This window comes from Arachis stenosperma, chromosome 9, assembly GCF_014773155.1.
Source record: "Arachis stenosperma cultivar V10309 chromosome 9, arast.V10309.gnm1.PFL2, whole genome shotgun sequence".
In the NCBI taxonomy this organism is placed as follows: Eukaryota; Viridiplantae; Streptophyta; class Magnoliopsida; order Fabales; family Fabaceae; genus Arachis; species Arachis stenosperma.
In genome coordinates, this window is record NC_080385.1 from 20,951,886 (window position 1) to 21,023,974 (window position 72,089).

General features: G+C 30.3%; 3 protein-coding genes across 4 annotated transcripts; 1 reads left to right on the forward strand and 2 right to left on the reverse strand.

Annotated features, from left to right (window-relative positions):
• Window positions 1-28,229: 28,229 nt before the first annotated feature.
• Window positions 28,230-29,218, reverse strand: LOC130948175 (auxin-responsive protein SAUR78). The gene has a single exon (XM_057876891.1). It carries the CDS (start codon window positions 28,934-28,936, stop codon window positions 28,547-28,549), a length of 390 nt encoding a protein of 129 aa, XP_057732874.1. The 5' UTR covers window positions 28,937-29,218; the 3' UTR covers window positions 28,230-28,546.
• Window positions 29,219-40,856: 11,638 nt separating this feature from the next.
• Window positions 40,857-41,930, forward strand: LOC130948108 (17.4 kDa class III heat shock protein). The gene is made up of 2 exons (XM_057876821.1): window positions 40,857-41,228; window positions 41,557-41,930. The coding sequence occupies exons 1-2, from the start codon at window positions 41,028-41,030 to the stop codon at window positions 41,812-41,814; spliced, it is 459 nt and encodes a 152-aa protein (XP_057732804.1). The 5' UTR covers window positions 40,857-41,027; the 3' UTR covers window positions 41,815-41,930.
• A 60-nt stretch (window positions 41,931-41,990) lies between these two features.
• LOC130948107 (protein SLOW WALKER 2) lies at window positions 41,991-52,437 on the reverse strand. Of its 2 annotated transcripts, none has more exons than XM_057876819.1 (17): window positions 52,194-52,437; window positions 48,751-49,472; window positions 48,580-48,655; window positions 48,348-48,467; window positions 47,906-47,981; window positions 47,293-47,361; window positions 47,080-47,160; window positions 46,430-46,501; window positions 45,989-46,081; window positions 45,699-45,833; window positions 45,487-45,570; window positions 45,229-45,372; window positions 45,046-45,135; window positions 44,835-44,917; window positions 43,760-44,161; window positions 43,313-43,535; window positions 41,991-42,776 (listed from the first exon to the last, which is right to left on the reverse strand). In XM_057876819.1, the coding sequence occupies exons 2-17, from the start codon at window positions 49,430-49,432 to the stop codon at window positions 42,147-42,149; spliced, it is 3,060 nt and encodes a 1,019-aa protein (XP_057732802.1). In that variant the 5' UTR covers window positions 49,433-49,472; window positions 52,194-52,437; the 3' UTR covers window positions 41,991-42,146. The 2 variants fall into 2 exon arrangements, with proteins under 2 accessions (XP_057732802.1, XP_057732803.1); XM_057876820.1 differs by having other exon boundaries at window positions 52,102-52,392.
• Between the last annotated feature and the right edge of the window lie 19,652 nt (window positions 52,438-72,089).

Sequence of the window (72,089 nt, forward strand, 5' to 3'; positions counted from 1 at the left end):
TGTTGAACTCAATGCAACAAAGCCACCATTTGAAAGAACAATATATTTTTTTTGTAATAGATTTGTTACATACTGCAATCAAACTCTTGGTATTTTTTTTCTTTGTAATAGTTTTAATTTTGATTTTACATGTGGTTAATAAATTTACACTCAATATTCTGACTTATTATTAGTTTAGCAACATAACCCTTTTTCATCACATTAAAATTGCCTTGTTTCAAATGTTATTAATGTATGTAGTCTCTATTTTTCTCGTGGTTGATTTAAAACTTATTCATTCGGAATGTATAAGTCACTTTGATTAAAGTAGCAGTTATGATTTATAATGATTCTCAGAAATTTGGTATCACATGACTAATGGTTTTATTGTTTTATATCTAAAATTATTTATTTCACAGGGTTATAATAAAAAAAAGAGTTACAAGTACTAATAATTAATGTAACTAATAAATGGGGTTAATGTTTATGCTTCAATTAATTGAAGATGCCTTCATTTAATTTATATATATGTACAATAAACCATTTTAAACATTTAACTTAACCTTTTTTTTCATCAAGATTTAGATTGTACCATGAAAAAGATAATCAAACTCAATAGTCATATATAATTAAATTCAGTAGTCATATAATGTATAATCAAATTCAATAGTTAAATATAATACTAAACCTGAGTATAATCAAACTCAGTAAACATGATAATCAAATTCAGCAGTCAAATAAACTTAAGTATAATCAAACTCAGTAAACATGATAATCAAATTCAGTAGTCAAATATAGAAAGAGGGCAAATAAAATGAAACCCCATACATTCATAGAATCAGCATCATCATCTGATCTAAGCAAATACAATCTGTCTATTTTTTAGTAGATTAACTTTTTATCTTCGATAACCAGCTCCAGAATATACCAAGATTTAGTATGTCATATATCTATTTTTATTCCACTTAATAGTTCTTATATTTCATAAAAAACTAACTCTCTTTGCATAATTGGTTTAAAAAGCTTCATAATCTTTCACAAAAGAGAATACCATTCCTATGCTTGGAACAACCTCAAACATAAATAATCGAAAATTTAAAATCAAATCAGAAATCAAAAATCATAAAAAATTAAAATCAAATTAGAGCCATATGCATATATAAAATTTTTCAACGGCTTACAAAATATTTTAAACGTGCAAACTACCAATTTGACTCCAATCTAGGGGCTAAACATTTTTCTCATTACACAGATTTATAACATAAGTTTTTTAGGATGTAATCACACAAGGTACATAATGTAATTGGAAGGCATTTCTTTCCAGAACCAAATAACATAATGAAGCCACAAATCAGAAGCATTAGCTAAATAACAAAAGAATTTGCATAACTATATACACAAATCACCAAAACTCAACACACAGAATACATGGATTAGCTGGAGTAACGAGACTCCATCAAAAACCAAATATATAGTTAAACCCTTTAGGAATAAAAAAATAGATAATAAAAAAATTAAAATCAAATCAAGAATAAAATATGAATAATAAAAAAATTAAAATTAAATCAAAAATAAAAAATTAACATACGAAGTAAATTAAACACAAACCTTATCATTCGAATTTGTAAACTTCATTGAATCAAAAGCTATAATCAAAACCCTAAGATAACAAGAACCAGAAATGACGTTGAGATTTGTGAACTGCGGGATCGAAGTAGAGCATAAAGAAGCGTGGAGAAGAGAAGAAAGCGAGGAGTGAGGTTGGCATGATTGAAGAGAAATAAGGAATGGAGTTTGTGCAATCGAATAGAAAAGAAGTGAGGTGTATGCAATGAAACCCCTTCTGCCGAGAAGAGAAGAAATCACGATTGAAAGAGGAGATTTTTGATACGATGAAAAAACTCCTAACGTGTTGTATTATCTTTGAATTATCCTTATACGTAATCGTATTTTTTACTATATTTTTATAAGAGTAGCTGAATTAGTGACCGAAAAATGATGTACAAATAATATTTTTAAAAAATAATAGACATTTAATTATAGCATGAATCAAGTTTTAAACATTTAATAATTAATAAAAATAATATACATCCATCAAATTTTCATGAATCAAATTTTACTAAAAATAGACATTTAATATTTTTTCATTTTAGGTTCATCTTTTAACAAATTATATCAAAATTAGAGATGCAATTTAAAAATTTGGTACAATGCTTAAAATTTTTTTCTTAAATTTTGATACTAGAATATATATTTTTATACATTGTGATTTGTTTTTTAAAAACTATCACCCAACTGGTGCATTATTAAGGGAATAAATGTCAATTTAATTTTTTAATATGGTTATTTTATACTTTGCCACATTTCTTGGATAATAAATGATGATACGGACTTATTTAATAAGAATATGGTCTAAATTTATATAAATTTTAAACATAATTGTCAGAATTGAATCGATAATCGAATCGATTAGGCTACTTGTTTACTTATTTACTAGTTCAACCAATGGGTTCCTACTTGAATTGGTTGACTCGATTTTACATAAATAAAAATATAAAATATTCAAAAAATTAAAACTAAAGTGTAAAATACATATCTTCATTAATATTTTAAGAACAATCAAGATTTAACAAATAATCAATAAGTTATAATCCAATTATTATTAAATAATTATATAAAATTTTAATATTTTTTCATAATAAAATTTTGTTAATTTTATTTTTATTTTAAAATAACTATTTTTAATTTGCATGTTTATAACTAAAATAAAAATAATTAAATAAAAATACACTATTTGATAACAAATTTTTATATTATTATAATTTGCATCCAAGAAACACAATAGTTTGGAGATCTAACTCCTCTAAAATTATATTGTTACTTTAAAAAAAAATATACCATTAATTACTCTTGGATAATAAAACTCACAAATAATAAATGTTACAAATTTAAAAATGATTAAAATATCACTTTATTACTTTACTAATGTTGTCACTTTAGGAAATTTTTTCTATAGCCTCATGGTTGTTTATGCATGTTATAATTCAATTCATTTTGGAAATAAGCGCTAGAACACAGTAGACTTCCGAAGCAATGGAGCATTGAAAGATCATGCGGTACACAGGCACGGATAACAATGGACTTGCAGAACATTGGAATATCGTAGGTTTGCCCGCATTTGTGACTTGAGAGGTTTGGTTGGTTCGGTTTTTCTTAGATTTGATTGGTTCACAACAGATTTGACTAGTTTATATCAATTCTTTACCTTAAACGGTCTTAACTTTTCACTGTACTTCGGTGCAGATTTGGACTTTTTTGTTCCACAGTCCGGAGCTATTTAAACTAACCAATTCAAAATTTTTCGATGTATTAGTATTAGCAATAGTAAGTACATTTTTGATGCAGTCATCAATTCTCCCAAGAAGCTACAATTGCCGCGAGCAAACATATTAATGACGAGGAAGGCATTTTTGCTGTTTAGGATTCAGTTTACCAGTTAAAAGAAATAATTATGATATAATATAATCATGGATTAATCTCTACATACAAGTGTTTTGCGCTTACAAGCTTTACAAACCTGAAGAGAACGAAACCTACTAAACGCGCTGTTACGGATTTCTTTAACAAATTTTTAAATCAATTCAAATCAATTAACGTGCAAATATATAATTTCCATTTTTCAAAAGATTTCGTTTCTTTTTTCGAATTTCTTGCCAAATTTGTTGGATCTCCTTCTTGCTTCGTTTTTTTTATTTTCATAGTTTCTGAAATCAAGCTTTGAAATTGTTTTGAAGATAATGGAATTTCAGAAATACACCCAAACAATTACAGAAATACACTCAAATGATTACAGAAATACACCCAAACGATTATAGAAACTATAAAAAAACCTAAATCCTAAACCCTAAACCCTCATGACAGGGACAATCTAGAAAAAAAACCTAGAAAAACAGTAAAACAATACCTTGAATAATGTTTATTCGTTTTTCTGGTGATTTTTTATGGAGATTTGTATTTTTTCTTCTTGATTTCTTCTACTCTTTGCGAGGAGTTGGAACGGGTCTTCAATCGTAGTTTATTTCGAATGTCGCTTGAATCTTGACGGTTTGCATTTTGATTGAGAAAGAAGAGGAAGAGTGCGGCATAATGAACGACGTGCGTTGGACACTCGATTTTAAAGGAGTGGTGCGCGTATTTTTTTTTTGGACTTGGGTCAATTTGTATAGCTTGTAAGCAAAAAAGACTTGTATGTGTAGCAGACCTCTATAATCATGAGTAGAGTTAAGTGTGGACATATGATAATGTGACACGTTATGATACATGTTTAACTTTTAAAATGATTGATTTTAAAACAAATGTTGATGAATGAATATAGATTAAAAAAAAGGAAATTGAGGGTGAAATATTTTTACGAAAATTTTTGTAAAGAAGAAGAAAAATTCAAAATGCTGGAGAAAAAACATAAATGAAAAAACAATAAATAAGATTAATTAATTATTTTGGGAATTGATGTTAGTTGACAAAAAAAATGTAAAAAGTGGATATAAAGTAATTAAGAAAAATTAATTAGTTACGTTGTTAAAAATTGAATTATGTAATATATAGACTGAGACCTTGGTTAAGTAAATATTAATTGAATAGCATTTATAATTTTAAAATAAATTATATTTAAAAAATAATTTATAAATTTGTAATACTTTAATAAAATAAACCTATACATATGTATAATTCCGTTAATGATTAAAATTATCCATTTGTATTTATGTATTTTAAAATTTTGGAGAAGATTATTTACAGCATATTATTAGATAGTGTTGGTAAAAAACTTTAATAATTTGGGATGATTTGATGTGATTTGAAATGAGTTCCTAATATTTAGGTCGCATTTAAAACAAAATTAGTAATTTTATCTATGGAAAAAATTAATTAGGGAATCAAATTGATATATAATATAAATTGAATATAATGAAAATTGAGATTTCGAATAATAAGTAGGGTTGGACGAAAATTTTCATGATATTTTCGAAGTGATTTTCTCATACTCCATTTTAAGGGAATAATAATATAGGTATTTATTTTATTTATAATTATATCATTGCATTTAACATGTTAATTTTTATTACTCAAATATAAATATGTAATATAAATTATATTTTTTTAATAATTATTAAAAAATATTTATCAACAATATAATATAGAACAAAAAAAAATATAAGTAATGAATAGAAGACTTAGTTTATTCTCTTATTCATTCTCTTAATATTTAAATGAGTAAGAATTTAAATAGATATGTTATTTTTTTAGGGTAATTCACGTTATTAAATCAAGCTTCTAGTAAATTTAATGAGGCTGTTTCAATTTATGCATGCAGCGTATGTGTAGTAAATTTACACTCATTGTTTCGATTTATTTTAAACCATATTGTTTTGATTTATTCAGGAGTTAAACGTTATAAATCATATATTTACTTAAGCCACTAAAATATTACAAATTTTTATAATACTCTTAACATCTTTTAAGTCATTTTTTTAAATTGTTTTATATGGAATAAATTTTTTTTGTAATATAACTTAAATAAATTTATTAAAAAAATTTGTTAAAAAATATATTTATTCAAATTTTAAATACAATACTCTTCTACATAATTAATAATTTAGAAATTAAAATAATTATTTTATTTCATGCGAAACAATTAAAAAAAGATTAAATTTAAATATAAATATAAATATTTATATATGTACTTAAATTTTAAATAAAATACTCTATGTAATTAATAATAATTTAAAAATTAAAAAATTATTTTATTCCTTAAAATAATTAATTAATACATCATATAACATTGGATTATTTTTGCTTCAGATACATTTTCTTTAATTTATTATTATTATAATAATATAATGTTGTTGTCACTATACATATTATTATTTTTCTTTACCTATGCTGGAAGATGAGGTCATGAAGGAAAATTGAAGGCTTCTTTTTCTATATTGTTTTCTAGCCAAGTATTATCATAATGGTGTGTTATATATTCAATCTCTAAGTGCCCTACAACTTATTGGTAATGTATGGAATAAAATAATTTTTTTAATTTTTAAATTATTATTAATTAGATAGAGTATTTTATTTAAAATTTGAGTATATATATAAAAATTTATATTTAAATTTAATTTTTTTATTTTTAATTGTTTCGCATGAAATAAAATAATTGTTTTAATTTCTAAATTATTAATTATGTAGAAGAGTATTGTATTTAAAATTTAAATAAATATATTTTTTAATAGATTTATTTAAGTTATACTACAAAAAAAATTATTCTATGCAAAATAATTTAAAAAAATAATTTAAAAGATGTTAGGAGTATTATAAAAATTTGTAATATCTTATTAATTTAAGTAAATACATGATTTATATCATTTAGTTCCTGAATAAATCAAAACAACATGATTTAAAATAAATCGAAACAGTGGAGGTAGATTTACTATACATACGTTGCATGCATAAATTGAAACGGTCCAATTAGATTTATTAGATAACGTTGCATTTACATATAAATCGAAACAGCCTTATTAAATTTACTAAGAGTACATATACTCGAACAACTGTTTCAATTTATGTACAAACATAAATCTAGCTTATCTATCTCGATTTATATAAAAACATGCTCCGAGGATTCACGTAACGTTATTTATTTTGGTTGATTTGTGTAACATTGGATGGAGCTTAGTTTAATAAAGTAAATTACTCATTTTTTTATAACATTAAATAGGTAAAAAATTTAAAAAATACATTTAAAAATTAGGAGAATAAATTAGAATTCTTAATATGTTTATATAAATTAAATAAAATAATAAAAAATAAATTTAAAATACTAATAAAATACAAATTAAATATATATTTTTGTGCATTATAAGAGTACATATAGTACTACTATTTTATAAAAATACTAATAAAATACAAATTAAATAAGTATTTTCTCAATTATTCTTATTTAGGGAAGTCTTCAAAGTCCGTTTGTGTAGACTTAGATTTCGTTTGATAACATTTTTGAAAGTAGTGTTTGTTCTTTTTAAAAATTCAAACTCCTCATTTTGTGTTTGGTAAATAAAAAAAATCATGTGTTTGTGTTTGTAATTTTTAAAAGATCGGGGTACTTTTAAAAGCACCAAAGATAGAATTTTTTAAAGTTGGATTGTACTTTTCAAAATTTAAAAGTTTAATATAATCTCATATGTTAACTAATTTTCAAATTTAATGCTTGTATTTATGTCTATTATAGTATTTTTAAATTTTAAAAATTATTTTACCAAACATAATTGTTGTTGCTTGTGTTTATTAAAAGTTATTTTTAATTTGATTTACCAAATATAAATGTTACAACTTTTAAAAAACCATCTTTTAAAAATTAGTTTTTATAAGTTACTTTTAAAAAATAAAAGTTTTACCAAATTACATATATCCTACATATGATTGGAGGGAAGGAACAACAAGATAGTGCTATGGGGAGATTTTAATGCAATAAAAGCGCACTCTGGGAAGCATGGTGGAAGGGATAAATCAAAAGCCTCAATCCGAGACTTTAATGAGTTTATTAATGGAGGAAGGCTAATCGATTTAGTATTTGAAGGAGACCCATTCACATGGTGTAATAGGTAATTTGGAGTTAATTTAATCAAAGAGCGATTGGATAGGGTATTGATTTCGGCTGAATGGTGGGAAGAGTGGCCAAATGCTTTTGTTTCTCATTTAGATGATATGGGGTCAGATCATAGGTCGATGTTGATTTAGGGAGAAAGGCAAGAACGAAACACGAAGTGTCGATTTAGATTTCAAGAAAGATGGTGTAAGTTAGAGGAGGTAAACAGCTTGATCAAGAGCACGTAGAGGGAAGACGTGGAGGGCTTTGCAATGTACAAATTGACTGAAAAATTGAAGAAATGTAGACATCAATTAGTATACTGGCAAAAGACCTCATCTTCAAATTCAAAGAACCGAATAATCAACCTCAAAGAAAGCATTGCTATTGAATTCGGAAAAGGGGAACAAGCTAATCCTATTGTTCTAAGGGTGATGGAGGTTGAATTGGAGAAAGCATTGGAGAGTGAAGAGAGATACTGGCGGGAGAAATTTAGAGTAAAGTGGCTAGGATGGGGGATAGAAATACAAAGTTCTTCCATTCCAAGTTTAAAATAAGGAATAGAAGAAATAAAATCCATCATCTAGAGGATGACGAAGGTAATACTGCTACTACTTTTGAAGACATCGCTAATATGGCCCAAAAATACTTTGAGAAGCTCTTTACTTCGAGCACTCCGAAAGATCCAGAGGAGGATATTCAAGGAATCCCTCAGAAGATCAACAATACAACAAACAGGATGCTGGTTCGGAAAGTAACTGAGAAGGAAATTAAGTCAGCTGTTTTTTCTATTAACTCCTTTTCAGCCCCTGGGGATGATGGTTTTACTGCTAAATTCTTCCAGTTCTTTTGGGAAACAATAAAAAAGGATGTATGTCAAGCTGTCAGAAGTTTTTTTCAGGGAGGCAAAATTTTAAAGGCTTTTAATCATTCTCATATCTGTCTTATTCCAAAAGAGATAAACACTACCTCTATGAAGCAGATTCGGCCAATAAGTCTTAGCAGTATTTTTTTATAAAATTATTTTAAAAATTTTGGTCCACAGCATGCAGTTTGTTATGAATAGAGTTATTAGTGATAATCAAAGTGCTTTTGTTAAAGGAAGATTAATTAGTGATAATGTCTTAATAGCTCACGAGTTTATGTATTTCTTGAAAAACAAGAGCTATGGTGAAATGGAGATGGCTTTGAAATTGGACATGAGTAAGACATACGACAGGGTTGAGTGGTCTTGTGTTTGGGCCATTATGAGAAAATTGGGTTTTGTAACAAATGGATGAATTGGTTAAGGAGTGTGTGATGACGGTTTCGTACTCTGTTAATGTGGATGGTCAACTTCATGGTTTTTTTAAACCATACAGAGGATTGCGCCAAGGTGATCCTCTTTTCCCCTATCTATTTCTATTTTATGTGGAGGGTCTCTCCCATCTATCCCACAGAGGAGAACAGAGACTAGAGTTTTCTGGTTTGAGGTTAAATCACAGATGTCCTAAGATCAATCATCTATTTTTTGCTGACGACTCAATACTATTCAGTCGTGCAACTGTTGCTAATTGTCAAGGAATACTACGTACCCTACGGAACTACACAAAAATTGGCGGCTAAGTGGTCAATATGGATAAGTCATCGGTGTTTTTTAGTAAAAACACTCCTCTTCCTATCCGAGATCAACTAGCTACTATTCTTCAAGTTCCTCATGTTGGTAATCAAAACAAATACCTGGGTTTACCAGCAATCGTCCAGAGATCAAAGAGAGCTACTTTTAATTACATTAAAGACAAGGTTAATCAGAAGTTACAACATTTAAAGAGGGCACTATTGTCACCAAGTGGGAGGGAGGTTTTGATCAAAGCGGTGGCTACAACTGTTCCGTTATATACGCTTAGTTATTTTAAGCTTCCTGAGACACTTTTAGATGAACTGCAACGAGCCATGTTCCAATTCTGGTGGGAACAAAAGAGAGATGAGAATAGATTACAGTGGGTGGGATGGAAGACTACTTGTAGGCCAAGGATCCAAAGGGGGCTCAATTTCAAGGACTTGAAAGCTTTTAATCTTGCAATGTTAGCCAAGCAAGGATGGCGACCCATAACTCGAACAAATTCACTAATATATAAGGTGTATAGAAGCAAGTATTTCAGGTTTACAGATTTTCTCAGAGCTGAGGTTGGGAATAGTCCCTCTTGGGGCTGGCGAAGTATTTTAGAAGGAAGAAAAGTACTGGAAAAAGGCTGAAAAATCGGAAAAAAAACTTCTGTCAGAATACGAGAAGATTCTTGGGCCACCAAATTTACAACAATAACCCCTATTTCGAACCCTAACTCAACAGACCTTCCTCTACAGGTATCAGATTTAATTTTCCCAAATAAACAGTGAAACCACAATAAAATAGCAGAATTTTTCAGTGCAGAAGTATCAGAAGCTATCATCAATACTATCATTAATGATGGAGAAGATAAAATTACCTAGATGAAGGAGAAGACTGGCAGTTACTCAATTACAACTGGCTACCAGACAGCATTCCAATTTAACTACCCACCAGTCAAATACCTCCCTAAACGCTTTCAACATAAACAGATGTGGTCAAATATCTGAAAATTGAAGTGCCAACCAAAAATAAAGAACTTTATTTGGAAGGTACTACATGAAGGCATACCAGTTAAATAGAAACTCCAAGAATAAATTCTGAGTGTTAACCCACTCTGTCCCAGATGCAACTTGGCAGAAGAAACAGTCGTTCACTGCATCTGGACGTGTGCAGATTCAGTGGAAGCTTGAAAGACTTCTGGAATTACTGTGCTACCCTGCGAAGAAGAAGCATGAAAATGGTGGTTAGCAATCCAGAACGAAATCGGTCAAGCAAGGCAATCAAAAGGAAGGAAAGAACTAGTTGCGAATTTGTGCTGACAACTGTGAAAAGCTAGGAACGAGTTAGTGTTTGAATAGAAGCGCAGATCTCCATTGTTATGCTTGGAAGAAGCTCAAAGAACAATGAAAAAGAGAGAGCGTACAAAATGACAATTTCTCCCTTTTTTTATTACAACTCTGTCCAAAAGATATGTGTTATTTTGTTAGATCTTTTCTTTTTCTCTGCCTGGTGTAAGTTAGCCCAATTGGGTTCAAATGCAATAAATCTTTACTATCTTGAAAAAAAAAGGAGTTGATCTTTATATATCCAATTCAGTATTTAATTGAAAATCACTTACCCGTTGCATTTAATTTAGAGAACAAAATTAAATTATATATATTTATATATATTATATTTGTGTATATGACTAATAAAAATTTAATATTAAATTATTATTATATATTTGTGTATATAGATGTTCCCATATACTTTTAGAAGAGTATATGAGTAATAAACCACCAAATCAAACTTCGAATATAAAAGAAAATAAAAAAATTTCAAAAACATAAAAATTAACCACAGCTATACTTTTGCATTTTCATTTTACTCATATTCTGATTATAAATGTGATTCTAATTTGATTATATGAAATTTGATTGTAAATGTAAATCAAATTTGAATATATTGTTTATAAAATTTGATTATAGATAAAATTAGTTTGACTATTATTTGTAAATTTTGATTATAGAGAGACATTTCATATATTTTTTACGGAGATTTAATTTTTGGTATCTATATAGTATAAATATGTGAAGTTTGTATTTAAATTAATAGTTAACCATAAATTAGATATTTAAAAATTTGTACACGGATTTAAGTGTACAATAAACAATTTTTTTCGAATTAAACTTCAAAATGTTTTTTGAAATTCTCGTCGTACATTAAAATCGTTTTTGAAATTCTAATTGTATCAATTACGTCTTTGAAATTGATAAAAATGCATCATATTAATCTCTGACCCATTTTTTATTAACGACATAATGACATGGTTTTATAACGTAGACTGTTAGTAACACGTGCCACTCTATGATTTAACCACGTATAATAGTATGATGATGTGTTGATCGGTGACACGTGACATACTGATGTGGATGGTTGTACCACGTGTCACAATACTATTTGTCCACGTGTTTGTTTGTGCTACGTATCACAAGAGTATTCGTCCACATGTCATTTATTGTGTCATCATTGTAGATGCACCAAATTAGTCTTCACTTTGCATTAAGTGACTCATTTTAGTCCATAAAATTGAATGTCGTGCATCAAACTAGTCCCTTCACTAGTTTTTTCTCTTTTTTTTTTTCTATAAATTCAAAATTTTCAATATCTTTGAATCTATTAATTTCAATTCTATTTTTTCACATGTTATTTAAATACAAGTACTTTTATGTAATATTTTTTCTCTTACGGGTACTCTAACTGCTGTCTTGGAGTTGACGTGAAGACGATTCAACTTTCAAGCACTTCCACTACCATCTCCGACCTCTTTCGTCTAGACTGAAGAGGTCGGAGATGGTAGTGAGGGTGATTGAAATGTCTTCAGTCCAACCCATTTACACACAACGGAAATATGTATTTCATACAACCGGAAAAAAGTATATTTTAATTATTGATTTCTTGTTAAAAACACGTTTTTTGATAAAAATATGTGTCTAATCAATCATATAATTCTTTTTCAAAAATTTTATTTGTACACAAAAATTAGCCACTAAAATCAGCCACTAATGTATTTGTGTATAAATATATGTGTGGTTTAATTTATTTTTAATGTGTATTTATATTCCAGCATGTATTTTATACTGATAACTGACTTTGGTAGTTGATTTTGGTGTACACGTAGCATAACTCTTCTTTTTTTTATAATAACATACTTATATATTACAAAATTTACCAATATAAAATTATCATAAAAAAATTATATAATTAAAACTAAAATCTTAAATTTTTTTATAAAAGTACTTGTATTTAAACGATACATAAAAAATAGAATTGAAATTAATGAATACAAGATATTAAAAATTTTAAATTTTAAAAAAATAAAAAAAAAAACTGGTGAAATGGACTAGTTTAGTGTACGATATTCAATTTCAGGGAGTAAAACGAATTACTTAATGCAAAGTGATAGACTAATTTGGTACATCTACAATGATGACATAATGGATAACACGTGGACGAATACTGTTGCAACACGTGGTACAAACAGACACATTGCCAAATAATACTGTGACACGTGGCACAACCATCACTACAAAAAAATAGAGTTATTTTAACACTTTATTTTTTAACACCATAATTAAATATCAAAATTAATATATATTTTTTACAAATATCACAAATGTCAAATTTTCTATATTTTTTTTTATAAATAATTTGACCGTAGAAAATTACTCCTCAATTTTGACACTTATTTGTTTTCAATTTACTTCACTATTTTTCTTCTTCTTTGGGCTCTGTTAATTTTGATATCACACTGCTCTCAGTTTAGGATTATACTACTCATTCTTTATCTTCAAAATCTCAATTTATTCTTTAGTTTCAAGATCTCATCTCATTCTTTATTAAAAATTTTTGTTAAGAATATTTTATAGTCAATAAGTGTCAAAATAAATAGTATTTTTGACAATCAATAAGTATCACAGAAAATATGTTCTCAAAATTTTCTAACAAATTATTTTTGACAACCAATATTTATCAAAATAAGATTTAAATTTTTTTCACAATCACTTATATGTTAAAAATACTATTTTTGACAAAACTTTTATTAACATATTTTCATAGTTAAAATAGTGTCAAAATTTGTTTTTTTGACAAATTTTAATTTTATTTTATACATTATAACCCTCAAAAATAATCTATATTGTTGTAGTGCATCCACATTAGCATGCCACGTGTTATTGATGAACACGTGGCCAAATTATGGAGTGACATGTGTCACTAACAGCCTACATCATTAAATCATGTCATCATATCGTTAATAAAAAATAAATCAGAAATTAATGTGGTACATTTTTGTCAATCTCAAAGACGTAATTAGTGTAATTAAAATCTTAGAAACAATTATAATGCGAAACGTCAATTCAGATACTATTTTAAAATTTAATTCAATATTTTTCTTTTGTCTGTTAAACTCATTTGGTACACCTAATACCATAGAGTATGATAGTATAAGGCCAATAGTATAAGAAAGAACTATCGATCTATCATGCTACTTGTAAAAAATTAGTCACATGGGTTAGAATAAAAAGTAGATATTAAAAATATTTAAAAGTGAAGTGTTTTTTTTTTTGAAAAATAAGTTAAATGCTAAACTCTTCACAATCACCATAAGAGTTTAGTCAAATCTTCATTTAATTTACGATAAAAAAACTATTTTAAATTTAAAATAAAATTTTATCACACTATAATTAAACCAGTTATATTATACAAAGTGTTGGATAGTGCAACAAAAAATGAACATAAATATAAATTAGGGTGGGAAAGATCATAGAAAAAGATATTAAGATAGTTGAGCGACTACATATGTATGAATAAAATAAATAACAAATATAAAAAAAAGGTTAAAATAGTGCCTATTATAGAGAAGATGGTATCTCATCACAAGAGATTTGAATATGTAGTAAAAAAATGGTATCTGATTAAAAAGGTGGATGAAATATAAAATAAACAATAAAAAAATAATAGAAAAAAATCTAAAAAAACAATATAAGAGGTGGTCAAAAAAATATACATATAAATAATTTTACTATAAATATGATAAATTATAAGATACAATGATATCATTTAATTTATATAATTTATCCCATCTAATGAGATAAGACTTTATTATTATTTTTATAGTGTAAAAAATATAAAAAAATAAAAACATTATGTGTGATACATATTTTACTCAAAATTAATTTTAATCTTCACTTTTTATCCAAATTTATTTTTTTAAACAAAAATTATATTAAAGAAGATGTTATAACAAATAATACAGAAGAAGAAGATTAAAGCCGAAAAATTGGAGAGAAAATATATTAGACTATTAGTAACTTAACAAATTTAAATGACATGGATTGAATTAAAATTTATTTACATTAAGCATAAAATTAAATCAAGTAGTCACAAAAAAAAAATCAAGTTAAACATACCGTAATTTTAAAGCTTTTCAAAAAGTAGGAGCTAAAAATCATGCTTTACTTTTTATTAAATTATATGCGTCAAATTTCAATTAAGAATTCATTAAGTGGTGTAAAAATAGCGCTTCGAATTTCAATTTTTTATTCAGTTTATTTTTTAGTAACTCAATCATTTCCTGATCAACAAAATTTTAAAATTTGACAAATTAAAAAAAAAAACTTGTCAACCATTAAGTTCGATGTCGAATATTATCAACTCTTTTCAAGGTTTTTGGTTTTTCCCAAATTTGAAATTACTATTTAGGGTCACTTTTTTTTTTTTTTTAGTATTATTTAGGGTCACTTTTATGCATCAGCTCATTCTAACGAACTTTATTTTGGGCCCAATACCTAGGGCCGATTATGTTGTTCATTATCTAAGGCTTAAATCTTTTCTGCATAACTCTCCTTCTATAAGATAAACTTGCTTTTCTGTTTTTTTGGGCCTTTCGCCCCGTTTATATATATATCGCACAAGTTTTTGGTAGTACAACATTTAGTTAACATATTTTTTAGGCTTATTTTTTTAGGAATGGAAGTTGTTATGTTATCCTTATTAGTTATGGAAAAGTGAAATGTTTCAATTCAATATGGAGTTGAATTTTTTTTTAATTAAATCACTAAATCGAGGCCTCAAATTTGCATGAGACAAAATGTGAATAGAAATTGGAGGCTTAGATTTTTAGCAAGGTGAGTTCAAAATGTGGGAATCAGGGTCTGATTTGTGGGATTAATTTTTTTTTAATTTTTATCTAAAAATAAATTGGTGGGTCAATTTTATAATTAAAAAAATTTAAAAATAAAAAATTGGGTGGTTAGATTTATAAATTTTAAAAAAATAAATTTAAAAATATCAAATTTAAGGGTTAAATTTATGAGCTATATATAACTCAGCTGGCCTAATTGCACATAGCTCATCTTTTCTTCAACTCTTTCCTTTTTTTCCAGCCTTTACTACTAGTGAGAACAAGAGTGGTACTGAGTAAAAAAAAAAATAGATGATAAAATTATGTTAAAAATATATTATCATGGTCAAATTTAATTACAAACATATAAAGGAATGGGATTTTTATATGAGAATTTGTTTGATGTCGTCGTTCCTTTCACATTATCATTTGAAGAACTAAAATGTATTATTTGTAAAAGGATAGATTCTCAAATAGAAAAGAGGGTATCATGTATTTTTTATAGACATCCTATATCAGTATTTGGTTGGTTTATTACCGATGAGAAGCGACCATGCAAGAGATGTTTTCAATCTATTATGAAAGCTAGATCACAAGTGTTGTTTATTGAGTTGTATATTGAATTCGAACAATCTAAGACGATCAAAATATCAAATGGAGAGACTGCAACAGTGGCAGTAAGGAGGAGTTTGAAAGTAACTATGAGGATGTTGATCTAAATGAAGACGAGAATCAAGCTGATGGCACTATAAAGACAAATGCGATAGATATGGCTAACGTACTAACAAACCAGCATCTGTTCGAGGAGCCACCTTTCATGCGTGCATTAGATCTAAAGGCTATACATGCACTAAAATTTTCTGAATATTTGAATGTAGGTAATAATTTGGATAATTATATAGTAGTTTGATATTATAGAAATAGTTAAGTTTGGGGTACCTAATATAATATGATTATTATTAACTTCTTTATGAAGTTAGTTGAAACCATGTCTGCATACTAAGGGGATGACCTAGTTTCTGATATCTGGGTGTTACATCAGATCTTTTAGAGTTATTACCCTTGCATTAGACGAGACTCACTTATATGAAAAATATAAGGGTTGTTCGTTGGTTGTGGTTTTATATAATGGTAACAACAACATTGTACCTATTGCATTTGCCATTATGGAGGGGGAGACTTCTAACGCATTATATATTTTTCTCAATAACTTGCGACAACATATAGTGACATAGGATGGTGTGGGCCTCATCTTTGATCGACATAATTTTCTTAGATCAGTCATTGTTTCTAGTAATAGAGTTTAGTCGCCTCCAAGAGCTTTCCACATGTTTTGCATCAAGCATATAGAATCTAATTTCTTGAGAAAATTCAAAGCATCGTATCTCCAAAAATTTATCCGTCAGCATAGGTAAATAAAAACACTAAAATTTTTAATTGTTATAGTTACATGTTTCATAATTGTTATTTATATTTAGTGGTTTTATTTTTTTCCTATCGTAGGATATTCTAGGACAATTCAACAACATAGCTTGTATTATCAGCGTTTATGCAAATGAGGTAAGGCACAAAGTGGCTGGACAAGATCACGCACAAATAGTATACTTGAGCATTTAACGGTGGATACCAATGAGTCATATGACCACAAATCTAGTTGATTACATCATCATCATTGTCAACTCCCTAGTACTCTCCTCGATGAGTTCCATTGGGATACGACGGGGTTACCACTATTAATAACTCCTCGACTCCCGCCACTCCTATTTGAATTAACATATAGTCTACCTAAGAGTTTTTTGAGGAAGTATGATACCGAATTCTCGAATCTAATGACCTCCTTCTCTGGGTGATACGGAAGAAAGAGGATAAACAAAAAGATAAGAATTTAAACTGAATAAGAGAAATATATTAAAATTAAAATAGAAAATAAAAGGGATAGATTGAAATTGAATACAAAGAGAATCACTATACTTTCTATACAATTTCTTGATACAACAAGAAAGGGACTTCTCAACCTAACTTGTACATTACATAATTTGGGAATTGAATTGAAGGAACTCCTCAACCTTCTACCCAATTCTTCGATGCAATAAGAGAGGGGCTCACTCAACCATACTTATCTACATCATAGTTTCATCACGAAACTAAAAAGGGGTTTCACACCTCTAATCATTAAATACTATGACTACAATTGATAAGGAGGTATTTATAACTTCTTATTAGGTTAAAACAAAGAAAATTCTGAAGCCCACAAACATAAAGTCTAATCTAATAACTAAATAACATAAATCAAATACATCAAAATAAACTAATAACTTTTAAATAATATTTGATCTCTTCATATCACGAACATTTGAAGCACGTATCACTGGGTCAAAATACTATGTTGTGCCAACATGGGTAGGGAGACTTCACTTTGGTTACACGAGTGTGATTAACCTAGATCCATCGCCATGAATCAAAGCAGCTGGCTGAACGATGTTGGGTCTCCTATTTTCAACTATGATACACCCCAATACTATTAATGTAATGGATATGACTGTATGAAATACGATATGAAATAAATATGTGGAGCATATGAAATTTTAGACTATTGAGGTGGCTCTTGTAGTGGTGTTGGCTATAGGGGTTGTTAGGGTTGTGGCTCTGGCTAAGGTAGCTGATTCACTACAATATTGTCCCTTGATTTTTTTTTTTTTTTGCAACACAAGATTAAATAAGTGTAAATGGGTGCCATATTTCATGCAATACTAATACATGTAAAGGTCCAATAGATACTACAAAGACATAGGATCCTCAACTAGGACATGACTATATTGGTTGGTCCATTGTATGATCCAAAATGAATGGTTGATGGACTAAACAAATTTTTTGGGTCCAGTCAAAATCTCACCATGTTGGTTGTCTAGAGACCTCTCCTAATGTGGACACCCTATATAAAATCAAATTGTCTTCTGTACCTATCGGTTGCATGTCACTCAATAGTCTCAAATGATATCAATGGTATCATTGCTCTCCAAACCAATGAATGACAATAGATATCTTCTAGAATGACATTCGCCTCTATTCAATCAACACTGTAAATTTCTCAAACAAACTAGACAAATACAAAAAAAAATCAAAAGATTATTCACCAAATAATACGAAGGTTTAGCATACATGAATATCAACATAATTTTATATTATTTGATTAAAACATACCTGACCTTCTTGCATGTCATTTAACAATCTCCTAAAGTAAGAAAAAATATTATATCTATACGGCTGATTAGAACGCTCTCAGTTACGCGATTTGACATTATTTTTTCATTAATAAACTTTTTGACTAACATTAAAATAAAATGTAAAACACTTTGTAAAATTAATAATCAATGTTACCAATTAGTAAGTGGGAAATGTTGTGAAGCACCAGGAATCGAAGCAAGAAATGACAGATGAATCCAAATCCAGATATGCTACAATGTTAGTAGATTATTGACCTTCTTACAGTCAAAACAAGATTATCTACACAATATTCTGTACAAGTGTGCTATAGATATCGATCCTCAGCTAATGTTGCTGATCCAAGAAAAACCGCAGAACAGCAGCATAAATTTTCATTAAACTGCTAACCTGAACTTATCAGCAAACATGATTAACCTAAACAACAACAAGATATGACACTTTCAATGGTAACTTGATTGTTCAGATGTAATCCATCTCTAACATTTCTAATCCAGGTCAATTTGATGTAACTTCTTCTGTAATCACTGGTCTTAGGTGCAGCCCTAATTTGATGCATGTATTCAACTTTCATGGCCTCGTGACTACTCATGGTTACTCCTATCACGAGAAGATCATCTATCAGAATACCTAAAATTAGTGCTATATCTTCCAACGTAACAACGCACTCACCAGTTAAAAGATGAAAGGTATGGATATCTAGATGTCATCCCTCAACTAGAGTTGTTATCAAAGCTTACTGACTTTGGATCATTTCAATCTAAGATACGCTATTAAAGTTAATGTCCCGCAAAAGAGGCTCGACAATTAAAATATTTACATCTAGTAAATTCATGTGGACACACCTCAACTTTCGTGAATCCTATAAAATATAGATAAATAATAATTCAAGTAGTCTCAGTTAATTAATTAATAATAAATTAAAGCACTTATAGTTCTAATTTTTATTAACATGCTAATAATTATTATTAAATTAACATGAATATTAAAAAATAATTTAACCTCAATACTAAACTAACTAACATAATTAATAACTAATTTTGTTATCGACAATATCTATGCAAATTTAATTCTTATTTCTAACCATACATGCTAACAAATATAATTAACAAATAAATTTATCCTATAAATACACACATATATACATACAATTACAAAGTAAAATAATTAATTATATTGTAACATAAATCCTAAATAATTATAATTATATTAGCTACAATTCTAATGCCCGAACTCAAGCGGTAATTGTGGTCCGAACTGATCTGGTAAACATGACCATCTAACCTATATTTAAATTCAAATACTTCTCTTATCTTAGCTAACAATATAAGATAAGACAACGATTGCAAACTATATAAAAAGGGTCAAGAGGCTCAAGACTCCTTCAAGTACGACACACATCCCTAACTCTCACCTACCTTTTAGATTCATTTTAACTTGATTGTCGAATATTCTTTGTAAGTCACCATTAAAGTCAACCAGTTCTCAATGCCTCTAACAACTTGTACGAGTGATATCTTGTTCAATATCAAATAAATAAAAATATTATTTATATATTAAAATTAATTATAATATATTTATATATATATTGATTTAATTTATATTTAATATGTATTTTATATTTTAATAAATATTTTATATTGATGGTTGATTTTAATTATAAATAAATTAATATTCTTTATATTATTGTGCAAATAGATGGCATATATACGCTTAGCTTTTTAAAATGAAAAAATGAGTATAATTTTGATATGTACATTATTCTTTATTTAGATGATTATTTATAAATTAAGTATAAAAAGTAATTAATTTCATTATATATATTATTAAATACAGTTAGAGGAATATTAAGTGCCTAATATTTTAGTCCAAAAAGTGAAAGAATCGTTAACTCAAATATATATATATATATATATATATATATATATATATATATATATAGCATTTGCATTAGATATTATATATATATTGGTCCAAAAAAATTTTTTAATCTCATGTTTACTTTTAAGAGAATCAAATAAGTTGTTTCGAATAATCACAAAAAAAAAATAATTTGTTCCGAATATAAAGTTAGATATTATGATGTTTATTCATTATTAATATAAAAAAATTCTACACTAAAATTTAATATTTAATGAGTTGTCACATAAGTTAAAAATTTTTCTTCCACTAATTTGTATATGATTATTTATAAAATAAGATTTAGTTATCCTATGTTTTAAAGACATAATTTAATTTTATAATAAATTAAAATTGTTACACTTTTTATGTATTTAATATCTCAGAAATTGTAAAAAAAAAGTATTTTGTCAATAATTTTAGTAAAATATTTTTTACAGTACTTTTAAAATGTACTAAAATACATGTTGGTAAAATCCTATAGAATAACATATAATTTATTAATTTTAGTATAAAATAAATACTCTTTCATAGTTAATACATGTAAATAAACAAACTTACAAACATCTATTAAAGTGTCATGCACAGAAATATATCAAGCCATTAGAATATAAAACTTTTTCACAGGCTATTCATGCAAACTTTTTATTTATGATTGGAGCTTGACCATCAACTTGCAAAATGAACAAAAGTGTAGAAATCAGTGGGCAAGCCCCCAGTATACATGCTGAATGATTTATGGGTGAAATAAAAATAAAAGAAAAAAGAAAAATCATAAAAGAAGAAGTAAGAACATACTCTTGCAGTGCTTCTGACACCATCTGTAAGGTAGACCCACACACTGAACTAATTTGTCTAGTGTGACTAAAGCATAATAGCATATAAACAAAACAGGTTGGCTACAATAATCTCCAATTGACTTGTGAACTTTTACAACTTCTACTGTATGGACTTTGAATACTTTAATTATAAGATGCACATTAAGAATTAGGCATCTTTAGTTAATTAAGGTCAAAGTTATCAATAATATTTTAATTAATATGTAATAAATATTTTTGTTTTATTTTTGTTCCTTTTTTTTTTTCATAAAAGAGAAATATGAAATCTATTTCTTTTGGTGTTTTCTTTTTATTTGTTATACTAGCTACATACTTGAGTAAAAAGAAAAAAATTAAAAATTATTTTTGTAATGTCTTAAAGTTTCTCTCAAAATTAATTTTTTGAAATTGTGGATAATAATTTTTTTTTCAATAAGATAACAACCCATCTTCTTTCAATGAGTACTAAATATTGTATTTTAACAAAGGGTTTTAACATATGAACATATAATAAATTTATTATTAGTAAAAAATTTTAAATTTTTTATTTAATAAATATAAAATAAATATATTAAAAATTTAAATTTTTTAATTTATAATTTTAATATATATTCTTAACAAACAAAATAAATAAATACTTTAACAAACCATAACTTTTTGTTGCAACTGGTTTGGAGATAGGACGATCCCATAGTTAAATCCTGTAATAATCTGATTATATGGTGCGGAAACACTTGTGTTTGCATGTATTAGCTCAATTTGTAAAATCCCTAGGCATCTTGTTGCACTGATAACTAAGGTATTATAATTCACAAACTGACAAATTCTCATATTTGTGCCCACTCTTCGTGCATGTTAATTCAATCTCATTAATTAATCTTGAAATAAGATATATCGTGACAATAAGGTAAAGTAAGATTTACTAATATAGAGTTTTGAATATATTGATCATTTAGATGAAGTTGACCAATATGATTGGGCTCTTAACAAAAAATGGATGAAAAGTGAAAATCTTGAGATAATCACCTTTGGATATGTATAAGATTTTTTTTAGTACGTATCCTTCTAATACAACAAAATTTACAAAGAGTTCAGAGAGTACCAAACATAAGAGAAGAAATATAATACAAAAACTAAATTTAATCATTATTATAAAATATATATTAAAAATAAATTAAATTATATATATAATATATTTATATATAAATATTTTAGTAATTAATTTTAATATATTAATAAGATTTTTTTATTTTTTATATTGATTTGATTTGAAATAAACTAAATTAAAAATAAAATATTATATTTAAAATTAATTATGTGAAATAAGAATTGATTTTATTTAAAAATGGATATACTTTGATTTTATATTTTTATTATTTATTTATAACATAATTTTTTTATCATCACCACTCCAATAAACACTATTATAATGCAAACTGCCATGAATTTCTACTACATCTTTCTTTTTTCAATTTTTTAATATTAATATTTAAAAATTAAAATAATTTTTTATATTTTAAATATACTAAATTACTTTATTTTTAACATAATTCTAAAAAGATAAAATAAAAAAATTGAGTTTAATTATTTTTTTATTTATTTTAAATAAAAAATTTAATTAAAAAAATCAATTTTATTTTTATTATATTCTGCACACCTTAAGAAATAATAGTGCACATAGTATTTATTATACTTTAGTCATATTATCTGATTTAAATATTTAAACAACTATATTTATTATCAACCACCTCCAGCTCTTAGCAGGCATGAGTTATATTATTGATCCAAATTGATATTGAGTATGATTAATATGAAGTTTCTTTAAGTTTGTAAATTATTTTTTTGAAAAGAGTAAAATTCCTCTGATTAGTACTATGTTCATCCTTCTTGTAAGACATAATCTCAATTACATCATAGCTATATTTATCTTAAGGCATCTTTGCGAATTTGGAAGATGAGAATAAAAAATAGTACTCCAAATGAATAGAATGCCAACAAACTATGTCTCACGGACAATGTTATTATTTATATATTTTTTTTTAATTAAGTCTTTGTATTAAATTTTTTTAATTGTGTCTATACACTTTTTTTTCTTTTTATTTAGATTTTTATACTAATTTTTTTTAGTTTGTCCTTATAAAAAGGACTTAATTAAAAAAAAATTTAGTGTAAAGACTCAAATAAAAAAAATATAGAAACTTAATTAAAAATTTCACAAAACTATAAGAACCAACAAAATAATTAAACCTTGTTTATAAGTGTTTTATGACTTCTTGAATTGAGAAATTACTTAAACAAAATGGTAAAATGTACGTTAAACATACAAAATTATCACAATTTCTTATTCTAAGTTTTTGATGTTAGTTCATCAAAAACATTATATTAAAAATCATACATGAATGGACATATTTAAAATAATATATTTTTATGAGATTATAGTACAATTTTTTTTATCTTTTATGATTTAAAAGTTTTAAATTAGCTCTCGCATTAATTAGTAGATGCTAAGACAGTGAATTGTCTATTTTTCTCTGGTCTCAAATTCAACTCTTTTGGATTTATATATGTTTGGTATTGTAATTTTCTTTTAAAAAAATCATAATTATAATGTGAATTATTAAATCTATAAGATTAAAAAATAAAATATTATTTAATCTATAACGTTTAAAACATTTTATTTTTATACTAATTATTTTATTTCGTTTTATTTTAATTATCTAATTAAAATAAAAAATTTCTTTTAAAAATATTCTTTTTTCTATCATATTTTTGTAGATTGCAGCAAAAGTATTAGTTATTGTAGTAATTTGAAAAAGAAAATAGCGGAATAATAATACAAAAAAAATTATAACAAAAAAATTATTTAAAAGAATGTTAATTTTAACAGAAGATTAAAAGAGGATAAATTAAAATATTTGAGATAAAAATTAGTTTTTTTATAATTTATAAAAATTAAGATTTAATATAAATGTTTGACACTAGAAGAGTACTTTGCTCTAAAGTTTAAATTATTAAGTATTAAATTGACTCACACAGAATGATTGTAATTCTCTCTCCAATGCTTTTGATGGGGTGTTTATGAGTTGGTGAAATCGAATTTATCCTTACTCAAATTCGATTCTAAATATACAAAAGATTTATTTTTTAGATTCTAATCCGATCTTAAATTCGATAAAACCTAAATATTTTCGGGCTACAATTATACCGTGTCCAAACTGGATGAAACCGGATCTTTAAAATTTTAACAATAATTTATAAATAAATTTATTTATAAATAAACTTATTTATGATGCACTAATTTATAAAGAAGAAACTTGTTATCGAAAAATTGATATCCACATTTAAACTTGAATTTGTCCATAAATTTTAATTTGATACTTCTTTGATGGGTACAGTACTAAATTAGTCTCCTATATTTGGGCGTAATCCTGTTTTAGTCCTTTAAAGTTTAAAGTGTCGTATTTGAATTTAAAAAAGTTTCATTTAGCTTCAATTTAGTCCCCACCGTGGGGTCAAAGATAAATAATTAACAAAATGTCCTACATGACAGCAGTATAAGAATAAGGTCGATAATTTGGAGGATAAGTACAACGTCCAGAGGCACAAAATCAACCGTGGATGCATCAATACATGTATTTAACATTTTTTTAGTTTTATGAAAAATATTTCATTTTAATTATAAGAAAAATGATAAATAAATGTATTCATGCATCCTCGGTTGATTTTGTGTCTCTGGAGCTTGTACTTATTCTCTAGATTATTGACCTTGTTCTTATACTGCTGTCATGTAGGACATTTCGTTAATTATTTATCTTTTCGTTAATTATTTATCTTTGACCTCCGATAGGACTAAATTGAAGCTAAATGAAACTTTTTTGGATTCAAATAGGACACTTTAAACCTTAAGGACCAAAACAGAATTACGCCTAAATATAAGGGACCAATTTAGTACTTTACCCCTTCTTTGATATATTTTCTAATTCAACAAGTATGATAAAAAATAAAACAATAAACTTATAATTAATATAACATGATATTAAAATAAATTTAAAATATATATATCTTTTTTAGTTCCTTAGAGTGTATATGGGTCGGGTGAAGCCAAATTTACTTTACTCGACCCCGACCCAAAATAATAAACAGGTCTATTTTTGAGACCATTATCCGATTCTAAATCTAGTCAAATCACGTCTAATTTGCTCTTAAAGTATTGAGACCAGATCGAATCTTCGGATCAGACCATGCACATCCTTAGTTTTCGTGATATAACCTCTTCTTTATGGATCTTTGAGACTTTAGAAATATTTGGACTCAAATTTCTACGTTTTAGGTACAGAGAATTAGTACAGAATTGTAGAGTATTTTTTGTGAGCATTTCTAGGAATAGAATTTGTGGGGAGAATAAGAATGAGAGGAGAAAAAGACAAATAGATCTTTAACCTTTTGATTTGTAGATATTTAAATTTTCGAAAATTTAAAAATACATTTAAGGTATTAACCTTTTTAAAATTTAGATATATTGATATCTTATATTCACTTGGGTCTGTCAGATTCAACTAAAAAATCAAATGTGACTCTCGTTATACTGATGTGATTGATACGGATACATACATGTGAAAGAATTTTTAAAATTGGACAAATCAAACTTAGGAATCGATATATTCAGATTTTAAAGAAGTGAAAAACTTAAATGTATTTTTAAATTCAAAAAAACTTAAATGTCCATTTGTCATTTTTTGGAATGAGAGTAAGAAAGTTTTTGGAAAAAACTGAATTGTGATGGATTCAATTTTTGGTCGTATGTTAGCAAAATCTTGACTCTTTATTTTCACTTTCGCTGCCAATGTATGGGTTCCTTAGCTTCCTGTGACAGTAACAGAGTTAAGAAAGTTTTGGTTGAAATAAATTCTCCTCTTGCACTATCACTCATTCAAATTGTTTCTATTGGGTCTCATCAAAGGTTTCTTGGCAAAGGATTGGAAGTACACTTGCACATATTTATCGGGACATGAATTGCACTGTTGATGGTTTGGCAAACCGTGTTCTATGATTTTATGATCTTATCACTTGCCGGGTGTTTTTCCTACCTTATTCGTTTTGTTTTATTCGGCCGTTAGTACCTTTAATTTCCCACTCAAAAAATAATGTCCGGTTTTACCATATTAGCGCACACACTTCACACTTGTAACCACTTAAGACGTTCACAATGTTTAACTCAAATTAATTTATTGCTTCCAACATCGCTCTTAAGGAAGAAAACCCGTATGTCAGATCAGACTAATATCAAAACGTAACTTAATTGACAAAATGATTTATATCATATATGTATAGAAATTATCATGAAACGAACAAGAAGATTGTAATATATATTTCTCCGCAATGAATGAAACACCGAAGCAGCTTAATTTTTTGCCCTCCAATATCTGTCGGCCACTTTCATATGTAAGAAATGTTGAAGGGCACGCCTACATACATTATACATTATTATAATTAGTCTCTTTAATTACACTTACTTAACTAACACGAACATTTGAATCATCTTCATCACTTCAACTATATAACTGCTTTACATAACTAATTATCCTCCTCTCACTTTAGTTGCAAGCAACCAGCATATACTCGTATTATTATTATCTACTTCTCCTATTATATATAAAGGCAATAGAGTGAAGTAGTTGGCATGTATTTTTATTTTTAGATATTCTTCTTATAAAATCCATAAAAGATAATTTGTTATTTTTTAAATTTAAATCCAGAATTTAGTTGTATAAAATAGTAAAACAATAACTATATTAACTAATCACACATTTTATAGTAAATTCACAGACATACATTGTAAATGTACATCTATTGGCTATTGATTAATCCACTGATTTTTATGTATGAAGTGAGAAGCTAGTATTCGAATGTTTCTTCTTAAAATACTATTTTATTATATTTCTCTTTTAAACAAATTGTTATAAAATATTTTCTATTTATATAGCTTGAATAGAAAAAACAATGGTTAAAGGAATCAAAATAATGTATACTTACTACTTTATATAATATTTATACATTTGATTTGATATCTATATTAAAAACACATATTGAATTTATAGATAAAAATAAGAAATAATAAAATATGCCAAAACCACAGTGTAATTAATAATACTAAATTGAATCTCTAAAGGTTTATACACCAATTTTTGGTATACAAATATGTTACTGATACATATTATTAATCATACTGCCTGTTCTAGACAAGATCAGCCATTTATAATCATGATTAAATAAGAATGCTATGTTATTAGTTAACAGATATATAGTTAAGATTAATAAAGTCGTGATCTCATAAAATTGTTAAAATTATAACATTAAAACAGACGTTAAGAGTAGTAAATGTCTCTAAATCGTTACTCGCAAAAAAAAAAAAAAGAATAAAAGAAAAGGAACCGAACAAATAAACTCTAATCTCTACTAACACCTAAAAATATTACTAATTTAAATATCGAAGTTTCTTACAAGTTGCATACCCTCTTGACCTAATTTTGACAACACTTAAGTTAGGGTATTCGATTTTTTGATCTTTTTAACTCATAACTTCAAAGGGTATGAACACAACTATATTAGATATATACTAAAAATAGCTACTAATATAAAATATATATTGAATATGAGTTAAACAACGTATATATTTATATACGAATATGCGAATATATAGTAACTTATTGTACGCATAATATTTTTGTAATTTTGGTAGATATATACTAAAAAAATAACTATTAATTAGCTATTATATAGGAATATATATTTAATCTAAATAAATTTCTTTTGTTATGTTTTTATCAAAGTATTTGATTATTTATCTATTTTAAATTTGATTATTATACTTTAATAAATATAATTACGATAATTATTAATAATTTTGTTAAAAATACATGTAAAATAATATGTATAAATAAAAAAAAACATAATAACTAATTTAATTAATAAGAAGCTTTGATGTACATGCAACAGTTTTGAAATATTTTTGTATGTTATATTCACTTGGATAACATTTATACATAACAATGATCAATGAGCAAAAGTGCAAAACCAATTAATCAACTAACTCAGCATTGTAAATCTCTTTTTCTCTTTTCTTTTCCCGGACTCTCCTCTTCTCTCATCACAATAATAATAATAATAATAATAATAATAAAAGTCAGTTAATTAATTAATTATGCAGTAGTTGTTGCTTAGCTTTCTCTCTCTCTCTCATTGTCTCAGCATGCACAAGTGTAGAACTCAACCAGCTCATCCATGGACCCCAACTGAGTCTCAGCACTCTCAAGCATCCAAAGCAAGTGCTCAAACAGAACCACCTCACAAGAAACAACTATTCCGCCATGGCAGCCACCATTACTATTATTGTTGCTGTTGGACCTGTCCACCAGCTCCTGGAACACCGGGTGATCTATGATCTCGGAGTTCACGAGGTACCTCCTCCGCGATCTGCCAACGTACACAACGTTCTGTTCCTTGGAAGATGCGCCGCCGTGGTTTGAGTCGCAGCTGGCGGCGGAGACGCAGCTGTTGTTGCGGCTCAGCTTGCTCAGTGACGGCCACCTTTTGATCGCTGACTTGATCTTCGTTAGTTTTCCCACTTTCGCCATGAAGGTGTTTGATGAAATGCGTGAGTGAAGTGAATGAGTGTGTTTTCTGGTTTTGTGTTTGGGATGTGAAGGAAGGTGTGAGGGGAGGTTCGGTTTATATAAAGAGAAGAATTGAAGTTAGTGAGGAATGGTGGAACACGTGCATGGCCCACGGTTTAGAGCACAGCTAAGAATGAGATATTTTTCATTCATTTTATTTCGGTTGGAAATTCGGCAAACCCAGTTGCTCTTTTTTTTTTGAGGTTTTCCTTTCCCTTATTGGGATTAGGAAGGTTTTGCAAACTGACAATCGTCTCTCTCTTTTCCTCTTTTGTGCTTTTACATGCGTGCCCCTTGTTTTTGTTGCCACCCCCAACCTCGAGGACCATGTGATTTCTTTCTTGTGCAAATAGCCACAAATTTTGTAGCCTGTGTAAAAAAATTAAAAGTAACAGTCAGACACATTAAATCAAGAATTTAATTTTAATATATTTATATTTAATTATATAATATCATATTAATAAAAATAATTATTTTTTTACATTAACTGCATAAATAATTATTTAAAAAAATGAAGATAATTATATGACTGTATAAAATATTTTATACTATTAGTATATTAAAATTAAATTCTTAAATAAATAACCAATTTTAACAAATATATTAAAGTGAACATAAGAACTATGTGTATTTTGAATAATTATGATTGATGATTATTATAAAATATTTATTTCTCTTATTTTAGCAAAAAAGCATAGAAAAATAACTTAGTTAGTCAAGACTAATAAACTTTTAATATTTGAGTTTATAATTAAGATTTAAAATTAAAAATTTATGATTAAAAATTTAAAAAATTTAATATGAAAAAATAATTTTGTTGTTATTTGAGAACCCTCCAAAAATTAAATTGGATTAATTGTGTTTCTCTAAATAATAAAATCAGATATATTGATGGAACTATTTGATTTTAATATATATATAGAAAGAATTAACCTGTCTTTCTCTTTTCTCTTTACCGCTCTTCTCCTGTCGCTCTACAGTCATGTTTTTATTGATGAAAAATGTCCAACAATATTATATAATTGATGATCGTTAAATGTCAGATGTTAAAAGCTATTATCATGTTAATTTCTTACGTATCATGTTCTCACCTAAATAACATATATATATATAGAGAGAGAGAGAGATGAATATATATATTAGTAGTATATTACTATTTACTATTACATTACATGTACGGTTCATGCAAGGAGCAAGGGAAAGAATATGGGTTTTAGTGAACAAAATATAAAATTAAATAGAATAAAATAAAATCTCCAACAGTTAGTTGCGTAATACATGTTAAATTTTATTTTTCTATATAAAAGTCTATTTTTTCTGTTATTTCTATAAAAATGTTGGAAGCAATAATTTTTATTAGTATTAACCAATATTTTCAATGAACAATTTATTTTTATATGATCCGAATTTATAATTTAGAATTTATGATTTAAAATGAAAAAAAAGTCTCAAAAGCCAGTAGATTCCAACAAATTAAATCTAGTCAGCATTTGGTTTAAATTTTAACACTACATTATATTTGGACTTTATTTGAAATTATATAAAAAAATACTAATATTGACTAATTGATAATCCAAAATGATAAAATCTAATGGACTTGTAGAACTGCTGTTAAAATTTAATTAAAAAAAAATGCATTTTCTCTTCTAATATACATTTTTCTTGTTGTGAAATATATTTGTCATGAAATAGATCTGTAACAGTATTTAAGTTTAGGAAAAGTATAGGTAAATAATGAAAATATTAAACAATGTAAACAATAGATATATTGGATGTTCATTTTACTAGTGTATGAATGGTTATTTTAATATTAAAATTTAGAGGATTAAATTGAAAGTATAGTGTATTTTTATTTGATTGGTAATTGTTCATATTATTCAACAAAGTCATTCTCCTCCTAACATTCTCCTTTAAGTTTATCAAACATTATAAATTAATATCAATAGTTACATAGGATTGATTGAGATGGTAACAATAATTAAGTTTATCAAACATTATAAATTAATACCATTAGTTACATAAGATTGACTGAGATGGTAAATAGCTTTAATTTTTTATTTTTTTACAGAATTTTTTATTTTTTTTACAGAATTTCATTTAAAGATTTGTTCCATAATACATAAGACATAATCAAACTACTAACACTCATTTAAATAACTTAAATAAACAAACGAACTAATCATTTATCCAAACCCAAATTGGTTGGTAAAATAACCTTAATTAACAATATATAAAACTGGTGTGTGTAAGAGAATAGTATAGCTTCTATCTTCCTACAATGAAATAAATATTAGTATTATGATTATTATAGATGATAATCTCATAATGGAGTAAAGCATATAAAATAGAATGACATTGTAGACAAGACAACACCATACTCTTTCAAGGATCATCTGTTGTAAAGTAGGCCCTGAAAATCTTAGCACTACAGCATTGCAAAATAGAACATGATGAGGATACTAGAAAAATATCAAATAAAAAAATGATTCTTTGTTGGACCTTCTTATTTTATTCTCTTGTTCTTTTATTTATATATATAAACAGAAGCAAAAACTTAATAACCCTATATAGATGTTCTATTGAATTTTTGCATTTGTTTATCCTAAAGAAATTAAATTACTATTATCTAAGTAAATCTCAATACTAGAAATTTAACTATGGAAAATTTTCAACAAGAATTCTTTTTATATATGTTCATTGAGTCAAATACAAAACTTTTAATTAAAAAGTTAAGATACACCAATCCCAATGCAACTTGGTTGTTAAGCTGTGTTTCCTGTGAATGGGATAGTGAAAGACCAACAAATTAAGGTGTTGCATTGGTTGGTAAACAAAGCCAGCAAGATTAGCATATGAGCTAGTACTCAAACAAAGAAAGATGTTTTTATCATTTTTTTATATATTATGTTCTGTACAATAAAAATAATTTTTATATTTATAAAATACTTTTAATACCAAAACTAAAAAATTTATAAAAAGAGAACATGAACTCAAAAGCAACTACTTCTGTACAAACATTTTCATATAAAAATGATATTATAAACCGTTAAATAATTTAACATGTTTAATCATACACGTGTAATTTAACTATTTAACAGTTTGTAATATCATCTTTACGAAAAGACGTTTTTGCAGAAGTAACTACCAAACTGGGTTGTGGCCAGTATTTGGCTTATTATTCATGAGGCTTTAGGCCCTTACAAACTATGAAGAGATGGTGCCCACAACTTGTCCTTTTACTTGTATATGCTTTATTACCAGCTTTGTTTTAGGTACAGAGGTACCATTAGCTAGGTTCTAAATGCATATGGGGCCAAGGAACCTCATCTCTCACAGCACCCTAACAACTCCAATTATGGACTTTGTCAAGTTCTAGAAATTCAATCTGAAATGACTACTACAAATTCAATTTCTTATTATAAGTTCCATACATGAAAAATATCCTTAGTTGTTGTTGACGTTAGGAGTGAGACTCGAACTCGTGACTTTTAGGTAAGTATGAAGAAATTATGTCATTTGAATTATAGTTCGTTGGTCGCGTAAGATTAACTATTAGACTTTTGGTTCTTGTATATATTTATTTTCTAAAAGAAAATGAAATTTGATATACAAATCAATTTCACACTAACCATATATAAAAAGCATAAGTATTATATCTCTAATAAGATGGTGAGGAGTACTTTACTTATCAAAATTTTTAGACCTAAATCACAAAAGAAAAAAAAAGGGGTTATACTAAAAAGACAATAAACTAAAATTATTTTATTTAATTTAACATTTATAATTTTATTATATATAATATTTATAATTATACACTTATCCCATTTTGTATTATCCAATTATTTCGATTAAAAAATATAAAATAAGATAAATAATAATAAAAATATAAAATAAAATAATTTTGAGTTACTTTGTACTGATTTAATTTATTATTGTTTGTCAAATATTTATAAAAAATAAATTCATGAATAAATAACTTAATTAAAACCCCAAATCATTAACTATAATATATCAGCAAAAACGTATTTAACCTTTTGAAATCAGACTAACTTATTAGCTAATTAGTCCTTCAAACATATATATGTGACATCAATTTGGTTCTCAAATAAATATCTAATTAGTTTCTCAAATAATACATGTGATATACCATTTTTCCAACAAAGACTCAATAGATGCAAAATACATCTACAACAATAATAAACTCATCATCTCACCTATATTTCGTAAATAATTATATTAGATGCATATCAAAAATAGCTACTAAAATTAATTATTAATATAAAATATATATTAAAATAAATTAAATAACATATATATTAGTGGCTGATTTTGACATACAAAATATTATTTTTGTTCTTTAAAATAGAGTAAATAGATGTCACAAATCTTTGAGTAGTAATATGATCTGATTTGACGTCAATAAGTATTTTAGTGTTAAAATTACACATGATTAATGAATAAGGCATAATCCTAATACTAGCATATGCAGAGTTTCTGAAGGGGAAACATAAATTTGGATGTGTCATGAGTCATGAGTCATGAGTAATGTCTAATGTGTGGGTCTTGTTAGTGTGGTCCAAAACATAACACAATGGGTCAAGGTGAAAAATGAAAAATGAAAATGAAAAACAAAACAAACAAGAGGCTCTGAGCAAAGAAGCAAAATCCATTTGGTGTTCGCAATGCATTGCAGCCGTCAGTGGTCCAACTAACGCTTCCAATTCCCGCTGACTAAGCTGCCGCTCTTAAATTTTAACCTTTTCTTGCAACTTATAACACAAATGTGAGAGATTTTCTCTGTTCATACAAAAGTAAATTCCTAAAACCTAAATGGATTTAGTTAAGATATGTCATATGCGCACAAGTTAAGGTTATTAGTAATAAATTTTTTTAAATAATTTACTATAATTTGTGCATAATAAATATATTAAAAATTTTAGTTTTAGATATTTTTTTATAAAAACTCTCTTAATCAATAATTTTATTAATCATGTATCTTAAGAGTACATATTAACTAAATCTTCCATAAATAATGTACCAACACAAGTTTTTATTGAAATACTACCATTCATTGTGAATTAATTATTGGAATCCAAATTGTTAGGAACAACTGCATTTTATCACTACTTAATTGGACACATTATTTTTCTTCCGTTTTATATTTAGGGTTTAGAATGTTTTATTGAAATACTACCATTCATTGCGAATTAATTATTGGAGTCCAAATTGTTAGGAACAACTGCATTTTATTACTACTTAATTGGACACATTGTTTTTTTTCAAAAAATATTATTTGTACATTAAAATTAGCCACTAAAATCAGTTATCAATGTATTTGTGTATAAATACACGTGTGACTTAATTTATTTTTAATGTGTATTTGTATTCTAATATGTATTTTATACTGGTGACTGACTTTAGTAGCTAATTTTAGTGTACATGTAGCACACGTTTTATATTTAGGGTTTAGAATGTAAGATTGTCATATATAAAAATATATAATGATAAATATTTCGTTAAATGTAACTAGATTTATTGGTCTTTTTATGTAGTTGTAGATTTATTTGAGGTTGTCTTTTAGATAATTAATATTTTTTACGGCAATGCCAAAAAAGTATCAATTATGTATAAACTACCTCAAAATCTTTTTTCTTTATTTGGGTCAAGCTTATAATACAATTGATCTAAAAAATAATAATAAATATGTGGATTAGAATTTCATACGTTTTGTGCATTTTTGGCCATGAAAATATTCCAAGTTCCTTTTCTCTATGTTTCATTTTAAAAAGAAAAAAAAAAGGGGGAAAAAACCCATAAAGAAATATACCAAAAAAATTGACCCATAATTATTTCATTTGCATCAAACCATATATTGTAATGTGTAATAATATGATAGGTATAAGTATAACTGAGCTGAAGTGGTTAAAAAATGATGCCTTCATAAATAAAAATGGTCCCAAATCTTTAGAACACTATCACAGTATCACTGTATCACATAGCTGATCATGTGCTTAGAGAGATTGTGATGGGGATCCAAGACGAGATTAATTTTTTTGGGGTCTTGGACCATGTTGTATACAATGTGAAATGCATTAAATTTTAAGATTATGTTTGGATTTGCTAATTGTAAATCATGTGCATGAAATAATGTAGCGTACAAAATGTCAAAATCATTGTCAGTTCAACCATATTATTGAACAGAGCACTAACTTAGCAACATAATTAAACCGAGCATCAATGCTGATTGGGAAGCTAATTAACAGACACAATTAAATCAAGACTTGAGTTAGGTGTGGGAGGCAAGAGAATTGCAATTTTGGGAACATATTAATACTTTAAATTTGATTTTTGAAAATGATAGGGAATGGTTATTACCACTAAAAAATTGATAATATCACTTTCAATGTGATAAGATTTTGTTATAGATAGGCTTTGTATCTAAAATAGTATTTTTCAATTGGAGGTGATATTATTAATTTGAAGATGACAACATCCAACTAAATTTTTTATGTATGGATAATTTTAATATTTTATATTGTTATGATGATAGTACAAAATGTCATTGATATTTTATAAAAATTCACAATAATGTATATAAACTTTGTAAAAGGCTTAGAGAAGAGGGGTTGAATCTATGACCTTCTTTTATTTTAAGGAAATATGGCTTAACTTATAAATTTTTACTTGAATTCTGTTCGAATTCAGCAGCTAAAAATTTATGAGAAAATTTTATTTTGTCTCATAAATATCAGAAAATAGAACAGAGAAAGGAAGAGAGAAGCTGATACTATAATGCAACCTACATCCAGTCTCCACCACAACAATAGTGAAATTTTCACTATAGTTAAAGTATTACATACACCAATTCTATAGGATTGACACAATCAGGGGCAGAGCTACATGGAGAGAAAGGGGGGCAACGGCTCTCTCCAAATTTTAATTTTTTACATGTAAATTATATGTAAATTTTAGTTTAGTCTCTTTTAAAATTTTATTTTAATCTTATTTTATTGTGTAAATAATTTTTTCCCCTCTCTAATATTTCATCTAACTTTGCCACTGGACACAATCTTTTCTTATCAAGTTCTAACCTGATTTGGCTATGCTAGTACCTAATTCTTCACTCTTAATACTCATCCAACTAAGAAATGGATACCTCACTAGTATAAGATACAAGACCCAAATGGTAATACCCAAATGGTAATACATAACACAAATTGAAATTATTTTTGAAAATTTCATACCTAATAATTTAATATTAAAAAAAAAAGAAATTCGACAATATCCACTTCCATGATAATACCCAAATGGTACTTTTTATTTTTATTTTTAAAAAATTCCCAAATAGTTTGTCATATAATAATGCTTGGAAAGACAGTATTAAGGTTAAACTTAGAACCTAAATGAACAATCAAGTAGCTTAGTTTATCAAAAGTTTTTTTTGGAAGGGTTGACCATCAAAATATACTTGAAAGATTTAATTATTTATAAAAATAATTTTAAAAGATAAAAAAAATGCTTGGTGGTACAAAAACTAGTGGAACAAAAGTAGATTAATGTGATTAGGTTATCGCATAAAATAAAAATGCTGCATAAACAGCTAATTCATATACAACTATTAAAGATTAGGTGTAATTTCTTATAGGTATGGGATATACATTAAATTATACAATTTTAGTAACATTTAAAAAATATTAATAAAATCAACATAACATTATTTAAACGTTTAAAAATAATTTTTAATTTAAAAAATAAAAATAAAAATATTATAAAAATATTAAAAAATTATTTTAACAATATTTTTTAAGAAAAAAGTTGAGAAATTAGGACAAAAGAATGCCTGTATTCAAGAACAAAGAAAAGGAAGCAAGGATTTTAAAGGAGATTAATGATGTTTACTTCTTTTGACTAAGGATGGCAATGGGACACGATGAGAATGAAGGTGGGAGTGGGGGATATCTTTTCGCTCTCCATTCCCGCCTCTAAATTTGTTCTTTGTCCCACCTGAATTCCCACCGTAAAAAAATATTGTTTTCCATCTCTATTTTCTGTGAATTTTTATTTTCTGGGGGGTCTCATTATCCATCTTCTTATATTGATCATTTATACGAAAATTCTAATGAAAAATTAAAAGCAATGAATCAAAAAATATTATTATAACATATAAGGACACAATCACGCAGCGGTGAAAAGGGAAAAGGACGCCACGATCGAAAACAGAGGCGGTGAGAGGGTGACGACATGATGAGTACTAAGCAGGAGTGGCAATAAGTATGGTTGTGACTATGAGAGATTGAAATTTGCAAGTTTTGGCCTTCTAGAGTGACTGGAGAGTGGGACAGCACAATGTTAATGTTATAGAAAAAAATGAAGACACTTTTAAAATTAGGATTATATATATATATATATATATATATATATATATATATATATATATATATATATATAGGTGAGTTCTATGGTGACTAGGATTGTTATGGCTAAAGGTGGTTGTGCTTTGACCGATAAATTGGTAAATGACATATAACATACCTATTTAAGCATTAGAAGTTTTTAATGTCAGCATTGAAGAAGATTAAATGTAGGTAAGTATGGTAACTTGTAACTTGCTAGATTTTACCACATTGACAATATAATCATTTTGAATTCGAAAAATTGATTATTTCATGTGGATTTTAGATTATATGGACAAAAATAATGTCAACGAAAGATAAGTCTCTAAAAAATTAAAAAAAAGAAAAAAAAATGTGAAAACAATTATTTTTTGATTCCTTGGCCAGTATTACGTCTGGATTCGTGAAGAGCGCATAGAGATTGATGAGAAGATTATGGTGCCAATTAAAAGCAGAGGTATACTACTGTCGGCAAAATTTCGAGCACCAGGAGAAAGGTAGAATCATCTAACAGAAAATTGAAGAAAGGTAGAATCATCCAACTGTAAGATCCAGAGTAAACAATCTAACATTCATCTCCTCCGATCAATAGAGAAGAACGAGAAAGGAAGTATTGGTATAAGCAAAGAGCAACCCATTTCCCTAGCAGCAGCGTTTAATGACTCACCAACGTTCTACTTTATTCCGTCATCTAACAGCGGCCACCGTTATTGATAGAGAAAGCGCCTCACTGAGAAGAAGTGTTCCTAGTTATCTTGATTAGGATTAGGAACCATTGAGTGAGATGAAAGGGAGGAAGTTAGTGAAATTATTCCTATCCATGACACCAAAAAATATTTTTTCGTTTTCTTCAAATCTAGTAAGTTAAAATACGTAAACGACTACGAAGAGAAAAAATTAAAAATACCGGAATATTAGTTATTTTTTTCCACTAATTAGTTGTTTCTCCTCTCATTGACACACTCACTAGCTGCACACCGGGATTTAACCCTCGATACTATGTTCAAATGTCATAGATGTGCTTCCCGCATTGGTTTACACGTTATGGCCACCTTAGTCATCAATATGCATCAGTCTCCATAGACGGCACTATATATATATATAGTATGTGAAATGACTAAAAAATTTGTATGAAAAATAAATTATTAAGAATATTTAAGTAAATTTAATAATTCGAAATTAGTGGGATAGGGCGAGAATCTCCTTTCGGATCTCCATGTTTGCTTTGAAAGAATTTTGTTTCCATCCCTATTTTCACAAAGAAAATTTTTCATTTTCAAATTCTCATTTAGGGCAATTTTTGCGGAATCTTTATGTTTCGGAGAATTTTATCATTCTTTCTCTTAACACTTCAAAATTTAATTGATGTTAATTATGATTTGTATTTTTTAATCATCTTCAAATTTTTTATTCAAAAATTAGATATCAAATTATAAGTACTATAAAATTGGCCACTGAAAATTATTTTTAAAAATCTATTGGTCACATGTTGGTTTCTCTGTCCATCGTGGCACCCTAGTCGTTCCAATAAGAAACTTATCTTAATTAAGCTATCACCAAGAGCATATAATAAGATTCAGATACATAATATTTATCAGAGCATCTATGTGGTTTCAGAATTGATTAGGGGACAAAGTATCAAACACCATGGCCATAGTGATTCTGTTGCGTGTATTTAAGTAGCAAATCTTCCTTCCTAGTGATTATATGTCTATAACAGACATGCATAGTTGTAATTTACACATTTCCTTAAATTTTCCTCGTGCTGATTTTTGTATGAATATTACTACAATGATGATCTTCTTCTGTCGTTATATTATTATTATTATTATTATTATTATTATTATTATTATTATTATTTGTTTCTCACAATCTACTCCAATCTGAGAGACTAAAAATTAATCCATTAAAAATCTAATTTTTATTTAAGAATTTGTCATTAGTCTATTATGTTATTTTTTTAATTTGAAGTATTTCTTGCCCTTAGGATATAAACTTGACTGAAATGTGACCAAATAAATATTAATTTGCCTGGATCTTTTTATTATCAGCAAAGTAGTAGGTATGCTATTTGTATGTAATATTTTCTTTTGTTTATTATATTTTTTAGTTTGTAGGCTAAAAACTAATTCGTCGCGAATTAGATTTTTATTTAGGGGTTTAGAGTTGGCCCGTTGTTAATACTATCTTTTTTGTTTTTGGGTCTATATAGTAATTTTATTGTGCCGTTTCTTATTACTATATTAGTTTTTGTTTCAGTCTGGATTACTTTTGTCCTAAGTATGATTGAAATGAATTTGGATTTTTTAAATTTTGAATTTTACTTTAGAAGGTAAAGTGTGATCTCCCACACTTAAATAGTTTTTTTTCCATATTTTTTCTTGTTTCTACCTATGAATTAAATGATGAAAAATCACACTTTATTTTTTAAAATAAAATTCAAAATTTAGAGAATTCAAATTCGATTGAAATAGTCAAAAATGACAAAATGGTTAAGTTTCCTGCTTTTTTTAAGGATTTATTGATAAAAATCGTTGTTTTTGGTCCCGAAAAAAATAACTGAGATTCTATCTATTTCTGGGTACAATGATGTTTTCTGTCATGGGTTTCGTACAATGTTATCTGCATATCATATCAAAGCGGAATCCCAACAAGCCCAAAGTGTAGATGCAGCAGCAGCCCATGATATCTTTTCATTTACGGTCCGAAAACATATTTCTTTTTCATTTATCGTTAATAAATGCAACTGCCAGTCCAAAAAAAAAAAAAATAAATGCAACTCTTGGTCTAATTTTTGTTTGTAAACTTTTCGTCACCAATTTTTGTTGTATGAGATATTGAAATTTAAAAGTAGGAAAAAAACTAAAAGTTATCTTATTATAGGAAAATGATCACGTATTCCTCTCTAAAAGAGTGGAATATGATACTCTATATACGAAGCCATAGCCAAGTATAAATTTGACCACTAAATTAACCTTGGCTACAATGTGATTTGTCACAACTGACCCGCTGAGAAATAAAATCGTTGGGTCGTGGCTAAAAATGGTTGAATAAAAAGTGCACTTGCATGCTGCAGCTGTGTGAATGTGACTTATTCTATTTTATGCAAAGCCAATTAAATGTTTGATAAAAATTTAATTATCAACTTCCACTATTAAAAATAAATTTCTTTTTGTTAATAGAATTGCCTCTAATACAATAATGCAAATGGCTTGTTTTTTAACTTTTAAATACACATATTCATTAATAAAAATATGCAAAAATCCTTAATAAAATAAATTAACACTTGACTTTTCAATTTTTTTAAAAATACATCAATTTTGCATCATTCGTCGAATTTGATGGTACGTAAATGCATCCGTCGAACTGAGAGGGATAGCGATGGGAAATTTTTTTTAAGATTAAGACACGTATGATAAAAACACGAAGCGCAATCGAGCTTCCACAATTTTCCGGAGAGCTCCACGTGTAACCAGATATCCAAACGATCCTTCCAGAATGTTTGCTTCACCACTCTCGAACTTTCCTTACTCCTTTTCCCTTTCTCACAATCTCATTATATAAACAATAAACCCATCCAAAAATCTTCTCGACTCAATTTCTGAGAGAGCAAAAAGAACCCGCATAAAAATTTCTGTTCGGAGTGATAATTTGTAAAGATGGCGAGTATTGTTGACTCGTTCGATCTGTTCAGTTTACCAGAGACAGTGGAAAAAATGTTGTTCCCTTCTTCTCATCATAGCCATGACCACACTCGAGAGGGCAGAGTAGTTTCAAACATTCCAGTGGATATTTTGGACAATCCCAAAGAGTATGTGTTCTTCATGGATGTTCCGGGTCTCTCCAAATCTGAAATTCAGGTACTTATGTTCTTCATAGATGTCATTGATTTCTTAAGAGGCGTTAATAATGAAATGTTAGTTAGGTTTGGATAAATTAAAAAATTGATGCGGTTTGTGTTTTCAATTTTTGAAAGTTAGAAGTATTTTTAAAGAAAGTCTTTCAAAAGTTAATTTAAGTTTAAATCAGAATTAAAAAATTTAATATAATTTTATAAAAAATAATATAATATTATTTTTATACTAGTATTTATTATAATATTTTTAAATTTAATTTATTAAAAATATGTTTTTATAATTTTAAAAAATTAGTTGAAAAATAAAAATGTTAGCAAACTGAACTATGCAGGTAACCGTGGAAGATGAGAACGCACTTGTTATTAGGAGCAACGGGAAAAGGAAACGTGAAGACGGTGACGGCGAAGGCTGCAAGTACCTGAGGCTGGAGAGGAGAGCACCACACAAATTGCAAAGGAAGTTTCGTCTGCCTGAGAACGCTAACCCCTCCGCTATCACAGCCAAGTGTGAGAACGGGGTTCTTACTGTTACTGTTGAGAAACACCCTCCACCACCGAAATCTAAAACAGTTGAAATTGCCATTGCTTGAAGAATAGGTGGTAGATGCAGAAGCTTGGACTTGGAATATTTTGTTTATTGATTGTTCTTACTCCTTTCCCCTCCTCTCTAGGTTTGTTCTTATGGTTTGCTTAGTTGGCAGTGACGCTAGTATTTATGTACTGGTTTCCACGTTATGAAAATGTTAATGAAATTATGACGCTGGTATAAAACTAAATCTAAAATCAATTCATTTTATAGTTAACGATACACACAATTTTGATATGACGTTACAAAAGCATAGCATGCAAAACTGGTATTGTGGTTCATGTGTGCTAACGACGCTACCAAGCATCAATGTAAAATCAGAACAATGCAATGAGTCTATTTTTTACTCTTTTTGGACTTGTGTTTTTTTCCGGCGGGTTTTTCCCGTGTCCTATGACTCTCGTCACCATCCTCTTCCATTAGATGCTCATACTCTTCGTAACTTGCAAATGGAGATGCCTTTTCACTCTTGCGTTTTCGTTTTTGTTTTCTTTTGTCGACTTCATCTTCATCCTCATCAAAATCAATATCCGAGCCATCGTCAATATCTCCAATCTTAATGTCGTCGTCGTCGTCATCAATGGCATAATCAGCCTCTCCGACATCATCATCAATGACGTCGTCCTCTCCTCCTGACATATCCGACGCTATATCGGCATCACCAATCAAGTCATCGTCTTCCTCTTTAGCGACATTGTCTAAATCATCATAATCATAACTGTCCGGTTCAGCAGTATCCAAGAGATTCTCGATCTCTTCATTATCGCTCTCATCCCCACCTTCAACCTCCTCGTCATCGTCAAAGAAGTCAGCATCCTCATCATCAGCTGACTTCTTTTTCTTCTTCTTCGGTTTAGAGCTCATTTTGTTTGTATAGAATTTGTGGAAGACGAGATCTTCTGGGGGCACATCTTCTTCGGCGAGTGAAAGAATTTCTTTGCCAATCAAGTGGTTGTTAATGTCCATCTGCAAAACAAAGTTCAGAAGTTTTTTTGGAGAAAAGTATAGGAGATAGGGAATCAACGTAGGTAGTCACCGTAGGTTAACCTTTTCTTTTTTTAATTTTAGTTTTTTTTTTTTTTTTCAAGGTAAAGACTTACTTGTAGATGACCTTTGTACATGACCTGAGAAGTTGATATTTGAAAACTGTTTGATGATTTATCAGATTTAACTAAATTGTCATTTATTCTCGACTATCAATTTTACATGAAAACAACTGCATACAAGTTTTTCAATTTTTGGTAGATTTAGGAATTAGAGGGTGTAATTTAAAATTTAAGATTAAAAATTTATGATTTAAAATCTAAAATTTAAAATAAATAAAATAAATTTTAAAGAAAAATAGCTGATAATAGTTGAAAAAACAAATTGGTTTCTTAACATTACTTTCTTTCAAAACAAAAATTACGTAAAGTTAGCTAGCTAAATCAGAATGATGCAGGATTGGCCATAAGCTCAAAAACCATTTTGTGGAAGAGGCAAAAACATAAATGAGTTATTACCTGTTTAGTAGGTTCAATCTGGGAACCACCATGCCATGAGCTCTGTTTCGGTTTCTTCTCCATGAATTTGTCAAGGAAAGCTGAGAGATTTAGGTCACTTAATGGGTTTCCATTGTAGACAACGTTTGCCCCGGAAAGAAGAGTTCTGGCCATGGTGGAAACTGAAGGGTGTGCGTGCGAAGCAAGTACCATTAACTCCCACCAACTTACCCGGTCTGCATTGCTGCAGCAGTGTACAAAGCAACATTAGAGGCGCTACAAATGGATATGAATACAAGGGAAAAAAGCGCAGTTGAAATAATTTTGTAGTCAGGAGTACAAAACATTATACATGATGTGCAGCTCATCTTAGAACCTGGTGTTTATAACAAAAGAAATACCAGAATCTCTTCTAAATTTATGATATTCAAGATGAGGACCAATGTGGAAGAAAATATAGCAAATTACCAATAAGAAGGTTCTCGGTGTCGTGGGTCATAGCCTCCAGGCAGTAAAGACTTCTTGGCAGATACCTTAGATTGCTGTCCTTCATCATCAGATGCAGATTTTGATTTATTTTTGGATGCAGACTTCGGTTTTTTGATACTCGGTTCATCCTTCGCAAGAAAAAAATCTGCATCCTCCTCTGAAGCACCATCTGAATCATCGTCGTCCTCAGAAGATGCTGGAAGATCGTCTTTGCCTTCTGAAGAATCACTATCATTATTTTCATCATCTCCATTCTGAACAAGGGTAATATTATCAGCTTGTTTTTTTGATACGGTGCTAGGTTCATTATCAATTTCTTCTATAACATCTTCAAAGTGTTCAAGTTCGTCATCAATAGATTCATTCTGCAACACCATGTTCCTAAAAGACAAAATATGAACATGATTTTTTTTTGGGGATCAAAAGAGTAGATAGTAAATTCTATAATAAACTTATCCAGAATTGACTAGAAAGACGAGCGTACTCACGTAGTATGCAATTTATGGCAAACATAACAAAGCAGTAGTTAAAGCGGGATGCTTGTGCATTGAGCTACCTATTTTTCATAACGTGAAGTAGTTGTCAAGACAGTACTTTGCATTTGCTTTTAGCTTTTTCGGTTTTTCCAGCAAAAATAAATCACTTCAATAAATAATTTTATTTGAAGTCTAAAAGAATCAGTCTCAGCTTCTGAGGAAAACGTAAGAAAAAACAGTTTTCAGCTTTTACAACAACATAGAAAAAGCAAAGTTATATAATCACTTTCTAAAGATCACAAACAAACATCACTTTTATACTAGTTGATACTGTCTTCAAATTAGAATGTTGACCGGATTATTCAATTGCTGTAATTATCAGCATCAAACACACAATGAAGGAATGTCTGATCTTAAAGCATTTGATACAAGTCGCTGAAAATTTTCTCACTAGCAACTACGTCCAATTTAAATACAACAACAACAAAGTCTTGTCCCACTAAGTGGGGTCGGCTAACTACGTCCAATTTAAATGTGACAAATAAAAATGGCATACACCAAAAAACAACTAGCCTTACCATAGAGGTGGTCTGGCTTTAAGGAGTTCGGACAGAAGAAAAAGGCATGCACAGGCATATTGCGGTGGCATCTGAAGTGCAACCTGAAGCGAAAATAAATAAATAAATAAAAATAGAAATAGAAATAAAAGAAAAAATCAGAAACTTGATTCATGTTACTCTAGATATTAAGATTTAAGAGAAATAGACAAAAAGGCAGTTCAATGATTACCTGCAATAGACGTTTAGAAAAGGCAGCCACACGCTTTAAATTTACATCTCTTTTCATTGCTCTTAGAAGAAGTCCAACAAACATTTCTGCCTGAAATCGAGCTAGTTAGAACTTAGAAATACAGAGAAGTTAAGAATAGCAGAGGAATATAATAAATAAAACAAGAAAAACATCTTTAATTGCCTTGGATGTATTCATGGCAGCTGGAAGCAGAAGTTTAGAGTACAATGCACGGTAAAATCGATCACTGGCTATCTGATTCTTGGATGTGATTTTATCGAGAAGCATCAGTGCTTGAACTCCTACGTTAAAATTTTTTGAATGAACCTGCAGGTTTTCAGCTTTTATCAATATCCAAGAATCAAAATAAGGTCATGACTCATGACAAATGCTCTTGCAACATCTGTCAGCGAAATATTGCAGACCTTCGAATATACTTACCAACCGGAAAAGAATTGGGGTTTGAACATCAACAATGTCATCAACTTCAGTGCTTGATACATAAGGAAATGCCCTATTCACTCCCTGCAAGAAAATCAAGCAGAAATTTGAAAGACTTTGAGCAAGTAAAAACAACATAAAAAAAAAAACTAAAAAGAATTTCACAATCATTAATCAATGTCAGTTCTTGAAAATTACAGTAACATGCTTACAGTTAGGAGTGCTGAAAGAAGCCGGGAGTCCAACTCAGCATGTGATTCAGGTGTACTTTTTGATTTTTGCTCTTTTGGATTTGCCTTGCTGCTTTTATCAAGCTTTTGATTGCTGCTTGCACTTGAGATTAATACCTGAAGATTTCTAATGTGAATATTTTTCTTATTCAATTTTACCTTTTTCCTAACTGTGTAGGGAAAATGCATATTGTCAAATTTTTCTTTTTTTTTTTTTGGCGTGTCGGGGGAAAGGAAACCAATAACACTTGTTTCCTTGGTAAAACTGGTACCTTAAACAGCGCAAAATAAACATCTATTAGACGTTTTGCCACTTTTGGTCCATCTCCTCTATTTGTTAGACGGATTTGGCTTAAGAAGTTAACCTGAAAACATAGTCAAGAAAAATCAATCAGACTCAGTCAAACAATGACCATTTCTGGATGGATTTGTGGAGTCAGTTTTTCAATTGAAAAATTGAAGGGCTAACTTATGATACTACTGAAAAGTGACATCAAAAGATTAAGTCTTGCAATACAGAATATTGTCGTTTAACATAATAAAACACAAAAATAAAATAAGTCTGAAATATACTGAAGTCAGGAATTGTTAGCCATAAATTTCAAAACATGATAGGACAGACAAAAAGTAAAACTTGTGATTCTTTGAGTCTAATATGTAAGAGGGAAATATTAAATTATATGCACAAAACACTAACAAAGTTTAGGGCATACAGCATGGTACTGTGAACGTGGTCCTAAATGGGGCCGAAAGAGAAAAGTATCCACCTCGTCAATAACCACGGCCTGTATGGAAACATTAAAAATAAAATAAAATTAGCTTATACAATCACACATTCACACTAATAATCAAGGACCAAAGAAAATATATGAAAAAGGAAGAGAAAAGAAATCAAAGGGGGTCTAAATATCATTACCAAAAGGCAAGGACCCTGAAACATAAATAATCCATTTTCTTAATCAAGAAAATGAACATGCAAAAGGAAATCATATGGACCGTGCAATCATTTTTTCTTCAAGCATATACTCCCCCCCAAACAACAAAACCCCCACCCCCAAGGAAGCACCTTGTCATATGTAAATTGTAATGACAGGATGGATAAGCCATGACTAATCAGAAAATGGAGATTGAATCCCAAGCAAAAGCCAACCCCCCACCCCCCCCCCCCCCCCCCCCCCCCCCCCCCACCCTTTTCCTCTCTCTCCTGACATAATGACAAGAGAGATTTTACTTGACCTAAATTTAATTTTCTTTTCAAGAATATCTGTCCTACTAATATTTGCTCAAGCACAGAACATTGACAATGGTACTTCCAAAACGATGTAGGAAAATGTTTATAGTAAATGCTGATAATTGTCCATACCTTCATATTTGGGTGGTCAGACAACAGGTTTGACAAGTGATAGTCAGCATTGGATGCGGCCCTATTATCCGGATCCCCAAGCTGTTAAAATTCAAAGTTAAGAGGGAAAAAAACACTTAGCAACAGCATCTGGTAGTTACAGCAAACCAACTAAAGTGAGAACATTGAATGAATATTGAACATGTTCAATTCAGATAGGCATGAATTACCCACTTTATTAACAAGAGCAGAAAGTAGTTTGCACTCTTGCTCTGACTTCCTACTCAACAGCATATATATGCTCTGCAAAAAGAAGGAAAAGCACCAACCAAATATTTGATAAGTAAATCAATTGAGATATGTGTACATTCAAATAGTCTAAAAGCACATTTTTAAGCGTAACAGCATCTTTTGGAAAAAAGTTTCTCGTAAATAACTTTTGAAAGATAGATTTCAAAAAATTGTAGCATCTGTTTGGTAAATCAAACTAAAAATGGCTTTTAATAAACACAAGCAACAACAATTGTATTTGGTAAAATAGCATTTAAAATTTAAAAAAACTATAATAGATATAAATATAAGAGTAAATTTGGATATTTATTAATGTAAGAGGTAATATTAAACTCTTTTAATTTTGATAAACACATGTCAACTTTGAAAAGCTCCTCCTTACCAAACCAAGCCGAAATAGTCTCAAAGCACATTTTTAAGTGTAATAGCTTGAAGATAACATCAAACATATTCTATATTATATAATTATAACATAGTCACTTGTATGTAATATGAATAATAATTTAAAAAGCAATAAAAAAGAGTCGAAGTGTGACTGTGAGAGCAAAATGCCAACCTTTAGTGCCTTGTTTTTAAGAGCCGGTAGCATGTCTCGTGATGCTTCTTCAAGTGCAACAACAAATCTTTCATATCTATGACATCAAGCTATAAAATGCATCAATAACAAAACAGCTTTGGTGGTCAGGAAATTGAACACCACTGAATGAAAAGGTACAATCGTATGATTCCTCAATCAAAATGTTAATAAACACAAAGGACAGTAGTCATATGGGCAAGTTTTGACAGTTAGGTATTCAGCATTAACAACTCATTCTTCCTGCACTTCTCTGTCAGCAGCGGGCTAGAGTTCTATGGAAACGGTCATATAGAATCTAATTATTCTTACTCTGTAGATGCTAGAATAGGAAACAAAAAAATGCAATTCATAATATGCATTTGCCGAGTCAAATAAAATAACTTTAATCGGAAGACAATTGATAAAGTGTGGTGAGGCATACCTCTGCTTCAAACATTCCTCCCAATACCAGAACAGTAGAAGGGAATATCCATCTTTGGTTTCAGGAACATGATTTAATGGCCGCTGTATCAAGGTCTTCAATTTTCGATCCGGTAATAAGCTGCCAGACAAAATATACAAGGTATATGTTTCAGTTATATGTAAACTGGACATTGTCCCATAAAGAAGTTCTTTTGTTAAGTTTTCTATGACAAAATTGGGGAAACACAGACCTCGCAATGAATAATTCTTGAAGTGCTTCAAACCCTGTCAAAGCATGGCGCTTCCCAACCTTGGATGTCACCATTCCTAAAAGAAAGAATAAATTTCATAAAATCTAAGCTTTCACACACATATGGAGTGGGAAAAATAATCAAGCTGGAATAATCAATGAAAAAGTTGACCTAAAAGTGCATCAATTGAGCGGAGGTTTGCAACAGGGTTGTCTCCAACTAACACAGAGAAAGCAGAGACCTTGTCCGCAGCAGTTCCAGACCTCTGTGTAGACACCAGCATCTTGATATCACTGCTCTGCCCTCTCGTCAACTCATAGTCCTGCGCGTACTGCACCATCAACCTCTCACCCAATTCTCTCTTCTTCTCCACAAACCCCCGCCACTCTTCCAAATCCTTCACCTCCACCTTCTTCCCTTCCCCAACCACCTTCGCTTCCAGCTCAGCAGCGTCCTCGAACCACACTCCCAACGCACTCGCCTTCACCAGAGGAAGCTTCGGAAGGTTCTTGAACCTGTTGAACCCTCTCTCCTTGTTCCCGTCTTCCAGTGACAAAACCGGGGGTTTGGGTTTCGGGTTTGCCTTGTCATGGTGGCCATTGCTTCTACTTGTTTCCTTGGTGCTCGGTACTTGGTTGTTCTGCTGCAGTGGTTTGGTGGCGGTTTCGCGTTGCTTCTTATCCTTCTTTGGGGCCTTGTTTGGCTTGCGGAAATCAACGTCGTTGAAACCGGAATAGGATTGGGAAGTGGACAAGCCAAGGGAAGAGGCGAATGAGGCTACGTCGGATTTGATGAGTTCTAAGTCCTGTGGCTCCTTGGAGAGCTTCTTGTTCTTGGAATTGGACTTCGACATTGTTGCATGTGCAGCGATGAAAATTATGGAAGGCACAAAGCTGGGAGAAAAGAGATTAGTCGTAAGTCGTCACAGTCCCTTCGGGGACATCCAATAAAATTGGGGTGAAACTCACTTCCAGTTATATTAACCAAGGTTGCGAGGCCGAACCGATCAATGAACCGGTATGGTAACTGGTTCACTAGTTCAATGGTTCGACCGGTTTAATTAAATATTAATTAAAAATTCAATATATAATTTCAAATATTTAAATTCAATAATTTCTGAACTTATAACATTCAAAATTTCACAATTTCACATAATGTTCTACCACAAAAAAAAAAAACATTAACAACCAAATTTTTAACTAAACACAAGCACTAATCATCACTAATCAGTAATCATCAGAAAATCAGCAACAAGCCAACAACATATCAACAACAACATCATCATTATTTCAGAAAATCAGCAATTCAGAATAAGCAAACATCAACAAAATCAGTATTATTAACTCAGCAACTCAGAATTAAACCCAGCAACTCACAACTAAACCCAACTCCAACTCAGAATTGAACAAGCAAAAATAAATTGAAGATACACCAATGCCTGTTCCAAACAAAACACAATAATTTATATCAGATGCAAGGAAATGCATTGATGCCACAAAGATATCCCATATAAACCTTTAAGAATTATAGGATAATTTCCTTAGAGCAGGTACAAATAGCTCTTGAGAATGATATCTTACAACTTCTAGCAGAAAACACATATTTAAACAAAATATATGGACTAAACTTTCAGTATGAGAAATAAATCATTATAAAATGCAGCAGAAACCATATCATTAAGTTGACTGTAGTAGAACCTTGTATGCAAAAAGCAAAGGTGTAATAATGGTGCTTATTATCAACATAAATAGCACCAACTAAGATGAATCAAATGTGGCCACAACTTTCAAAGCAACTGAAACTTAAACCAACGATTGTAATTCTGAAGCTGCTTGGATCGTGCCAGCAATGATGGCAGGAAAGAAAAGTACTGAAATTGCCAATTTAATTATTTTGATTTATTACAACCAAATCATGAAAATATTCAGAGATGCATGTGAGAACTGGAAATCAAGGTTCTGAAAACCGGACCGATCATCAAACTGTTTTAGTCACTGGTTCATTGGTTTACTGGTCCAACCGGTCTAACCGTGATTCAACCAGAAAAACCATTCCATAATAAAATAATAAATAAATTATAAATAAACATCCTAAATATCTTTCAAATTTAAAACCCTACGTAAAATATCACCAACTAAATGTAATTAATCATCAAAGTATGCAATAACTTGCTGCAAATTTGTGGACAATTAACATAATTATACTTCCATTAAAAATAGCTGGATTGAATTACAATGCAGAAGTTAAACATAGAGAATATTGTCTTAATGTAGCTAAGTCAAGAAGTAAAACAAAAAATGATAGTGTTGCACAATAAACACACAACAGAGCCCGAAACAAACACACAACACAACAGAGGCTGAAACAAAAACACAACAAAGCCTGAAACAAAAAGAATCCAACACGGAGGAGGGGTAGCAAGTCGGCGGAGATCAAGAATAGGGACAGTGCAACCAAACAATGAAAACAGAATTTTGTTTATATAACAAAACAATCAAAACATTCACTAATTGCAAATTTTTTCTTCATAAGAACAGAACAATGAAAACATGAAGCATATAATAAATCAAAAGATCACCAATTGCAAATCTTTTAATAAGAACAAACGTTAGAACAGTGAAAAATGAAGAAAGATTAGTAGTTTTCAACCCAATTTTAACAAAGCTCATCACAATGATTAACAACAAAAAAAAAAGCAATGAAGGAACAGTGAATCAATAACATAGGCAGTGCAAATTCAAGAAACTTCAATAAAATTTAACTACAGAAACAGACAGTAAAGCAGTAATAGAGTTATCAATTTAAAATTTATCATCAAATACAATCAGTGAGCAAAACCAATCAACCAAGTACTGACTGGGCATTCGAAAAAAAAAAAGAATCAAAAGAACATTTAAATCACAGCAAAAACACAACAACAATAGGAACATTTAAAACAAAGCAACCAAAAAAAAAATCTAAAAATCACCATTGCTGAAAACAATGATTTGATCCGTGTATGCTCAAAGAATTAAAAGCTAAGCTTACAGGAAAGTGAAGAATACCAAAACCAAAGAACCTTCAATCACAGCTTAAATCAAGAACAGAAAATCACAACAAAAACAAAAAAATTAAAAGTAACAGAAGAACAACAGAACAACAACACAAGAACAATTAGCAAATTAACAAATTCACAATAACAGTTAAAAATTTACCAAAAGAACACTAATGCAAGTGGAATCATCATGCTAATATGTTTTCTGCAAAGATGCTATTTGTGCAGCTAAAATTTCATAATTACTAAGATCCAATTATTCTAATTTCACATGCAATCAACTTACTAAGTTTCTAAAAGCTAGAAATTATAAAACCAACCAGAAATATGGTTAAAACATTTCATCAAATATGTTGAGTGCGGTAAAATTAAAACAAAACAAGAGAATTCAAAGCTTAATATCAATGAGATAGAGAAGAGAACATAACTATTGTAACTTTAATTCAATCTATGAAATAATCCAAACCACTACCAAATCAAATAGTTACTTATTGTAATAGAAATCAGAAGTTGCAGAGTTTGAGGCAGAGTATTGGTGTTGTGTGAGTGTATTGTCTGGTGGCGGGTTTAGGGAACTCACGGCGGCGACAAAAGAGAGGAGTTCGACGGCTAGGTGGAGCACGCGGGTTGGTCGCAGTGTTTGAAGCAGAGCAACGTGGCTTCCAGACGAACAAGAATGCGAACTCGAACGGTGAACGGCGAAGAACGCGAACGTGAACGGCAAACAAACGGCAAACAAACGGCGACCTGGGCTGGGGGCTGGGGGCTGGGGGCTGGGGGGCTAGGGTTCTTTGTTCTTTCAATTTTAAACTTTCACTTTTCAGTTTGAGAGAGGAGAGGAGTGGGGCTGGGCTGCGTTGGGGTTTAGGGTTTTTTCTTCTTTTTTTTTTTCTTAAGCTGTAAAACGGCGCCGTTTGGAGGGATATACTACACCAAAACCCTTTAAAAAATTGGCCGGTTTTGGCTATTCGTTAATTGTCGATTCGACTGGTTTTTTGCCAGACAGTAGCAGTGTACATGATCTGATTTGGTCCAAAAATCCGGTTTGAATCTAAAGTATTTTTGCATATATTGGCCCGGATCCGAAGTGGTTTGGGTTTGATCCGGGAACAAAAAACAACACTTAGAAGAATACTTCAATTGGGTTCGGGGTATAATTCGGATCACCCAGTCTGATTCGACGAGGATACATATTTCAAAATTATTATTTTGTATTTAAGAAGTATAAGTAATAAGACTTTAGACTAATATATAATATTTTGTGTTATTTGTATGTAACTTATATATTTTGTGTTATTAGTATTGATTCATGATTATGCTTTAATTTTAGAATTTGGTGAGTATTTATTATATTTTTCTAAGTGAATTTTATCATATGAAATAATTGTTGGAGATTTAAAACTTCTCCCATACAAGCATTCAAAAAGATAATACGTTTTGTCTTAAACTTGTGTTTTCTAACAAATATGGTGTAATATTAATTATTAACTAATCTATTTGATTTTAATAAAAATAATTATGAAACTAGGAAAGAGATATAAAGATGCATGGAATTATGATTAAAGGTTCGATTTTTATCCCGTATAATTGTGTCCCGAATGTGTATAGATTTCATCGAGTTAGGGTCTAAAAAATAGGTTCGATATATATTTATGATTGGCTCTGGATGAGGACAAATCCGATTTCACCCTACCTATATACACCCCTATTAGGCAGTTTATGATGCTAACTGAACTGGCCTGGTGATCGATTTCTAGTTAATCCGGCTGAACCAACCGGTCCAGTTCAATTTTCAAAACTCTTATATTAACGAAAAATTACTAGTTAAAAATGTTACATAATTTGAAGTTATTTAGCTAAATTATTATATGATGACTCTCAATTATTACTTATTAGTATGCTTGTCTTCAACTAAAATTGGAATAATACAAGGTCATAATAGAAACACAACCGTCACGACAAAAAAAAATTTAAAATATTTTTATTGATAAATTTCTCGCTCAAAACAATTAGTTAATGAATATTTACAATTTATAGTGAAGATCTGACATGAATAAGATAAATTGAGAAAATGAATAGGTATAAAATTGCAACATATATTGAGTAATATATATTGTAAAAGTTAAATAGTTCAAAGTAAAAAAAAATATTCCTTGAAAGTTGATAATTGTAGAGAAGAAGACGACATATATGAATGTCATGCATGGCAAATGTGAATATCTAAATTTTGTTTTGTATGACATGCTTTAATTTGATAATAAAGCAATAAGATGACGAAGGATATTCCTCGTGCAATAATAGTAAATTTTGAATGTTTGCATGTGTTTTTGCTTAACTTTTTATATTAAACAAATAGTAACATAAAAGTTAATAGCATAAAGTGAATAGTGTAATAGTTATATACAATTGATATACACTGAATTTTTTATGGAATCCAATTTTAAGATTTGAACTCATAATTACCGTCATTTAATTGTATAAATGAAATCATTAAGCAATAAGAATATAATACATAATGAAATAAAAATGCAATTGACATGGTTGTTATATGTCATTATTATATAGGACATATATTGAGGTTTGAATATAACTAATAAATCAATAAATATTAGTTACACAAAATATAAATGTAAAAGTATGTTGAATAAAATATATAATTTTTACTTGTGTAAATAGAGAATTTTGAAAAAGTTAGCAAAATTGATAGGTGAGTTTGTACTTGAATTGATTGAAAACTGAGTTTTTATTTTTTTTTTCGAATTGGTTGAAAGCCGAATTTGTTCTTGGATTGATTATGACATGTGAAATATTATGATACCTTAGATTAAAATTTGATAAAATGTATTAAATAGAATCTTAAACAAGATTGTTGAAATTGGCTCAAAAATTTGAATGTAATTCAAGTTTTATGAACCTGAGGGGAGTAAGAATTATTTTACTCGCTCCTCACAGACGGCACCAATTGTTCTTCCTGAGTTTGGCCGGTGTATAGCTCATCTGTCGATGAATGTCTTCAAGCTTCTCGTCGGGATGAGTTATACGTCGGCAAGGAGAGAACACACTACTAGAAAATTAGTTATTACAGACGGATATTTCCGACAGATTTTATCCCACGGAAATATAGACAAAATTTCAGAGGGATTTTTTGTCGGAAAACAAAAAAAATGAATTAGAATAAATTACAGACAGAAAAAAGAATCCATCAATAATTCTGTCGGAAAAATTAATTTTTTTCGTGAGAAATGGTTACAAACGAAAAATTTATCTGTAATTAAATGAACAAAATGCTGTATTTTATTAAATTATTACAGACGGATTTTCCGTCTGTAATTTAAAATTTTTCGTTGGAAATATTAAAATAAAGTTCAGCAAACTAACTCATCCTCATTTCACATATTCTTCCCCGCGCCTCCACACCCTCCCCTCCAAATGCTCTATCGGCGGCGCTTCTCAGCCTTGCACCGCCACCGCACCTTGTGCCGCCGCCGCACCTTGCGCCGCCGCCGCACCGAACCTCCATTGCACTGAACTTCCATTGCCCCGTCAGACCCCTTCCCGGCTCTTCTATGTGTGTTGCTTGCGTCATTCCCTTTCGAACCCTAATGTGCATTTATCCGCCACCGTCTTCGTCGCCTTCGTCTACCTTCGCGATTTTATAAAATTACAGCACCGATCGCTCATTCAACGGCACTAACCATAACCAATGGCGTCCGTCGAGAAGCCATTGAAGAAGCGAAAGCACGACACTCTCCCGGAATCCCTACTGCCACACCACCGCCGCTAGCACCGCCGCCACAATCTCCTCAAACCTTAGATTGTCTGCCTACTCCTCCTCCTCCGCCTCTGTCACAGGATGAGGTCGTCACCAAGCAGAGGAACAAAGATGAGGTTCGAACCATGTTTGAGAGCTACTGTCGCATCAAGCTCTTCTTGTCAAAGAAGGAAGGTGATTTCATCCATGACCTTGAACAGAGCTTCTTCGCTCTCGTAAATGCTTCCAGAGGTAAACACTACTAAACAACACTTCATAGTTCATTCTCTATCTTTTTGGAGGGTATAAATTTGAAATCAAGGTTAATGAATTTGAGTTTGTTTATACCATTCAGACCCTAATGTACCATTCTTCTCTTCCTCAGAATATAGCATTTTCTCATATCTTTCTAATTCAGTATTGCTTGCATCACCATTTGCAGGTTTGTGAACTGGACTTGATATTCAACTTCCATAAAGTTTGTCCCCACAACTCCATGTCATAATTTATGTTAATAAACAAATAAATTGTAATAATAATTAGTTATTTCCATTGATTTTTCAAGGTGGCCATCCTGAACAAAAAATACTATGTTTCCCTAATTCCCTTAATCAAATACTGTTTTGTGTTTTCAATGCTTGGTTCATTTGCCATAACTAAATAATCTTATAAGAGTAGATGCTTTATTTGAATTTTGATTTGAGCTATCATTTTTTGTGTATGATATTGCCTGAAAATTATTCCCAACTATTAATAATGTTAGTGTCTTGCTTCACGATGCAAAACTAAAAAGAACAAGTTGCTAACATAGACCTTAATCACGCTAATACGATGATCTTCACGGTTAACAAATGGATGCAGTTTCTCAGTGGAATAGAGAATTAGGGGAATAACAAAGTACTTCCAAGTCTGCAATGATAAAAAGGTAGGTCATTCATATTCTTTTGTTCTTTGACTTTATTTGATAATGTTTTGAATACTAATTAAAATGAAAATCAAGACCTGAAACTAGAGCTTGTGAAACTAAAAATGAAGCTAAAAGAGATCAAGAATTTCACACTGATCAAATCAGGAATTAGCATCCCTATGGTAAGTGCCTTGCCTTCTATGCATTGAGGCTCTTTCCAAAGCATCTTGGTACCTACTTCCTCTGGCTTAGGCATGGACAGGGACTGCAGTAACTGGGGTTAGTTCAACATGCATATTTTACTTAATCCTTATTGTTTGTTTGAAAAATTCTTCTCACTCCTATCCCTAAAAAACTCATTTACACTTAACATCTTTGTAATGCTCTCGTTTTGCTGTTTCTTTGTTATAGGCCATGACTGTCCTCACAATCATTTTCAAAGAACACATTGGTTGAGGAAATTGTTGGAACTCTAGCTTCTTTACCACTAATTTTTCCATATGAGCCATGGCGATTTAAGCATGACAGACACCATGCAAAGAGAACATGTAAGTAATGTTTCTCAATAATGATTTTAGTGGAAGATTTTGTAAATTATTATTAGTTTCCTTATTGTTTTGTTGTGCTTTCAAAACTGTAATATCTCCATTTTTATAGGTTGTATGAAGATATTGCTTGGCACTCTGTTTGGAAAGATGAGTTTGATTCATCTCCTGTTTTGCAAAATGCAATAATATATTTCGAACTTGGATGTCTATAGCTCACTGGTATGGTACATTATGAGATTTTTATTCTATGTGATCAACTATGCCCTATAATATCATTGTTTTATTCCTCAAGAACTTCTTCATTGACTTGAGCAGTGGGCAGTCTCAATTTTAATCTATACTAAATCTTGATATAACCATGTCCTCTGGCAGGTTGATGTGGCACTTTGATTTGAAGATAAGTTTAGCTTGTGTTTTTGCCTTTATGGCGATTGGATGGCCGTTAATTATTTATAAGACAGGAATCATGCGATGGATCAAATTCTGGTTCATGCTATGGCTGGCTAATTTCACTTTACATGTAAAATTTGATATATGGTTATACCATTGGAGTTGGTAACATAGTTTTCAGTATCATATCATATCATAAGCCGCACTGATTATTTTTTGATAAAAGATGATCATTTCAATAATGTTTATAAATTGTAAAATGGATACTATTAATTTATTCTCATACAATCTGACGATCCCTTTTTCAGGCCTTTTCCTAACATATCTTGGGCTATACTTGATGAAAGGTCATGGACAACCGGCACTTCTCTACCTTGTTCCATGTACCTTAGGTAAGTAAATTAGTAGTAGTAGTAGTAAAAGTATATGGAAAACTAATGGAAATGTTCCTTATCCATTCTCGTGTTTCCTAACATATCTTGGGCTATAGTTGATGAAAGGTCATGGACAACCGGCACTTCTCTACCTTGTTCCATGTACCTTAGGTAAGTAAATTAGTAGTAGTAGTAGTAGTAGTAGTAGTAAAAGTATATGGAAAACTAATGGAAATGTTCCTTATCCATTCTCGTGTTATGTTATTTGCTGAGAATGTTTAATAATTTTTCTATTTTGCAAAGTTGTCGCAAGTGTTGTAAACTTAATTAAAAAAAATTTTTTCATGTCTTTTTCTTTGTTATATACTTATAATTAATGTAATAAATATTATTGTTATTATTATCTAAATTAATAACAACTTCTCTTGTAGGTTGTTGATGGAAAAATTTCTCAAACTTGCTATCTTATGGCTCTTGATTCATGTTATAAATAGCTCAGTCACAAGTAAGTGTCTAACTAATTTTATTTCTAGTGGTCTCATGATTTTCTATGCACAGTATTTGCAATTTCTGTTATCAAAATATTAGTAACTAGCAATCACCCAACTCTATTTATCTTCAGATATGTTATCTTCTTAGCTTTTCGCTTCTTCCCATGACCCAATTAGGAATAATTTAACAGCCACTTCCCTTTATACAATGAGTATAGCTAATCATGTCATGGAAAACTAGGACAGGTTTAAGCTAGAGACTAACAAGTTCATGTTAATACAGAAAAAAAAAGCATAATATCATTTATCTTGACTGAGCCTATTAGTGCAATAGGATGGTTGTTACTCAAAGAACGAAGATAGTTATGCTATTTGTCTAATTTGTTATTTATTTCTTTTTAATCTTTCGGATATTTATCTAATAATAATAACTTCACCTGCACCCCATAATAATTTTTTTTTATATATACTTGCTTCGTGTTTTTCATTATTAGTGAGGTAAATCATGGATAATTTGACTTTCTTTCCTGCTTACATCACCATTACTGTTCATCTAGGAATTGTTTTTAAAATGGCTCGCTTAATTAAGGATGGTTCTTTAAGAGAGCAGAAGTCTAGTGCAGAACCTGTCAGCAAGACTCCTTCTAAGATCTTTAATTATTTTGAAAAAGATTTTTATGGTATATTCATATGCAGCTGTTGCTATAATCTTGTTATTTTAGCTATAGGTTTTCTTTTCTGTTTTTCTTGTTTATTCTGATTTTTTCATAGGCTGTCCATTTTAGTTTTAAATTGGCTATTTTCTTTTTCTATATTTTTCAAGGGGATGTGATCAGTTTGAAATAAATGAGGCCTTGTTTGGTGTAAAAAGTACATTCAATGAGGAACTATATACAACAAAGCTTGAAAAAGGGCCTCAGACAAGAGAACTGGAAAAATAAGCCTTAAGAATAGCAAGAGAAATTGAAGGTGAGGAAACCCAAGATCTGCATCTTGCGGAGGTTAGTGCTGTTTCAATTGTTAGATTCTTTGTCCTATTTGAGTTTTTATATATTGTTTAATATATGTATCCTAAAAAAACATGTTAGTCTATTTAAATCCTCAAACCAGATGGATTTTGTCAACATGAAAAAGGACTTCACTTTCATGAAAACTTTGATATTGATGAAGAAACTAGATTCGATGCAAACTCTACATGCCAGGCTTACACAAAGACTCCAAATTTCAAGAACCATGGTGGTATATTTTCAAAAACCGTGTAACCTATTGTATGGTCATATCATGTATGTCTCATGCTTTTCATTGTTTTCTTCCATTCTAAAATATCTGTCACTTTGAGAATTTGGTATCTTGATTTCGGTATTCTCATTTTCATTGAATTTTACATTGTTAGGTTTAGTTTTAGGACATGATATATATATATATATATATATATATATATATATATATATATATATATATATATATATATATATATAGTTGGCTTAGTTTGCTAATGCATTATTAATCTGTTTGAGTAGATACATGATTTATGTATCTATTTTACTGAAGTCCATATTGTAGTAATGCTTGATGCTAGATGAATATCGCATTGATTCTTTTGGAATTTTATTCTGGTCAAATACATAATATAATGTCACTTTGTCAATTTAACTGTTAGTCTGAATGTCTAGACTTATGGTATGGAACACATTGCATTGTATACTGTTGACATCTGAATATCTGTTTGGATTCAATTTTATAAAATTCAGATCAAGTCAAAGGGAGTTACTATGACAGCATTGCTTGCCAAGGCTACAGCACTTGCTCTGGTTAAACACCCTATTGTTAACTCCAGTTGTAGAGATGGTAGTAGCTTTACCTATAATAGCAGCATCAACATTGCAGTTGCTGTTGCTACTAAAGGCGGACTTATTACTCCAGTGCTTCAGGATGCTGATAAGGATTCTTAACCGGTTAACCACATTTTGGATTTTAAATGTACAACCCTAGAACATAGATATTGAACCAAAGCTTATCTAAATAAGTTAGTATGCTAGATTAATCAAGGCTATTGAACTTCAGCAAAGATTGACTTCTCTGTCCAATTAATCTCAAAATCTTAGGTCTAACTTTGCTCTGAGTGCAAAATACACATTTATAGGAATGAGAGAATGAAGATCTTTGTGCAAGCAGTAGACTATAGGCTTTGAAAGATCATCCTAGAGGGTCCTCAATTTTCAACTAACACAAGTGCTGAAAGAGTAGTCACTCTTAAACCAGAAGCAAGCTGAACCGAGGAAGATAGAAAAAGGGTGGAGCTAAATGCCAAGGCTGTAAATCTACTCAATTGTGCTATCAGCTTTGAGGAATACCGACGGGTATCACATTGCACAACGGCAAAGGAAATCTAGGATAAACTGCAAATCACTCATGAAGGAACCACCATTGTGAAGAAGACTCGGATAGACATGTTAAACAGAGAGTATGAAATGTTTGCTATGAAGGAAGGAGAATCTATTGATAAATTGTTCGAACAGTTCAACACCATCATTGTTGGCTTGGATGCTATGGGAATAACACACTCTGATTCTGTGCTTGTGAGAAGAGTGTTAAGATGTCTCACTAAAGAGTGGAAAACAAAAGTCTTAATTATTTCTGAAAGCAGTAGCCTTGATTCCATGATATGTGATGATTTGAGAGACCTTCTTGCTTTTGAAAATACTTATTTGAAAAAAGATTCAAAAAAGAAAGAAATTGCCTTTTCTTCTGTAACTAACCCCCTGGATGATGAATCCAATGATAACTCCTCTGAAAATGAATTTGTGTTGTTTGCCAAAAAATTCAGGAAAATGGTAAAGTTCAAAGGCAAAGGCAGCAGCTCAAGGAAAATGAAGAAAGACCTTAGCAAAGTAACTTGTTACAACTGCAAGGAAATTGGGCACTTTAAATCTGATTGTCCCAAGTTAAAGAAGGAGGAGAAGCAAAAAAGGGGAAAGAAGAAGGGTCTAATGGCATCATGGGAAGACTTGGAAAATGACTCAGACAATGATAAAGAATCCGAGACCAAGTCACAGCCTTGTCTCATGGCAGATCATATAGATCAGGTAGTCTTTCATAACCCTGACACTGAAGACCTTCATCTTATGATAGATCACCTTTCTGAAAAAATAAGATGTTTTCTGCTTGATAATCAAGATCTTGAACAACAAATTATCATTCTTAAAGCTGAAAATAGTTTTCTCAAAGAAAAGCTAAGGGAGGCCGAAACTGCTTGTGATATTGTGGAAGAAAATAAGCAGTTGAAAGCTCAACTTAGAAGTTGTGAAAGTGATCATTTGGTAGTTGCATATGTAAACTGTTTTAAGAAAAATGAAGAGTTGTTGAAAAAGGTTAGAAGCCTTGAAAATGACTTAGCCAAGTTCATTCAAAGTTCTGAAAATTTAAATCAAATATTGGCTAGTCAAAAACCACTCTTTTATAAAGCTGGTTTGGGGCTTTATAAATCTGATGAGAAACCCTCTTTTAAAAATAGAGCCTCTTCTTCTAATGACACAAGGTTTCAAGATCCCACCTACTTTAACAAAACAGCAACTCCAAGGTTTTGTAGGCTATGCAACCGAAACTGTCATTTTCTCATTCAATATTTTTTTTGTGAAAGAATGATTGGTGATAAAGTTTACAAAGTTATTTTTTATTACAATGGTTTGGGGCATAGGAGATGGTTTAACGTGAAAGAATCCAAGAAAATTTGGATACCTAATGTCACTTGAGCTCATTTTGTAGGTATGCCTAGCGTCCAAGAGGAAGGAAAATATGTGGTACATGGACAGCGGATGCTCTAGGCACATGACCGGAAAGACAACCTTCTTCATAAAGCTTGATGAATATGATGGAGGACTTGTCACTTTCGGTGATGATGGTAAAGGAAAGATAGTGGCCGTTGGAAAAGTTGGTAAAAGCTTTTCATCTTGTATAAATGATGTTCTTCTTGTGAATGGTTTGAAACATAATTTACTTAGTGTAAGCCAACTGTGTGATTTAGGATTTGAAGTTATTTTTAAAAAGTTTGTGTGTTTGGTTGTTTGTGAAAAAATTGGGGATATTTTATTTGAAGCTAAAAGATGCAACAATGTGTATGGATTAACTCTTGAGGACTTAAAAGAACAAACTGTAACATGTTTTACATCTATTGAATCTGAAAAATGGCTATGGCATAGAAAGTTGGGTCATGCTAGCATGTACCAAATTTCTAAGCTAGTAAAGAAAAATCTTGTTAGAAGAATTCCTAAAATCAAATTTGATAAGGATCTTACTTGTGAGGCTTGTCAATTAGGCAAACAAGTTAAATCCTCTTTTAAACCAAAAGATGGAATTTCAACCAAAAGGCCATTAGAGATGTTACACATTGATCTTTTTGGTCCAACAAGAAATCAAAGTCTAGGAGGTAAACACTATGGTTTGGTAGTGGCAGATGATTACTCTAAATTTGGTTGGGTACTTTTTCTTGCTCATAAAAATGATGCTTTTCATGCTTTTTCAACCCTTTGCAAGAAAATTCAAAATGAAAAAGATTTAAAAGTGGCCCATTTGAGAAGTGATCACAGAAAAGAATTTGAAAATCAACACTTTGAAAAATTCTGTTGATGACTTTGGAATTACTCATAATTTCTCATGCCCTAGAACACCTCAACAAAATGGGATTGTTGAAAGAAGGAATAGAAGCCTTCAAGAGATGACTAGGGCTATGTTATGTGAGAATGAGGTTCCAAAGTTTATATGGGTTGAAGCTGTAAATACAGCATGTTATATTTTGAATAGGACCATTATTAGAAAATGGTTAAAGAAAACTCCTTATGAGCTATGTAAAGGAACCCCTCCAAATCTTAAGTATTTCCATGTTTTTGGATGCAAGTGTTTTGTGCTTAATAACAAAGAAAATCTTGGCAAATTTGATCCAAAATCATATGAGGGCATGTTTGTTGGATACTCCACTACTAGCAAAACCTATAGAATTTACTTCAAAGATCATAGAACTATAGAGGAATCCGTACATGTTACCTTTTGTGATTCTAATTTAATTTCCAGTACTGTGATAGATAATGATTCATACTGTGAAGAAGTTGGAACAAGAAAAAAAATCCCAAGTCTGCTAAAAATGAAGAATCTGCCAGTCCAGTTTTGTCTCATCAGAATGGAGGAGACATTTCCATTTTGTCTCTTGCGCGCAAGAGACACTGAAATAGTGAGACCCACAGAAGTTTATCAAAGATCAACACCACAAAGGAATCCTAGAGAATGGAAGTCTATGAGGGGTTACCCTCATGACTTTATCATTGGAGATCCCTCTCAAGGTGTGACAACAAGATCCTCAACCAAAAGACAATTCGAACCAAGCAACCACTACAACAAACAAGGCTTTTCGCAACAGTCAAAAACCGTTTCCGTAGATTGAAAAACCGTTCCCTAAACTTTAGGCAACGCTTTGGCAACGGTTTTTGACCTGTGGTATATGCGGCCGTTGCCAATGCTCAAAGGCAACGGTTTTGTACCTAAGGCAACGGTAACCAAAAAACCGTTGCCAAAGTTACTGGTATAGGCAACGGTTTTGAAAAAAAAATTTAAACAACGGTTTCAAACCGTTACTCGAGAAGCAACGGTTTTAAACCGTTCTTTTTTATGATACAACGGTTTAAAACCGTACCTAGATAGGCAACGGTTTTAAACTGTTACAGTTTCATTATTTGCAAAGCCAACGGTTTTAAAGCATTGCCAGTAGTATCGCTAACTATTGTCATTTTTTATTTGTCTCTGACAACGGTTTTAACACTATTGCCTTTTGTGACTTTTGACAACGGTTTTTTGTAATATATAATTCTTTATTTACAATAGTTTTCTCATGAATGCAAATAGTTCTAACTTTTTTTTTAATTTAGTGTCAATAAATAGTCTAAACTATTTGAATCAAATTACTAAAAAAAATTAATTAAACATTTACCATCAAATTTGACTTACAAAAATTGTTGTAAGATCCACAATCACAATATATCATCATTGCAAAATAACATAATACTAGTTTAGGTCATAACTACTTTTACTTATATCAACACCATTTTTCAAAATACAAAAATACTATAGCCTAAGGGTGACAATTTCTTCATTTTTCTTCAACAAAGTTGGTATGGTAACCCAGCTTGAGTGGACTCTCTTGGATTTAATGGTAACGCTCCACATAAAGAACTACAAAGAATCTTAAATCTGATCTTTATCTGCATAAACATTTTTGGCAAATTAGAAAACCTGAATAATAAGCATTAAAAAGGCAAACACAAAGTTATGTACCAACCTTGTCTGGCGAATTTAAAGACAGTATATACTTCATGCTATAAAAGTTCTGATTTGAACCCAATGAGCAAAGGCTAAGTTAGAAAAAACTCAAGTATATTAGTATCTTCCTTAATTTTGAATTAAGAAAAAGAAAGAATGAAAAGGATGGGAGCAGAGACCATGTTCTTTGCTTGAGAAGCTAGAGTGCTTTGGTTGAAAGAACCTACCTACATGGAAGAATAAATCTCTTAGTTAAAATAAAAATGCATAAACTAAGAAGTTCCACACCAGGTGAGTTAATGAACCAAAAGAAATTGAGGTTAATTCACGTGATCCATCAATAATAACTAATAATAATACAATCTCACTAAACTAATTAGTATAGCATAATAAGCAATAATAAGTATATAGCTATGCTCCTCACAGTAATTACAACGAACTGAACTAGTATAGCATAATAAGCTAAGAGAAAAGATGTAGTATTATATAGTTTCATTCGTTCAAGTATTTGTTAATAAGTATATAGCTATGTTCCTCACAATTGACTTAACCCTGCAGTTTTGGAGTAACTTGCAAATATAAGCATCAATGCCAACTAAAAAATCACAAACAAAATGTAAGATTTGAAGATAATTTGATACCACAAACAGATTTGTCAAATGTCAATACACAAACAATGCTCAAATATATCATGAAGACAAAATTATCCTTGCTGGTGGCCGACTAACAGGTTCTCCTCTGGCAGCCTTCACCAGCAGAAGATCTGAAGACAAAATCACCACAAAAATCATGAATTTCTCTTGCTTAAATGAGTATAATCAAGAAAATGAAAGAGTAATCAAGAGAAAGAAATGCTTATAACAGTCCCAAATTTGAACAATATTACTCATTTCTGTAAAACATACAAATGAATGTTAATTGTTAACAGAACTTTTTCCCCTCTTTTTCCATGCCTTCAATCAATCAAATTCAACAATCTCCATTAATTGATTCATCTCAAAGACTCAAAAATATCTGAATTACCCTCTCCTAGAACCCTATAACAATTTACACCACTATCTAAAGCAACAAATTTTTTAAAACTGAATGCTATTAGGAACCAGCAACGTCACCTTTATTATCACATAGATAAAGTAGCTACATTACCACTTCGAAAAATAAATGAACTGAAAGAAAAATAAAAAAGAAAAAGAAACTAAATTGAACAAAATGAAGAGCATAATGAGAAGAAAGAAAAAACTGTGGTATCGGAAGAAGAGGCAGAGCAAGTGACGGAGAAGTGCGGTTTTGGGTTGAAAGGGAGTGAAAGTGTAGCGTTTAAGGCATTAGAATCTGGAAACAAAGAAGAAGATTTCCATCCAACAAAACCAGTGAAAGTGTTAATGGAAGTATAAGCCAGTGTAACGTTTAAGGCATTAGAATGTTTGTTTGCTCAACTAAAAAATGACGTTTTTTCTCTATTTTATTCTTTTCCTTTTATTTTTATTTCTTTCTTTCTTTCCTACATGGATTCCTTCAATATTGTACCACACAAATCATCTTGTCCTACTTGTAAAAGAAAAGAACAAATTGAGGTTGCAACTTGTACCTGAAAAAAGCTTTTGAAGAGTAGCACAAGCTTCCTTCCACGCTGGCCTTCCAAGGGATACAAACTTATTTAGATTAGGCTGTTTCAATTACAAACACAACATGGAAACCAATTATCGTCCTATGCAAAAATTTAGCCATATATTCGACCATTAAAAAAATTCTCATCATCAGATTGCACAAGCAGCGGTAGATTCAAAGAAAAAAAAATGCACAAATTATTGTCCTATGCAATGAATATGAAAGTAAAAGAACTAAACCACAATGTCAAGCTACTAATAATAATGAATAACTGACCTTTGCCAATGATCAGACCAAGCTGCTTCAAGGTAAGTGTATGAAAAGGTTCCAGTTTGGTGAAATTGAGTTTGAGGGCAATTGGAAGAAAAATAAGAATATTAAAAAGTCCAAGAAATCCAAACAACCCCTTACTAACACAACACTGTCTTTCTCAAAACAAACACTAAATAATAAGTTAAGGGACTAAATCAAAAGTCATATTTGAGCCATGTTCCATTTCTTTGAAAGAAGCTTATTCATGTAGAAGCTTAACTATAACAGTAGGGTTCTACTTTGTTAACAAATTAATAGAAGCTTAACAATACAGTAGGACTTTTCAATATACAAATATTGAGTGTAGATGATAAATAAAATAATTTGGATCAAGAATGTTAGAGTATTGCAATGGTTAGGTTCCTTCTGCACTTCTAATCTGTAAAATTCTTCAAATCAAAATAGAAACCAAATCAATTAAATTCACAGAATAAGAGACATTTGAGTTACCTAACGAGAGGTTGAGCCACAATGAGGAGGCAGAGAACCAGTGACAGGAAATTCAGAAGCAGAAAACCAGTGACAGGGGATTCAGAAGCAGCGATGTCTAGAGGGATGACGACGTTACAGTGGTGTCATTACCCATAGATTTTATATGCAGACCTACTAAACAGCCATTGGATAGAGATAAACAAAGATGCAAAACATAAACATAAACAATAGAATTATCAAAATTCAGTCTTTTAAGAAAACAATACTTTTTAGCTTCCACCCAAACAATACAAATCACAGTATGTATTAAAAATTGCAACTGCCCAACATTATATAAATTTGCTTGTATTGCTACCCGAACAGGGTCACAACCACACACTGGTTGGCAATAGAGTTGCCTCAGTTATCCCAAAAGAAAATTTATGTACTAAAAAATGGATAAGCAGTTAAGCGCAATAGAAAGAAGGAAACTATTACTAACAGTTTACATTTGTTTTCAATAATTAATTAGAGTAATCAACCACTTAACTGTATTCATGGAATTGATTCAGCTGACTCTAATAAGATTTTCTCAATATTGAATTCGTTAAAAATTCTGCTTCTTTTATGTAAGAGTAGAAAAACCTGTTAGAACCAACTGAACCAATCTCATGAACACGATTAAGCTATTGAATACTTCAATTAATTAAAAACAAATTTAAAGTCACATCCTCCTGTACACAGAAACTCAGAACAACATTCAAACCAGAACAGAAACTCAGTCAACATTCAACACCTTTCTTGCTCATGTTCACAAACATCACCACTTTCAGAGAATACCCAACAACCAATCAAGCCCTAACTAAGCAACAGAAAATATCACAGAAAATACTCAACAGCCAATCAAGCCCTAAATAAGCAACAGAAAATCAGAGAAGAAGAACACTTACCACAGATGACAACCCACAAACGGCCGATGCAGTGAAGCAGCAACAGCAAAGAAAAAGCAGCGAAGCACAACCCAGTGAAGCAGAAGCAGTGAAGCAGAACAGGGGAGAAGTAGCGAAGCAGAAGACGCAAGGACACTGCAGAGAACAGAGAAGCACTGAAGCCGCAGAGAGGGGAGAAGCAGCGACGCCGCGGAGAGGAGAGACTCAGCGACGCCGGGAAGGAGGAGGCAGCGACGATTTTAGGAAGGATGCAACGACGAGGATGACGCGACGATGGTGAGTTTCGATTTAGGGCTTCCTGGCGACTTCCGATGATGGTGCGATTTCGGGCTTCCTGGTGAACTGCGGTTCGATGACGTCTCTGATTCTGAAGCCGTGGGTTAGGGCGGTGGAGGGAGGAAGAGTAGCATTCGTCGCCCTTGGTTTCGAAGAGAAGAGGAAGAGCGCGCGTCTGTTCTGCTTTCTTATATGCTTAGTGAGAAAATAAACAATAGATATATAATATATTTATTCTAAAATTATTTTAATTTTATTTTTTTTTATATTAATATTTGTTATATATTTATAATAAAAATAAATAATATTTATTATAAATTTTTTTAACGTTATGTTTTTAAAATATAATATTTTTATATATCTATAATAATAATATATAATATTTATTATAAATTTATTTTAATTTTAATTTTTTAAAATAATATTTATTATTTATTTATAACAATAGTTTTTGAGTATTTTATAAATTCGGTATTTATAGAAAAAATAGTTTAAATTTATATAATTATCTGAAATTATTTTTATTAGTATTGTTTAATTTGTATAATTATTTATATAATATTAAAAAATAGTTGTTTCTTAAACAATTGTTGTAATGGTTGTAAAATCGTTCTTTAAAATAATCAAAGAGAACGGTTTTATTTTGTTACTATAGTGTAATGAAAAAATGTACTTCAAGAGCAACACTATAAAAACCGTTGTCTAAGACCATCTAATAGAACGGTTTTAAAGTGTAGCATTTCGGCAACGGTTTTAATACGTTTCTTTTGTACAATTCTTTAAACAACAAAAAAAAAACCGTTGCTTACAAATAATTCATGGTAACGGTTATAAAACCGTTCTTTAAAATAGTCAAAGAGAACGGTTTTAATTTGTTGCTATAAAATAATAACAAATTGAATTCAACAGTAACACTACAAAAAACTGTTGTCTAAAACTATCTAAGAGAACGGTTTTAAGGCGTTGAAAAATTTGGCGTTGCTAAAGGCCATATTTGTTGTAGTGAACTTTGCACTCTTGTCACAAATGGAGCCCAACAATGTCAAACAAGCTCTTGAAGATCCATCATGGGTCAAAACCATGCAAGAAGAGCTAGCTCAATTCGACAAGAATGAGGTTTGGATACTAGTACCTCATCCGGATGGTAAGAAAGTCACCGGTACTAAGTGGATGTTTAAAAATAAACTTGGTCAGGATGGTCAAGTTGTTCGTAACAAGGCTAGATTAGTAGCCCAAGGTTACGATCAAGAAGATGGTATAGATTTTGATGAATCGTTTGCTCCGATAGCTAGAATGGAAGCAATCAGGTTGCTTCTTGCCTATGCTGCCCATAAGGGTTTTAAAATGTTTCAAATGGATGTTAAATGTGCTTTCCTTAATGGCTTTATTGATAGAGAATTGTATGTGGTTCAACCCCCTGATTTTGAACATAAGAATTTTCCAAATCATTTTTTCAAACTCTCTAAGGCTATTTATGGTCTTAGACAAGCTCCAAGAGCTTGGTATGAAAGGCTTAGTGCCTTCCTATTAGAAAATCAATTTCAAAGGGGTGCCACGGACACAACTTTATTCATTAAATCATCTAATGATGATATTCTCCTAGTTCAAGTTTATGTGGATGACATTGTGCTTGGATCGGTCAATGAGTCCTTGTGTGAAGAGTTTGGAAAACTCATGACTAGTGAGTTTGAGATGAGTTTAATGGGAGAGCTTACTTTCTTTCTTGGCCTCCAAATTAAACAAACTCCTAGTGGTACCTTTATTCACCAAGGAAAGTATGCAAAAGAACTTATCAAAAAGTTTTGCCTAGAAAACTCTAAACCAATTGGAACCCCAATGCATCCAAACACTAAACTTGAAAGGGATAATGATGGCAAAGATGTGGATGAAACACGGTATAGAGGAATGATTGGTTCACTAATGTATCTTACCTCCTCTAGACCGGATATTGTTCAAAGTGTGGGTGTATGTTCAAGGATTCAATCTCACCCAAAGGAATCCCATCTTTCGGCTGTTAAGCGCATCATTAGATACATTAAGGGAACTAGTGATTATGGCTTGTGGTATCCAAAATCTAATGACTTTTGTGCAGTAGGGTTTTATGATGCAGATTATGCGGGAGATAGAGTGGATAGAAGGAGCACCTCCAGCATGTGTTGCTTCCTTGGAAGCTCACTCAACATGTGGTCAAGCAAAAAACAAGCCACAGTAGCTCTATCCACAGCTAAAGCTGAATACATATCCGTATCTGCATGTTGTTCACAATTAATTTGGTTAAAAATGCAGTTGGAAGATTACAAACTAAAGATCAATAGTATACCATTATTTTGTGATAACATGAGTACTATAAATATTTCAAAAAATCCTGTTTTGCACTCAAGAACAAAGCACATTGAGATCAAATATAATTTTATTAGAGAACATGTGCAAAAGGGTACTATTGATATTCAATTTGTAAAAGCTGAAGACCAACTTGCTGACATTTTTACAAAACCCCTCTGTGAAGACAGATTCTATTCACTAAGAAAAAGTTTGGGAATGATTGATCTTGTTTCTGTTGATAATTTGTGAAATTTTGATTTTGTTCAGTTTTGTCTCGTAGGAATGGACGAGATAAAAATAAAAGCGTGTTGGAAGGGATGTGATCAAGGGGGAGACAGCATCAAAAATCAATTTTCATGGGCCCCGCTAAAACCTCACTCTGACTGTTATGTTAGTTCCTCATTTTTGAAAAACCAAAAATCTTCTTGTTGTCTCATCAAATCTTGTTGGAAGAAGCATGATGTCAAATCAAATCTTTCCTTTCAACTAATCCCTTGATTCAAGGAAACTACTTTTCAGTTTATTTCAAATAAAAGGGAAACTCCTTGGGTATTAACCGTCACTTAATGGTCATTTAATTCCCTCTAATTCTCTCTCCAATCCATATTTAATGCTCCCCTATCTTCTCTCCTTCCTCACTCCATTCGGTTCTTACTCAACCCCCTCATATTCCACTTCTCCATTTTCACTACCATGAAAAAGAAAACTGCCCCTAGGAAAAGCGAACGGATTCTCCTTTCTCATAAACCGTCCACACCCCAATCTCATACACATATCCACATTCATTCCACAACATCATCTTCTCCCTCACCTCCCTCCAAACACACACACCATGAGAAGGAAAGTCATCATAGCCAAGAAAACCTCTTTAAGGAAAAAGAAGGGAAAGGATCCTGTGGAAGAAGAAGAATCACAAACATCCTCCATTCCATCACTGCCACACTCATCACCCAAGAAGGCCACTCCCGGAAAGAGTACTCAAAAGACACAAGGATTTACGCTGCACAACACCACCGAACCCGCAAACTTGGAATCCTTGGACTTCAAGAACAAGTTTAGCAAAACACATTCCCACTATGACCCTGCCAGATTCAACTCATGTACCTCATATGATCCACAAAGAGGTTCTGGAAAGACGTCATCTTTGTCCAACCTATCTTGTCAACCTTGACACTCTAACCAACAAAGGAATAAATGTATCTCCTCTGTTTGAACTGCTTCAATGGACTCTATTACTCCACATCCAAAAACCAGTTTACCCTGGTTTAGTCCGAGAATTCTATGCCAATATGCGACTCATTGACGGCACCATCCACTCATATGTGAAAAGGGTTCATATCACTCTTAATACTAAAACCATTGGGATGGCCTTGGGCTACAAAGAGGAAAGGCCGAAAGCATACATGGCCGAAAAATGGGATTTTTAAGTCGGCATTACCTATAGGGTTGTTCTTCAACACATTTGTGAGAATGTCTCTGGTTTGAATGGCACTACTCCTACCCATAAAGCCCTCGGTCCCATCAACTCTCTACTACACAGGATTATCACCCACATCTTGACTCCTCAAAGCGGTTCTCACAATAGAGTAACATACTCTGACTCTCTCATCCTTTTTGCACTTATCACATCTACTCCTATATATTTTGGTTATCTTATGATTCGCCATATGTGGGACTCGGTAAAGAGCACCAAAAAGACAAATCTGCCCTATGGTATGTTCTTAACCACTATCTTTGAATTTTTCAAAGTTGATCTTTTGAATGAGGCAGTAGAAAACAAAGTGTCAATGGTCAAAGGAGGTGGAGTTGTTAAAGGAACCTAGAGCAAGA

Coding starts and splice junctions, on each gene's coding strand:
- LOC130948175 (XM_057876891.1), bottom strand. CDS start 28,936: ATGGCGAAAGTGGGAAAACTAACGAAGATCAAGTCAGCGATCAAAAGG.
- LOC130948108 (XM_057876821.1), top strand. CDS start 41,028: ATGGCGAGTATTGTTGACTCGTTCGATCTGTTCAGTTTACCAGAGACA. Junction 41,229..41,556: donor TCTCCAAATCTGAAATTCAG/GTACTTATGTTC, acceptor TGAACTATGCAG/GTAACCGTGGAAGATGAGAA.
- LOC130948107 (XM_057876819.1), bottom strand. CDS start 49,432: ATGTCGAAGTCCAATTCCAAGAACAAGAAGCTCTCCAAGGAGCCACAG. Junction 48,468..48,579: donor CAAGAATTATTCATTGCGAG/GTCTGTGTTTCC, acceptor TTTGTCTGGCAG/CTTATTACCGGATCGAAAAT. Junction 44,162..44,834: donor AAAGCCAGACCACCTCTATG/GTAAGGCTAGTT, acceptor TTTGTCTTTTAG/GAACATGGTGTTGCAGAATG.